This window comes from Pangasianodon hypophthalmus, chromosome 10, assembly GCF_027358585.1.
Source record: "Pangasianodon hypophthalmus isolate fPanHyp1 chromosome 10, fPanHyp1.pri, whole genome shotgun sequence".
NCBI lineage: Eukaryota > Metazoa > Chordata > Actinopteri > Siluriformes > Pangasiidae > Pangasianodon > Pangasianodon hypophthalmus.
Window position 1 is genome coordinate 1,150,216 of NC_069719.1, and position 72,089 is coordinate 1,222,304.

Consider the following 72,089-nt stretch of genomic DNA (forward strand, 5'->3'; position numbering starts at 1 on the left):
TTATATTATTGGAGTAGATATTAATAGTAAAAAGTGCACAAATAAACTTATTAGATATAGGAATAGATCTATTAAACCTCGAGGAAAATTCTTCTGGAATAAATGTTTAATAAATTTTGGAATTTGATGTTTTGTTTCCTGGAGATTAAATGGAATAAAGCGTAGTTACTCCCTTTTCATTTCTGTATAACTAACAAGATTTAGGAATTCAGACATTGATGAAAGTTGTTCATTTTGTTCAGAGCAGCCAGAAAAAAATAATACATCTTTTTTTTTTTTATATCATTGCCATTCCAAAAAAATTGGGGAAGCTTTATCTGTATAAGTTCAAAAGAAATCTGGACATATTTTTGATATAACCTGCAAAGATGTTTTTATACACTTTGAATCAAAACATATACTTGTTAACTTCATGGTGAATCTCATGATTTTATTTGGTAAATTTCACATACAGAAAAGCAAAAGGAAAACTCTAAACCGTGTTTTAAAGTCTTTATGGTTGAGACTCGATATATACGAGTTTAGTTGCTAAAGAGTTAAAAATGAGTGAAAAGTAAAAATTTGAAAGGCTGTCTTTTAAAAACTTTTTAAATATAACCCTTTGTATTTATATTTCTAAATTTGTATTTATCTGGATGTCTTGTTATGTATATAAATATATATAAATGTTTTTTCTGTACATGTAGCATTGAATTAAAGAAAAGAAAAAAAAGAAGAACTTTGGATTGAATTTGATGTGACGCTTCACTCTAAAGGGACGAGTGGAGAGTTAATCACAAAAACACAGATTTCACATAAACAGAGCAAATAATCAGATTTTAATCTTTTACTCTTATAACAAATCTGCTGTTTGGTTTCTGAGTGGAGAATTCAGTGTGTTTCAGTGTATGTGTGTGTTCTTCCTGCTCTTTCTTTCGTTCAGTGCGTGTGTGTGTGTGTGTGTGTGTGTGTGTGTGTGTGTGTGTGTGTGTGACAGAGAGAGAGAGCGAGAGCGAGAGAGAGAGAGCATGAAGCAGCTCTTATCGTTGTTCATCATGTTCAGTGTTTCACGACAGATGTTTTTCTGGTCACTGTTGCTAAGCGCTGAATGATGGAGTTAATCAGTTGTCATGGCAACGCTGAGACTTTCAAAGTCCATCCGCCCTCACATCACCTGCATATTCAGGTGGACTCACAAAACACATACATACATACATACAAACACACACACACAAACACACACTTCAACTTAGAACATTTTATTTTCACCTTAAACTGTAAATGTATGTATATGTGAATGTATGTTCATGTATATGTACATATGTATGTGTGTATGTCTGTGTATGAACATATGTATATGCGTGTATGTGTGTATGTGTGTATGTCTGTATGTATGTCATGTATGTGTGAATGTATGTAGAAATATCTTGCAATAAATACAATATACTGGTTTGGGACACACACGTATAGACATTTAATTTCAATTCAATTCATTACCTATGTAAAGTCTTTGTAAAGTTTTTTGTAAAGTTTTTGTAAAGTATGTATAGTCAACCAAATTGTTTTGCTTATACTTCTATGTTCATATTTATGTTTAACTTGTATGTAGCACCGTGGTCCTGCGAGACACGACATTTCGTTCCACTATATGTCCACACACGTAGCAGAATGACAATAAAGCTCATCTTGAACTTGAACTTTTATTTGTATAGCGCTTTTAACAGTGGACATTGTCACAAAGCAGCTTTACAGGAATAAATAAATTCAGGATATAAATTTAAAATGTATGAAGTCATCTCTAACGAGCGAGCCGGAGGTGATGGTGGTGAGGAAAAACTGGTGGTGAGATGATATGAGGCTTCTGTAGCTTCTGTGTACTACATGGACAAATAGTGCAGTTGTGTAACCAGGATCTTAGGAGTGTATGAGCATCATTTCTGAATTCATTTTAGTTAGAACATGATGTCTATTTTATCGAACTGAAGTTATTAATGATGGAGACTTGAGTGCAAACTGTTCTTAGTGATTGTAGTCCAAGGAAGAACATCCACAGCGTTGTTTATGGTTTGTGTGTGGTACTTTGTGGTGCTATTTACAGGTTGATATCAGTGAAAGTACAGTAGCGTACAGTGACATACTATACCATACTGGATGTACTATAATGTGCCATACTTTACCATATTTTATCTACTATGATATGCAATACCTCAGCTTTGGAGTAGGCTAGGACAAAACTAAGTGCACTTCTGTGTTAGTCTTGACCTCCATAATCTACAGTGTGAACTTAGTGAAGATCTGAGAACGTTAAATTTTTCACCCCAAAAATGGTAAGGGGTTAGCCTTTGTGTTTTTTTGGGCAAAAAATCGAACATTCACTGATTTTCACAAAATTCACACTGTGTGTTAGGACGCTCAATACTAACACAGGAGTGCACTTAGTTTCGTCCTATCACACTCCAGAGATGAGATCTGAGCCTCTCATTTCCATTATATTATAACACACCCGATAAAATATACGTTCAGGACACACAAATTTAAACATTTACTGGACAATGTCAGTTAAAGTACATGTGCAGTGCATGAGTTTGGATGAAAATATACCTATTTTATCTACTATACTGTAATATATTGTACTGTAGCTATTTTATCTAATGTGCTATACTATACTACACTGTATTATACAGTATTATATTATAGTGTATTGTATCGTATTGTATTATATCTCAGGTTTGGAGTGTGTTAGGACAAAACTAAGTGCACTCCTGCATTAGTCTTGACCACTTTAATGCACAGTGTGAAGTTAGTGAAGATTTGAGAATGTCAGATTTTTTGCATAAAAAATGGTAAGGGGTTACCCTTTGTGTTTTTTTAACAAAAAATTGACCGTTCTCAAATTTTTACCAAATTCACACCATATGTTACAACAATCAACACTAACACAGGAGTGCACTTAGTTTCACCCTATCACACTCCAAAACTGAAATCTGAGCCTCTCAATATTTGATATTCTGTACTGGACTGGACTGTATATTACTGTACTGTACTGTACTATACTACACTATGTTATGCTATAGCTATTTTATCTACTATATTATAGTATTTTATATTGTACCTATTTTATGTACTATCCCATTGTTATCTATCCCAAACTTACTGTACAGTAAAAGCTATCTTACCTACACAAATAAAGAAAATAAATAAATGGCAAATATCTTCATTTTCTCCTTTACTAAACATAAACATGAACAAACACCCACACTCAACAAACATGGCAGCCTAGCCCTGCACCCGGTGAGCTGGACAGCATGCAGAATATTCACAAAAGTGACAATATTTATACAAAACAAAATATATCAAATCAAGTCAAGTGGCTTTATTGTCATTTCAACCATATACAGCTAGTTAGTACACAATGAAACGAAACAACGTTCCTCTAGGACCAAGGTGCTACCTAAAACAAAACACAGAACTACAGCAGACATTACATATATTTACATAAAGCAGCTTCTCTACTTCCTGCGAAGGCTGAGGAAAGCCCCCATCTCTCACCCTCCATCCTCACCATGTTCTACAGACGGACTATCGAGAGCATCCTGAGCAGCTCCATCACTGCCTGGTTTGGGAATTGGACTGTCTCAGATCACAAGACCCTGCAGCGGATAGTGAAGAGAGCTGAGAAGATCATCGGAGTCTCTCTTCCCTCCATCATCAACATTTACACCTCTCGCTGCATCCGCAAAGCCACCAGCATTGTGGACGACCCCACACACCCCTCACACACTCTTCACCCTCCTGCCGTCTGGTAAACAGTACCGAACCCCCACGCCATCAGACTCCTCAACGCTCAGGGACTGGACTGAAAACACACACACACTCAACTGAGCATCACCCCATCCTCTTTGCAATTTTCGCACACACCTGTATTCAATTTTCTGCTGCTATAAATATTTATTATATACTGTATATTTATACTCTCCACCTGGCTGCTACTCCTTATGTTTACATCCATCAACTTATTTTGATAATCTTTTGCACTACTGTAATAAGATTCACTTTTTTATTAGTACTGAGTGCTAGTCGGCGCTGCACTGTCACTCACCGTGCCCATTGTCTTGTTTTGATAGTTTTTGTACTGTCTTGTGCTGTCTTATATATAATAAGCCAAATATAATCAAAACCAATACTCTGAAAATACACAAACGAACACACATCATACAACACACAACATACTATACCATACCACACTAAACTATGCTGTACTTTACTCTACTATATCTATTTTATCTACTACACTACACTGTATTATACTGTACTATATCTCAACGTCCGAGTATGCTAGGACAAAAACAAGTGCACTCCTTTGTTAGTCTTGATGCCCCTAATCTACAGTGTGAGTTTAGTGAAGATTTGAGAATGTCACCTTTTTCACCCAAATGGTAAGGGGTTAGCCTTTGTGTTTTTTTTTGGGCAAAAAATTGAGCATTTTCAGATTTTTACCAAATTCACACCATATGTTACAACAATCAACACTAACACAGGGGTGCACTTAGTTTCATCCTGTCACACTCCAAAACTGAGATCTGAGCCTCTCAATATAGTACACCAATATAGTACACTCAATAAAATATATGTTCAGGACGCACAAATTTAAACATTTACTGGTTTATATCAATTAAAGTGCACGTGCAGTGCGTGAGTCTGGATAGAAATATACCTGTTTTATCTACTATACTGTACTATACCGTAGCTATTTTTCTCCTATGCTACGCTACGCTACACTACACTGTAATATATTATACTATATCTTAGGTTTGGAGTATGCTAGGATGAAACTAAGGATGAAACTAAGTGCACTCCAGTGTTAGTCTTGACCTCAATAACGCACAGTGTGAATTTAGTGAAGATCTGAGAACGTTAAATTTTTCACCCCAAAAATGGTAAGGGGTTAGCCTTTGTGTTTTTTTGGGCAAAAAATCGAACATTCACTGATTTTCACCAAATTCACACTGTGTGTTAGGACGCTCAATACTAACACAGGAGTGCACTTAGTTTCGTCCTATCACACTCCAGAGATGAGATCTGAGCCTCTCATTTCCAATATAGTACTATACAATATTCAACTCAATTCGGTTTTATTTGTATAGCGGTTTTAACAATGGACATTGTCACAAAGCAGCTTTACAGAAATATATACATTCAGGATATAAATTTTAAATGTATGAATTAATCTCTAATGAGCGAGCCAGAGGTGACGTTGTGAGGAAATTATAGTTTTGTCATTAAGTCTATTTTGTTGAAGTTGTCAACTATTCACTGATGGAGACTTGAGTGCAAAACTGATTGTGGGAATTGTAGTCCTAAATCTTTCATAGCAATTGTAGTCCTAAGCCATCTTAGCAAAACTGTTCATATCAATTGAAGTCCAAAGCCATCTTCATGGTTTCTAAGTGGTACTATCCTCAGATCTTCAGGCTGTCCATGTGGGTCAGGATCAATACTATACTATACTGTACTATAGCTATTTTATAATATTAAATTAATTATATCTCAGGCTTGGAGTGTGTTAGGACAAAGGTAACTGCACTCCTGCATTAGCCTTGACCATTTTAATCTATAGTGTGTATTTAGTGAAGATCTGAGAATGTCAGATTCTTTGCCTAAAAAATGGTAAGGGGTTAGCCTTTGTGTTTTTTTGGGCAAAAAAATGGAACATTGTCCGATTTTCTCCAATTTACACCATGCTTTAGGAAGGCCAATACTAACACAGGAGTGCACTTAGTTTTATAATATCACACTCCAGAACTGACATCTGAGCCTCTCAGTTCAAATACTATACATATACTATACTATACTGTATCTCTACTACATGCTATAGTGTAGTATAGTATATTTAATCTACTATGCCATACTACAAGATAACAGAAATAATCCTAGATTCTTATTTAATACTGTAGCAAAATTAACTAGGAATAAGACCACAATCATTATATAGCAGCGATGACTTCATGAATTTTTTCAATGGTAAAATTGAAAATATCAGGCTAGAAATTCAGACTATTAATTTAAAACCGGACAGTTCTATAACTAACCCTGTAGATGATAATATGATAATATTAGATAAACAACTACAACGCTTTACTCCCCTTGAAGAGACTGAACTAATTTCTCTAATTTCATCATCAAAATCATCAACCTGTATACTAGATCCTTTACCTACTTGTTTCCTCAAACAGATAATTCCTGAAACAATCAAACCTCTTTTAAAGATAATCAATTCTTCCCTTAGCATTGGCTATGTACCTAAATCTTTTAAATTAGCAGTTATCAAGCTCTTGATTAAAAAACCTGACCTTGACTCCTGTCAGCTGTCTAACTATAGACCAATATCAAACCTCTCCTTTATCTCCAAGGTTCTAGAAAAGGTTGTAGCACAGCAGCTATGCTCACACTTACATAGGAATAACATTCATGAAATGCATCAGTCAGGATTTAGGCCTCATCATAGCACAGAGACAGCGCTGGTTAAAGTGGTAAATGACCTACTACTGGCCTCTGATCAGGGTTGTGTCTCCTTGCTGGTGCTGCTTGACCTTAGTGCAGCTTTTCATACTATTGATCATGCTATTCTCCTCGATAGACTAGAAAATGTAGTAGGCAGTAAGGGAACAGCCCTTTCCTGGCTCAGGTCTTATTTGACTGATCGTTATCAGTTTGTAAACGTAAATGGTGACTTCTCTTCTCATGCTAAGGTAAAGTTTGGTGTTCCACAAGGCTCTGTTTTAGGCCCACTGCTCTTTTCTTTATATATGCTACCTCTGGGCAAAATTATCCGTAAGCATGGTATTAGCTTCCACTGTTACACTGATGGCACACAGTTGTATGTTTCAGCAAAGCCAGATGACAGACACCAGCTTAATAAAGTTGAGGAATGTGTAAAAGACATTAGAAACTGGATGCTTATTAACTTTCTCTTACTTAATTCTGACAAGACAGAAGTACTTGTACTAGGACCACATGCAGCTAGAAGTAAGCTTTCTGATTACATAATAACTCTGGATGTTTCTGTTTCACCATTGGGTAGCAGTAAAAGACCTTGGTGTGATTATCGACTCCAGTCTTTCTTTTGAAGCTCATGTAGATAATATAACTAGGATTGCTTTCTTTCATCTCAGAAATATTGCTAAAATAAGAAATATATTGTCACTACACAATGCAGAAAAATTAGTTCATGCTTTTGTTACCTCTAGGTTGGATTATTGTAATGCCTTACTGTCTGGATGTTCCAGTAGAAGCATAAACAAGCTCCAGTTAGTCCAGAATGCAGCAGCGAGAGTCCTTACTAGAACCAGAAGATATGACCACATCACCCCTATCTTATCCACACTGCACTGGCTCCCAATCAAATTTCGTATTGATTATAAAGTACTACTATTGACCTATAAAGCACTAAATGGTCTCGCGCCTCAGTACCTGAGCAAACTTTTGGTCTTTTATGATCAGCTACACCTACTCAGATCAAAAGGTGCAGGCTATTTGTTGGTACCTCCAATAGTGCGTGCTGCAGCTGGGGGTAGAGCTTTCTCTTACAAAGCCCCACAGTTATGGAACAGCCTTCCACTTAGTGTTCGGGGCTCAGACACAGTCTCAGTGTTTAAGTCTCGGCTGAAAACACATTTGTTTAGTCAAGCCTTTTGTGAATAGTTTTCTTAGGTACAGGAGCAGGTCTGAAGGGTTCACAGGCATAGAGTGTTGTGGTGAACTGGGATGTTTGGATGCTGTCGCCCCCCCACTCTCACGCGTTCACTCAGGTTTGTCGACGGTGGAGTGGCTGGTGCTTTATGTCCCAGGACTCCCTTATGTCTGTGTTAGCTTCTGGCTCTCCCTTTTAGTTATGCTGTCATAGCTAGTCTTGCTGGAGTCCCTGCCTGCACTCTGCACGCAAAGTACATCGTGCTTAACCATTAGAGGACAAAAGCTTCCCTAATAATCTCTCCCTTTCTCTCCATCTCTCTTTCTCCCTCACTCAGTGGACAGTGGATAGATTTTAACCAGCCGGACTTCTTGCAAAAACTGTGATGAATTTATTGGTTGCACAACTGCACTCTTTGTCCTTATAGTACACAATAATAGAAGGGAATTATTTATAATCGCACTATCCGTTGCACCCAGATGAGGATGGTTCCCTTTTGAGTCTGGTTCCTCTCAAGGTTTCTTCCTCATATCATCTCAGGGAGTTTTTCCTTGCCACCGTCACCACTGGCTTGCTCATTAGGGATAAATTCACAGTGATAAATTCAAATATTTACAATATATTTTTGTGAAGCAAAATTTATTTATTTCTGTAAAGCTGCTTTGTGACAATGTCCATTGTTAACAGCGCTATACAAATAAAATTGAATTGAATTGAATATACACATACTGACATACAGTCAACTGAACTCTAAGCACTAAATTAGGCAAAAACCAGGTACTGGTCATCAACTGACTAATTCCATCCCTATGGTAAAGCATGGTGGTGGCAGCATCATGTTATGGGGTTGCTTCTCAGCAGCAGGGATTGGTAGACTGGTCATAATTGAGGGAAGGATCCACGCAGCCATGTAGAGAGAGATCTGTGAAGAAAACCTGCTCCAGAGTGCACACAAACTTAGACTGAGGCGAAGGTTCACTCTATCATTGAACTAATATTTTGTTAACTTTACAGTAATTTTAAACTTACTTAATGCTACCATTAAGTTGATACAAAACGGATCAGGAAACTGATGCTCTAATCATGTGCTAAGCTGAAATAAAATACTCAGAGACACATACATACCATACTCTTCTTTATTGCTGTCAGTTTTCACACACATTCAAAACACTTTTCCAAAAGCAATTCCTCAAACAAACTAATTTGGGAATTCTTTAACTGAACCCCCCTTTTCCTCCCCACTCAAACAGAAAGTAATACTCATGCACTGGATGAAGAAACATCTCTCCACCTCTGTGAGGTTATCATCCAATATTTGTAAACAAATGTTTAAAGCAAAAATGGAAAAAACACTACAATGCAGTCAGTTTAACCATCAAGTAATTTCAATAACAGTATGTCGAGTTGTCGTGAGTCATGGTGTGCTAAAAGGGGTGAAACAAATTCAGCTGTCAAGTGCTGGCAATAAATAATGCTATTAACACTACTGATTTCTGTGGGAACCACATCAAGTTAAGGCTTCTTCGAAAACAAAAAATAACCGATATAATATCCGTGTCTTACACGTCCCAAAGGTCGTATAGAATACTGGACTTAGCTAAGCTAAGCAGTTAGCTTATCTGTTAGCAGAAGAACAAGAAAATTAACCACTGTTTCTTTATAACTGATTTCATTCTCAAAAATAAATCAAAGCCATCCACCTTTGTAAGATCTTGAATCGATTCTTGTTCTAAATGTCATTTCCCAATAATCTCTCGCTAACTCAGCTGGAGTAAAACCCCTGCCCGAACCCCGCCTGGTTATACTGATGCCCGCCATGTTGGAAGAACTGCTCAAACTGCCCTCCTTGGTTAAAATTCTGCCCCCCTCTTCCACCCCAGCCTCCGCTTTGCCCACCTCGTCCTCCTCGTCCTCTCCCTCCACGACCCCCTCTACCTCCTCCGCGCTCCTGTTGTCGCCCTCCATCTTGGTAGTGACCTTTGTTACCACCTTCTTGACCTTGTTGACCCCCTTGGTAACCTCCACCAGAGTAGCCCTGCCCTTGGTTACCCCCTTGATACCCTCCACCTTGGTATCCTTGCCCTTGATGCCCTCCTTGGTACCCTCCACTTTGGTATCCTTGACTTTGATGACCCCCTCGACCTTGGTAACCTTGACCTTGATGCCCACCTCCACCTTGGTAACCTTGACCTTGATGCCCACCTCCACCTTGGTATCCTTGACCTTGGTGCCCGCCTTGATATCCTCCTCCAGGATATCCCGGTCCTCCTTGCCCTTGTTGCCCACCTTGGTAGCCTCCACGGTACCCTCCTCTTCCTCCATCTTGATAATGACCCTGATTGCCACCATCTGACCAGCCTCCTTGTACTTTACCCCCTCTATCCCCTCTTCCACCCCCTCCTCGTCCTCCTTGGTGCTGATCATAGCCACCCCTGCCTCCCCCTCGCCCTCCGCCGCCCCCTGTCGGTCCGTCTTGGCGTTTCTGCCACGTTGGCATCTCTGGAGGAGGTGGCTCGATTTCGTTCGGTCTTCCACCACGATCTGGAACACGTCCCATCAAAACCTGTCGGAATCAGAGTTAAGACAGTTTAAATCAAGCCGAATATCCTGCGTGTTTTTGTAACACACATACAGTTGATGTTCTCTTCAATCGAATCCTGCGTTCACACCGACACCAATCTTTCGCCTCGCATCGCACAAACATTTTTATGCTGCTAGTGGGTGTTCCTTTGAGTTTTTCGCCAGTTGCCATGGTTTTCTCCTGACTAGTGTGATACAGAGGCACAAACTACGTAGCTAGCCACAGAACAAATGAAAAACAACCCGTTAAACCCGTTAAAAGAGAAATTCTGGTTTATGCTTCTTCAAAACTGCTTCTGAGAAGTGTCTGAAACACTTGGGATGAGTAGAAGGATCTTAGTCCATCAAACGAGAGGATATGAAGTACACTAAAGGATAAATTAAGACATTCAGCCATTTTGTTGCACCATGAATACGCTCATCTATAAATGCTTGGACCCCTAATGAGTCGCGTCTATAGCTCTATTTTCAAAAAAACTAACATTATTAAACAGGTAATAAAACACAACGTAGTGTTTTTTTTTTTAATAAGAAACTAATGAGTGACAGGATGGTGTGATGAAGCAGATTTAGTTACTTCCTATAACAGCAAGTGTTTTATCTCTGGAGAAAACTTCACCAAATTTAATGATTTTTTTAATGGAGCGTCCGCTGTACACGTCCCTGTGAATGAGCTGTTACTACGGCAACGATAACGTATCAGAACGAGCGCATTAATGTAAACCTGCGCTACTGTCAGAGCTGCTGTTATAGAAAATTAATCAACACCTTCTGACCAATCACAATCCAGAATTCATTCAGCAGTGTTGTGATGTAGTTAGATTTCATTTTTCACTTTGTACTGTACAATATAAGCTTTAAATGTCGGCGTTTACCTTGTTGATGGCGCAGGAGGTTTTTTCTCGGGTCTGGCCGCTGCTCGTGCGCAGGATTTTGGATAAATCCTCTCGGGCGGCGAGAAGGTGAGCGACACACACTCTGCTCTTAAAGCCGAGCGCTGAACGCAGGGGCTGATACACTTTGGCCAACTTCTCAGTCTGGCTCTAAGAACAAAAAAAAGCGACATAATATGATACTGACTGCGTGACAATGTGGAAGAAAAGGCAAGTGAGGGAGAAGAAAAAAATAAAATAAAATTCACTTGCGTTTGTCATGTGGTAACTATAGCAACAATATTCACAACATGTACAAAGTCGAAAATAAGAAATTAAAACCTTATTATTTCAGCATACCTTTAAAAAAAACATAACACCTTAGATAACTATTATTATATTTACTACAATAGTTATTTATAGCTTTGACATTTTGCTCTTTATGTCATTAATATATATATATGGCATTTCTTATTTCAACAACTTCATGATGTATTTTTAATAAAATTACAAAATAAGATTTAATTTTTCTTCTTTTTTCCATTTCATGAAGTTCTCAATAAAACAGACTTGGAGACTTTTCACCACTTATTTTTTGCTACTTTATAAATGTGATTTTATTCATCCAGACCCAGACTTTTCATCTTAAAATCTTGTTTTTTTAATATATTTTTATATTTTTATTCACTGAAATAAATGTAGACTTTTTCAATATTCAACGTACGAATCATTCTTTCAGTCTATTTTACACAGAATACATCCGTCCCTCGGCAGCGCGGTCATTTCCACCACAACCAACAATTCTGCCATTACGTAAAATTGCTTCCTGGTTACCACGGAAACCAGGAATGATGAGCATCAGTAAATGAAGTAAAGGCAAAGTGAATTTCACATGAGAACAGAATATTTTTATTGTGTCCTTCCTGATAAAGCTGTAATTCGGTGAAATTACAGCAAATACGTGGAAATATTATTTTAAATTGCGTGTTTTCAGGATAAATAATTTTTACATATAAAAGAATAATTTTTATACCAAAAACTGTTGATTATACAAAAATTAAATTAATTCATGATCATTTAAATATTTATAAACCATATTTTTGGTGTTATAGTAAAAACATCTGTTTAAAATATGTTATTAACCTGCAAAAAAAATATTCCAGATGACACAATTTAAGCTACTTAGTAATTTCAATATTTAACAAATTCTATTAATGAAGGAACAGAAATTAATAATTTTGTTTAATTAAAAATTTTAAAAAAGCAAAATTAGATTGAAATATAAATAATTTCTGGCACAGAAGATTTATTAAATTATTTTCTAATTAAAGAGATAATTTGTGATGTGGCGTAAATGACATTGTTCAGGACTGTTACTATAAACGATCAAAAATATAAATATTCAGTGTTTTCACTTTCAGAGCTTTGCTACTGTTCATATAATAATGTAGAATTATATAGAGTTGTAATGTAATTTCTACAAAAATATAAAGAAATATTCACCAACATATAATGACAATTTTATGAAAATATAAAGAAAAAAAAATACAAAAATATAATGGAATTTCCATGAGAATATCAGAATATAACGTAAATTTCACTAAAACTAAAAAAAAAAAAAAAAAATAGAAAATGCAAATTTTCACTAAAATATAAAGAAAAAAAAATATAAAGTAAATTTCATTAAAACTCAAAGAAAAACAAATATATATATATATATATATAAAATGTAAATTTCACTAAAACTCATAGAAAAAAATTAGAAAATGCAAATTTCACTAAAATATAAAGAAAAAAATCTATAATGCAAATTTCACTAAATATAAAAAAACCCTAGTCACTAAAATAAAATAAAAATGTTCACTTTCAGACCTTAAAGCTGAGTTACTATAAATTATTACTAATTAACTAAATTAATACTTAATGAATTAAACCGTTTCCAGCGTGAAAAGTGATTTTGAAAGAGTTTTTTCCTTCAAGATTCACAGGGAAGAAAGTGTGTGAAGAATCAGACAGATACGCTGAAGACTCGGACAGTAAATCGGACGGTAAATCGGACAGTAAATCGGACAGTAGATCGGACAGTAGATCGGACAGTAAACCCACCTTGGCTCTGTCCGACCAGCCGAAGGACTGAACCGTCACGTCCAGACGCTTCAGTAACATTTTCCTCCTCACCTCGTACTCGTTCACAAGCGCCTGGTTAATAGCTTCGATTTTCTCCTGGAAAAAAAAAAAAAAAGAAAATAACAGTCCATTAAAACCATGCAAATATATAAAAAAACAAAAATAAATAAAACCCCCAACCCCGGGGCATTGGGGTATTAAACTCACCCAGTGAAGCGGGCCGAGGGTTTTGTTCATCAGAGGACCACCGACGTGACGGGGAGGAACTTTAGATAACGCTTCCTTCAGCTGAGGAGAAAAAATACAAACCACACACACGTCATAATATTAGTGTAAACGCAGGGGGCGGAGCTACGAGCTCACTACGAGAAATTTTACTGAAATGTAACAAAAATTTCATTCAATTATAAATGAAATTCCACAGAAAAAAAAACCCACAACACAAATTTCACTAAAACATAAATAAAATTTTTACTGAAATTAAACAATCAAAAAATGGAAATTTCAATAAATTATTATGAAAATTTCAGTAAAATAAAAACAAAATTTCACAAAAAAATATACATGGAAATTAAAAAATTTCTAAAATGAAAATTTCACTAAATTATAATGAAAACTTCAGTAAAATATAAAGAAAATTTCACAAAACCATAAATAAAATTTTCACTAAAATATATAAAGTTTCACCAAAAAAAATGGAAATTAAAAAAAATTTTTTTAAAAAAAAAAGGAAATTTCACTAAATTAAATTTCACAAAAAGATTTCTAAATATTTAAAATGCAAATTTTACTTAAATAAAAAAAATTATATTTCAGTTTAAAATAAATAAATAAACAACAATTCACAAAAAGATATACCTGGAAACTCTTATATATATTTAAATATTTTTTAAATATATTTAAACTCTTATAAATATTTAAAATGAAAATTTTACTAAAATAATAAAAAAAAAAGACTTTTAGATTATAAATAAACAAATAAATAAATAAATTTCAGTATGATGTGGAATTTCACTAAAAAAAAAAACACGCATTTCACTAGGATAAAATATTGTTAAAATATTTAATTAAAAACATCACAAATAACTCGTAAAAAATAGTTTAAATATAATGAATTTTTTTAGCATGATGTAGCTCTAAGACAAAAAAAATAAATATGTTGGTGTTAACAGAAAAATAATCATTCCTCCAAAGTAAAGCTCGGTACATCTGCCTTCTCGTGTGTGTGTGTGTGTGTGTGTGTGTGTGTGTGTGTGTGTGTAAAAGGTAAAAGCGTGTACTTTTTTCTCGATGCCGCTGAAGAACTGGAACATGGTGATGTTGGATGGAGGTTTGGACATGCCCAGCGCCACACAGATGCCCTTCAGCTCCAGGAAGAGCTCGCTGCAGCCGACGGTTCCTCCTGCGTCCTGAGCTTTCCTCTGTGGAGCGTTCACCATCGCCATCCGAGCAGCTTCCAGCTCCGAGATCAGGAACGCTGAACACACACCACACGATCATACAACATCTCAGAAAACCATCTCAGCTTCTCCACCAGCGTCAGACTTTCGTCGTAACGTACTGTGCGGTTTTATTTTATTAATTTATTAATTTATTAAGTGTTGGTTAGTTTTTATACCAAGTCAGCACTTTGGTGTTTTTGTGTTACATCAATACGTTTTCATTGACTGAATCATTCATCATTATTATTATTATTATTAATATTATTATTATTATTATACCTATCGTCTGTGTCACACTTTTATAAATTATAAATTAAAATAAACATACGCTGGTAAAGTAAACTGTATTTATAGATCAACACGAAACGCTGGGGAAAACTCCAGAGCACGAGGCGACGTGATGCAGTTTTTACACGACAGAATTCTGCAAATCAAATTCTATTTAACTCTAAAACCAAAAAGATCAAAAGCTGAGACACATTTTCCCCCGAAATAAATCTGTAATAAAATAATCATCTATAGTGCACATAGAAGTGTGTGTGTGTGTGTGTGTGTCTCTATGTATTCTTATGTGTGTGTGTGCGTCTCTGTGTCTCCATGTATTTGTGTGTGTATCTCTATGTATCCATATATGTGTGTGTGTGTGTGTGTGTGTATGCTTTTGCATATTCATATTTGTTTTTATATTTGATGTGTGTGTGTGTGTGTGTGTGTCTCACTGAGCAGTAGTTGACAGTTGTTGGCGTTCAGCAGACGGTGTGTGACGTCTCCGCGTGTGAGACAGGAGTATGGACACGCTAACTCTGTTAGCAAACCGCTCATCTCTAACTGGAAACCGTCAGCCTCGCTTGGACCTGCGCACACACACACGCACGCACGCACACACACACGCACACACACACGCACGCACACACGCACGCACACACACACGCATACACACGCACACACACGCGCACACACACGCGCGTACACAGACACTTAGAAAAGCTCCTGAATGAAAAAGATGTTTTAACATTAAAGCTACGAATCAAGTTGATGTGGTTAAGTGAATATAAAGCGCATACGCGCGCACACACGCACATACACACACACGCACGCACACACACACACACACACACACACACACACACACGCGCCCTGGAAGAACACTTACAGTTGGTGGCGTGGACGTCCTCCTCCAGCCTGCAGTACAGTTTGAGTTCGGAGACGAGCCACGCGCACAGTTTGGTGAACTCGGGAGACGCAGCGCCGCCGCTGAGAGCCGCCTGCAGAGCGCCATCTTCTAACAGCGGTCCCTGATACCTACAGACACCAAAACACCGACAACAACCACCGAGAGTTCATCTTCTGCTCCTCATCACACCATCAGTTCACACCGTAACACCACAATAACAATAATAAAACATCAGCGGCGTCTGATCAACACAACAACTCCATACTAACACAACTAAAAGCTTACAGTCTCCGGTTTAGCGTCATCAGCGCTGATGCTGAGACACAACACGCCTGAGCGCAAAACGCCTGAGCGCAAAACGCCTGAGCGCAAAACACCTGAGCGCAACACCGAAAAAACAAACAAAAAACACTGAGTGAGCAACAGTTCTGTGTGTGGAAACTCCTCGCTGATGAGAGAGATCAGAGGCCAGACTGGTTCGAGCTGCCAGGAAGGATATAGTAACTCATATAATCACTCTTTACAGCCGTGGTGAGCTGAAAAGCATCTCAGCATGAACAAAACATCGAACCTTGAGGTGGATGAGCTACAACAGCAGCAGACCACATCAGGTTCATCTCCTGTCAGCCAAGAACAAGAATCTGAGCCTATCATGAGCACAGACTCAACAAACTGGACAGGTGAAGATTAGAAAAAGACGAGGTGATTTTTTTTGTTTGTATGTTTTTCTTTTTTGCACCATTCTGTGTAAAATCTAGCGACTGTGTGAAAATCCCAGGAGATCAGCAGTTTCTGAAAAACTCAAACCAACATCCATGCCTCGGTTAAAGTCACGGACTTTTTCTTCATTCTGATGTTTGATGTGAACATTAACTGAAGCTCTTGATTTTATACATCGTGCTGCTGCCACATGATTGGCTGATTAGATAACTGCATGAATGTGCAGGTGTACAGGTGTTCCTAATAAAGTGAGCATTGGTAGGGATAGGACATTGCCTTATATTTACAGCACCTTTCGTATCTTTCTAATGCAGCTCAAAGTGCTTTAGAGTGCAGAGAAATATTAAAATATTAAAATATTAGGACAGTAAAAGTAAAATCATTACAATGAGATAAAAGTGAGTTAAAAGCTAAAGTGAAGAAAACTGATTGTTTTAATGGTTTTATTTTAAATCCAGATGTTTGAATGAATGAAAAGCTCCTTTAATCAGCTCTCATTTAATCTCAGCAGCGTTACAGCAAAGACGTGTTTAAACAGTGTGATGAGTCAGAGATAAGCCCCGCCCACTCACAGCGCGAGGTGATGTCACAGCGTAGAGTTCGCGAGGAAGCAGAAACGTCAGAAAACATTCAAATAAAACACACGAAATACAGCGAGAGATCAGACTTTTACTACTTTTTTTTTTTTTTTTTGTTACAGAAATTCACTGGAGTTGCAAAAAAGTCCAACATTCACACCAGAGTTTTAAAAAGTTCCTCTCCGAAGTGAAAGCTGAGCGAATCCATCCGTCAATCACTCTTAAATAAACAAACAAACAAACAAACAAATAAATAATCCTTCTGACAGTTTTAAAGGATGTCCACATGAATGAGACTCCCTTTTACACACAATATAATAATAATAATAATAATAATAATAGAGATGGAACTGATCTGATACTCAGTATATCAGTACTGGTCTGATACGACAAAAAACTGTAGATCGGATATCAGATCCTGTAACAAACGTTTAAGTTTAGAATCAGATCTGGAAAAGAAATGTATTTCTGGAACTGGAAATATTATTCCTGCTGTTAGGATTGATTTTATTACATTTACATTTCTATTTAATGACATTTACAGTGTAAGTGATTTGTGTGTGAAAGAGTTTAACCGTGAAGTGCTTCGGCTAAAAATTAAAAATAAAAGTTAAAGTTTAAAGGTTTTTAAAGAAAACAGGCTGAAGGTTTCAGTATCGGGGAAAAAGTGACCTCATGCAGTCGCTGTTAAAAATATCAGAAAATATTAAATATATTTAAATAAAGAAACAAAAAATGATGCTTGTGACACTTTTAAATGAGTTCCAGAAGCATCAGACACCTTATAAGAAAATAAATACGTAAGTAAACAAACAAATAAACAAACAGATGAATAAACAAACAAACAAACAAATAAATAAACAAACATCAGATCAGTGCTGATTACAATTTAAAGTCAGAGCTACATGATATAAAAAGATATTAATATTTATATTACACATATTACACATATTAAACATCAGATTTATAATTTATAATGATTTTTAATGAAGTTATCAGCTGCTTCATCATGACACTGATAAAGAACATGCTCTCACACTCCTCTAACTTTATTATTCTGATTATTCTGATGATGATTTAACATGCTGCTGTAGAAGAGCAATGCTTTATAACCTCACTTTTCTGGGTCAGACTGCAGTTTCTCCTCCACACTGCTGTTTATTTAGGATCTGAATCTAAACCTCTGAAGCTCATTTGAGCCAAAACACAAATAAAACCTGAACTGACTTGAATTAAACATGTTAAAAACATCTTTGCGCACTTTGACACACCCTGCCTTTCCACACAGTCACTAAACTCTCTCTCCTACATACCCCAAATCCTCCAGAGAGTCCAGAATGTCGTTCTCCATGAAGAGAAACCTTTATTTCAGCTTTATTCCGCAGAAATTATGAAAAATTAGCACTCTCACGTTAGCACTGCTGCTGCTGCATGATATGCTCGGTTGGCAGGGCAGGGGTCCTAACAGCGACCTCATAGCTGACCAAAAATATTCCAGCAATCGTAAAAGAAAATAAAACCACACAAAATATAGATATATTTACATAAATATTTAATTATTGAAGTAATTTTCATTTTGAAATGTTGCATAACAAGGTACCAGTCGCAAAACCACAAATTAAGACGCGCGAATGTAACATTTTATACAGGCATATTAATGGACAGGCTCGCAAAATGGTCGCCGTATTTGGTCGTAGTGTAGTGAAGGTTTGTGCACTCTGTATACATCCTGCATCCCGTTTGACGCGCCGCCATTTTTAAGGTAGATACTTACATGCCTGATTTTTTTGGTAAGGTTTAAAAATGTTTTAAAGTGTTAAACGATTGTATAGGATTAATTATGATATTATGTTATTACACATGTAAATAAATTTGTGTAGTAAATGTAATAGAAAAAATGCATTTAAATGCTAGCTTTCTAGCTAACTGAGCTCAACGCGTATTTTTTTTTTTTATTATTATTATCTAAACCACATGTAGTTAAATCAGCTTTACGTTTCTTTAACTCAATCCTGCTGAAGTATTGCTAAAGTTACTTCAGATAGTTGTATTTTTAAAGTTTGAAGACCACAGGAAGCAGTGCTGCGGCGCTTGGGAATGTTTTTAAATCAGGCGAATGTGATAGCTACAAAACAGCAGGGTCCTGAGGGTGCAATATTATGCAGAGATGAGATTCGGTTGTGGCTCTAATTCAGTCCCATACACGCAGACCCAAAACATTAGCGATCTTGATTTAAAGCGTTATTTTATTTTATTCTATGGACAGATTCAGCTTACGATTATAATATAGAACTCTTGATTAATGTTGTTTTAAAACTGTTGCTGCTTAGCTGAAGTGAGAGCAGGAGAGATGCACCGCGGGCCGAACCCGGATTATCACCGGGCTCCTGTGCCTCCTCCCCGGTATGGACCTCCAGGCGCTCCCGGGGCCGGTCCTCCTTTCCCAGGCCCGTTTAACAGACCCGGTTTCCCTCCGCACTTCCCGAACCCTGTGTCCTACCCCAGATCCATTCCTCCTCCGGGCTTCCAGAGCTTCAGCACCGAGCCGCCTTTCCAGGTACCGCTAATAAACACACCGAAACGCGTTCAGGGCTGTGCGATATTTCATACAATACGGTACAATAACCGGCCAGCAAAGTATCGCGGTGTACGGTATATCACAAAGTGTACTTACAATTACTCAAACACAATGATTTTAATTTATCTTAACTGTTACAGCATCACGCAATTCAGATTTCTTTATCGCTGTATATCGTAACAGTCGTATATTGTATCGTCACACTCGTATGTTGTATCGTCACACACTCATGTATCGTATCGTCACAGTTGTTTATCGCATCGTCACACGCTAGTGTATCTTATCGTATCGTCACACTCGTGTATCGTATCATCACACTGGTGTATCGTATCGTCACACTCGTGTATCGTATCATCACACTGGTGTATCGTATTGTCACACTCGTGTATCGTATCATCACACTGGTGTATCGTATCATCACACTGGTGTATCGTATCATCACACTGGTGTATCGTATCATCACACTGGTGTATCGTATCATCACACACTCGTGTATCGTATCGTCACACTTGTTTATCGCATCGTCACACGCTAGTGTATGGTATCGTCACACTTGTTTATCGCATCGTCACACGCTAGTGTATGGTATCGTATCGTCACGCTTGTGTATCGTATCATCACACTGGTGTATCGTATCGTCACACTGGTGTATCGTATCGTCACACTGGTGTATCGTATCGTCACACTGGTGTATCGTATCGTCACACTGGTGTATCGTATCGTCACACTGGTGTATCGTATCGTCACACTGGTGTATCGTATCATCACACTCGTGTATCGTATCATCACACTCGTGTATCGTATCATCACACTGGTGTATCGTATCATCACGCTCGTGTATCGTATCATCACACTGGTGTATCGGATCGTCGCACCCTCGTGTATCGTTTCATCACACTCGTGTATCGTATCATCACACTTGTTTATTGCATCGTCACACGCTAGTGTATCGTATTGTATCGTCACGCTCGTGTATCGTATCATCACACTGGTGTATCGTATCATCACACTCGTGTATCGTATCATCACACTGGTGTATCGTATCATCACACTCGTGTATCGTATCATCACGCTCGTGTATCGTATCATCACACTCGTGTATCGTATCATCACACTGGTGTATCGGATCGTCGCACCCTCGTGTATCGTTTCATCACACTCGTGTATCGTATCATCACACTTGTTTATTGCATCGTCACACGCTAGTGTATCGTATTGTATCGTCACGCTCGTGTATCGTATCATCACGCTCGTGTATTGTATCATCACACTGGTGTATCGTATCATCACACTCGTGTATCGTATCATCACACTGGTGTATCGTATCATCACGCTCGTGTATCGTATCATCACGCTCGTGTATCGTATCATCACACTCGTGTATCGTATCATCACGCTCGTGTATCGTATCATCACACTGGTGTATCGTATCATCACACTGGTGGATCGTATCATCACGCTCGTGTATCGTATCATCACACTGGTGTATCGGATCGTCGCACCCTCGTGTATCGTATCATCACACTCGTGTATCGTATCATCACACTGGTGTATTGGATCGTCACACACTCGTGTATCGTATCGTCACACTTGTTTATCGCATCGTCACACGCTAGTGTATGGTATCGTATCGTCACGCTCGTGTATCGTATCATCACACTGGTGTATCTGATCGTCACACACTCGTGTATCTGATCGTCACACACTCGTGTATCGTATCATCACACTCGTGTATCGTATCGTCACACGCTCGTGTATCGTATCATCACACTGGTGTATCGGATCGTCACACGCTCGTGTATCGTATCATCACACTGGTGTATCTGATCGTCACACACTCGTGTATCTGATCGTCACACACTCGTGTATCGTATCATCACACTCGTGTATCGTATCGTCACACGCTCGTGTATCGTATCATCACACTGGTGTATCGGATCGTCACACGCTCGTGTATCGGATCGTTGCACGCTCGTGTATCGGATCGTCGCACGCTCGTGTATCGGATCGTCACACTTGTTTATCGCATCGTCACACGCTCGTGTATCGTATCGTCACACTTGTTTATCGTATCGTCACACGCTCGTGTATCGTATCATCACACTGGTGTATCGGATCGTCACACGCTCGTGTGTCGTATCATCACACTGGTGTATCGGATCGTCACACGCTCGTGTGTCGTATCATCACACTGGTGTATCGGATCGTCACACGCTCGTGTATCGTATCATCAAACTGGTGTATCGGATCGTCACACGCTCGTGTATCGGATCGTCACACGCTCGTGTATCGTATCATCAAACTGGTGTATCGGATCGTCGCACGCTCGTGTATCGGATCGTCACACTGGTGTATCGGATCGTCGCACGCTCGTGTATCGGATCGTCACACTGGTGTATCGGATCGTCGCACGCTCGTGTATCGTATCGTCACATGCTCGTGTATCGGATCGTCACACACTCGTGTATCGTATCATCACACACTCACATTTCATATCGTCACACATCGTATCAATCCCATAATGCAATCTGATATGACTGTGTGTGTGTGTGTGTGTGTGTGTGTGTGTGAACAGGCAGCAGCTCCTCCAGCACAGTTTCCTGCAGGATGGACACTTCACCAGGACGAGCTGCAGAATCTGGAGGTGAAGTGAGTAACGTTTACACACACACACACACACACACACAAATGTTACTAACTGCAAGGTGTTAAAATGATGGAGAAAAAGAATGAAGGAAAATGATAAATAATAGATAGCAAAAGGAAAATAAGCGAATGGATAGATAGGAAAGAAGAGAGAAACTAAAGGAAGGAAGTAAACAAAAGTATGGAGGAAAGGATGAAAGAAAGAAAGAAACAAACAAAATAAAAAAGAAAGTGTGAGAAAAATGCAAAAAGAAAGTAAACATTGAGGAGAAAGAAAAAGCATGGTGAGGAAAGAAAGAAAAGCGAAGATGGAGGGATAACAGGAAGAAAGAGTAATAAAAGAAAATAACTGGAAGGAAGGGCACATGCAGGGAAAAAGACTGAAGGGAAGGGAGCAAAAATCCAAAGAAAGAAAGAATGAGGAAAGAAAGTGAAGGAAAAATGGTGGGAGTGTAGAGGGTGGCCACGCCTCCTTCACTGAGACTGACACACAAGCCACACCTCCTCTGTTGAATATTAAAATTAGCTTTGGGGTTTTTTTTTTGTTTTTGTTTTTTTAAATCTCCACGTCCTCACAGGAAGAAAGCTGAAGAATTCCTGCGCATCCTGGAAGCTAAAGATCGGCTCAAACCATCCGGCGAATCAGGAGACAAAGGCACGAGACGCCCAAGCGCAGACGGCGAAGCCGAGAGACGCAGCTCAGAGAAGCACTCGAGAGGGCGGAGTAAAAGCAGGAGCCGGAGTCGGGTGAGGAGTCGAGGGAGGAGCCGAGCGAAGAGCCGAGCTCACAGTCGAGGAAGGAGCCGAGCTCGGAGCAGGAGTCGGAGTCGGAGTCAGGGGAAAAGCCGCACCAGAGCGAAGAGCCGGCCGCGGAGTCGCAGTCGCAGTCGCAGCCGGGGGCGGAGCTTACCGAGGAGTAAAAGCCAGCCTCGGCTCCATAAAGACCCTCAGCGCAGCGTTAAAGACGCAGCGGCTCCATCCGTTAGCGCCAGAGTACCAGACCTCTTCCAGAACCTGAAACAGGCTCTACAGAGCAAAGAGCTGGAGAAACACCTGACTGTGGTGAAAAACACCTTCATGATCAACCAGGTACGAATGCTTATAACAGCTTATAACAGCTTATAACCACTCGCTCCTCACTCATTCACCATATAACCTTTCATCCGCGATCACGTTACTCCACCTCGTTTACCTTCTCACTGCTTACCTACAGCGTCTGTGCTGGATTCACCAGCAACTGCAAAAAAAAAAACACTTTACGGAGAAAAAAAGGATGGAGGGAGAAAAGAATGAAGAGAAAAAAGAAATAAAGACAAATAAAGAAAAACAAAAAGGAGAAAAAAAATACATGAAAAGTGCGCTTTCTTTTTTTTTTTTTTTTTTCTTCCTGAGTTTCCTGCCCTGTTCTTACGTCAGATTTGTGGTGGGCGGGGCTACCAAATGCTACCAATCAGAACTAGCTGCTGACTAAAGTTACCATAGCTAGATCAGACATCATCAGACATGCTATAATACACTAACGATACCATAGCTAGATCAGATATCATTATAAGATCTATAATAATGCGTTAATGGTATCCGAGCTAGATCAGACATCAGGCTGATTATAATATCGAAACCATAACTAGATCAGACATCATCAAACTTATTATAATACAGATATCAGAGCAAGATCAGACAGATTATAATACACTAAGATACTATAGCTAGATCAGATATCAATATAAGACCTATAATAGTATAATAATGCATCAATGGTATCTGAACTAGATCAGACATCATCAGATGTAGTATAATATAGATATCAATCCATACCAGACTTATAATACTGCACTGCTGGTATCAGAGCTAGATCAGACATGATCAGACTTATTATAATACTCTAAAGCTATCAGAGCTGCATTAGATGTCATTGGTATCTATTTAATGTATTATTATATGTCCATAATTAGATCAGACATCATCAGACTTATAATAATAACCTACAGCTATCAGAGCTACATTTTATGTGATTGGACTTATAATAATAATACACTAAAGATACCGTAGCTAGATCAGGCATCAATAAACTTATAATAATACATGATGATGAAGCTAGATTAGACATCGACATCAGACCTATAACAATGCAGTAAAGGTATACGAGCTAAATCAGACATCACCAAACCTATAACAACATATTAAAGGTGTCAGAGCTAGATCGGACATTAACATCATATACCATAAATACCGGAATTATTCTAAAAACTAACGTAACTTCGTTCCTGTTCTCTTCGCCTCCGTAGTTAGTTTGTGCGTTAAGAGTTACATAATTTTACCTTTAAACAAGTTTACGAGATAACATAGAAGTAAAAGTAGAATTATATATCCAGGTTTTTTCGGTTCTTTGTCGGATTTCACCGTCCTCAAAAGATCGTTACTAAAAATTTCGTGTTTACAAAAATGACAAAAACAAACTCGCAAATCTATTCGTATCGCACAAATACTTTCAAACTTTGCTCCACTTCTTTCCTTCTGAGCAACGTCGGCTTTACGAAGTTTATTAGTTGCTAGCGGTGGCGTGAGTAGCTACGTGCACCAGCGTTCGTTCTGTGATGTTAGCAGCTGCGACTGCGAATATTTTTGAATCGCTTCGTAATTTTAATGTAAGTTTCACACGCAATATTGGCCTAAACCTCGCAACCTGCAACGTAAGGCTGGGCGATATATTGATATCGGAATACATGATGTCACCGTACACTTTTCTGAAATATCGTGAATTTATAAAATGTTTAATCATCACTAACTGATTATTAGCAGCTGATTTGATCAAATTCTGCACTGAATCTTTCAAATTGTAAACATTTTTACAGAGTTTTTAGTTTCTGTCCTTTTCAGTGTTGAATGTTTTTATTAGACGTTAAAATAAAAGTGTCATCAAAGACAATTTTTTTTTCATTAGCAATCCTATAGTTCGTTAACAATCCAATAAATTATGATGCGTATCGTTGAAACGTCTTCGAGAACTCTGATATGATATTTTACGTCATATCGTCCAGCCCTAAAGTGAAGGTTCCACCGTGTTCACAGCTAGAGTAAGGAGCTTGCGTTATGTTCTTCTAGCTAGAACCAGTTTAAATTCCGAGACAAATCACATGATATTATAAATATTTTTTTTTTGTATGTAGTTTATTCATATCTTTAAATGTTTAATGATGTAGTAATGTATCTGTATAATTTAACAGACCCAGGAAGACATGAGACTAAAGCACGAAACTCAGCCTTCACCTTCACAGAATCTTCCAGAACTTCAGACGAGGTCGTGTTCAGATGAAGTTCGGGTTAAAGTCGAACACGCTGCTGACTTTAACCCGAACTCCGTACTTCCTCACGAGCGAGTGGGCGGAAGCGACGGCGCGTTACCTCGAATCTTATCCTGGAACGATCCAGGACAAAAACCGGAAGCGTTCCTGAATAAATGCGTCTTCTCCAGCATCGAGGACGAGGAGGAGTTTCTCTACGGAGAAGAAGACGGGAGGATGAAACCCCAAGCCGTCACCGTCCCCCTCGCCCAAACCAGACCTTCCGAAAATCCGATCTCGTCTCCCTATCTCTCCAAAGCGCCCGTTCTCCAGGACCCCAAAGGCCAGGCCGTGACCTCTAGACGACCCCTGACCCCGGACGTGTCTGTCTCTGCGGAGGAGTGCGAGAGGGTGAAGAACCTGCTGAAGACCATCGGGCTGAACCTGAGCCAGGTCGACATCAGCAAGATGGCCGCCAGACTGAAGCAGAAGCAGGAGGAGCAAAGAGGAGCGAGCTCGACCACGGCTCTCAGAGTGACGCTGGAGACACTGAACCGCAGTAAAGGTATCAGAGCTAGATCAGACATCAATATCAGGCTTATAATAATACACTAAAAAATACACATGCTTGATCGGACATCAACATCAGACATAATAGTGCATTAAATAGATTAGCTAGAAGAGACATACCAATAATAATACAGTAATGATATTAGATCTAGATCAGACATCCTGAAACCTAAAATAGTACACCAGAGATATCACGGCTAGATCAGACATCAGAGCTATAATAATATACTAATGATATCAGACCTTGATCAGACACAGATATCAGATCTGTAGTAGGACGTTAATGGTATTAGAGTTACATGAGACATCAGGTATCAGAGCTAGATCAGACATTCTGAAACCTGTAATAACACACTAAAGATATCAGAGCTAGATCAGACATCAATATCAGACCTGTAATAATACACTAATGGTGTAAGAACTAGATCAGACATTGATATCAGACCTATAATCCACTAAATGCATTAGAGGTAGATCAGACATCATCATACCTATAATAATAGTAATAATAATAATAATAATAATAATAATAATAGCGGTATCAGAGATTGATCAGACACAGATGTCAGACCTGTAATAATACACTAAAGGTATGACAAATAAGATAAGATAAGATAAGATAAGATAAAACTTTATTAATCCCCAAAGGGAAATTCAAGTAGTCTTTTAGATAAGCAAGAAAGAAGGTAGTAAGAGTAGTAAAAAAAAGTAGTGAGAGTAGTAGAAATCAGTGAGAATAGCAAAGTAGTGAAGTAGTAAAGTAATGAGAGTAGTGATTAGTCATCTGCCATTGTCTAAGGTGTTGTAGAGCCTGATGGCAGTGGGGATGAAGGATCTCCTGTATCGTTCAGTCCTGCAGTGCAGTGAGGTGAGTCGTCCACTGCAGCTGCTCCTCTGGTCCATCAGGGTGTTGTGTAGGAGATGGTCAGGAGATTCCAGAATGGCCTCTAGCTTTTTCTGTGTGCGTCTCTCCACCACGGCCTGCAGTGATTCAGACCTCATTCCAGTCACTGAAGAAGCTTTTTGCACCAGTTTGTCCACCCGCCTTGCATCCTTCTGCTTTATGCCTCCCAGCAGACTGCAGCATAAAACAGCACACTTGCTACTGTAGTTTTGTAAAACATATGTAGCGTCTTCCTGCAGATGTCGAAGGACCTAAGCCGTCTTAGGAGGAAAAGCCGTCTCTACCCTTTTTTATATTGTACATCTGTGTGAAGTGACCAGTCCAACTTATTGTCCAGGTGCACGCCTAGATATCTGTAGACTGGCACCACGTCAATGTCCGCACCGTAGATGCTGACTGGATAAGGAGGGGGTTTATCCCTTCGAAAATCCACTACCATCTCCTTGGTTTTAGAGGTGTTTACTAGGAGGCAGTTTCTGTGACTCCAGTCACTGAAGGATTTTATCAGGGCTCTGTACTCCTCTTCCTGTCCATTCCTGATACATGCAACAATCGCAGTATCATCAGAATACTTCTGAATGTGGCAATACTCAGAATTGTAGGTGAAGTCTGCTGTGTACAGTGTGAACAGGAATGGAGCCAAAACAGTCCCCTGTGGAGCCCCTATGCTGCTTAGAACTCTAGCAGAGATGCAGTTCCCCAGCGTGACAAACTGGGGCCTTTCTGTCAGGTCAGTGATCCAGGACACAAATGAGAGGTCAACCCCCAACCCTTTCAGTTTGTCTCTAAGGATGATTGGTTGGATGGTATTGAATGCACTCGAAAAATCAAAGAACATAATCCTCACGTAACTTGCGGGTTCTTCCAGATGAGACAAAACACGGTGACACATGTAGAGGACAGCATCATCCACACCAATGTGCTCTCTGTAAGCGAACTGCAGGGGATCCATTGCGTGTTTAACCTCGAGTCTTAGCAGGCGCAGAATCATCCTCTCCAGAACCTTCATAATGTGGGATATGAGAGCCACCGGCCTATAATCATGTAGTTCAGCTGGACACTTTACTTTAGGTACTGGAACTATACAAGATGTTTTCCACACAGCCGGAACCCTCCCCAATTTTAGACTCAGGTTGAAGATCCTCTGCAGAGGCTCACACAGTTGAGCAGCACAGTCCTTAAGCAGTCTAGGACAAACACCATCTGGGCCAGCTGCCTTCCCACGGCACAGTCTTCGTAACTGCAGCCTCACCCCTGTTACTGTGACAGATGGTGGAGCATGCTCAGGTGAAGGAGGGGCAAAGCTGCAGGGGTGGAGATGCACACAGGTGTAGGCAAAGGAGTTGGAGTAGATGGAGGAGGAGACATAGAGGAAGAATGAGGGGTTGTGTGTGTACAGGCTGCATTTGTAACAGTAAAATCAAACCTGTTGAAGAACTTGTTGAGTTCATTGGCTCCGTCCACATCACCCACTGGTGCCTGGTTGGTCTTTTTTTTGTAGCCAGTGAAATTGTTAATTCCCCTCCACACTTCTCTGATGTTATTCTGCTGTAGGTCTTTCTCTATTTTGTTTTTGTAGTCCTCCTTAGCCTGCTTCAATTTCCTCTTCAGCTCATATTGGACATGTTTGAGCCTTTCTTTGTCTCCATCTTTAAATGCCTCCTTTTTCTGGTTAAGGATAGCCTTGATGTCACCAGTGATCCAGGGTTTGTTATTTGGGAAACATTGCACAGACTTTGTAGGTATAATAGTGTCTCTACAGAAGTTGATGTAATCAGTGAAGCAGTCAACCTGTCTGTCAATGTCCATGCTGTTCCCTTCTACTCCCAGCAATACGTTCCAGTCTGTACATTCAAAGCAGTCCCTTAGAGACTCACCAGCCTCAGGTGTCCATTTCCTGACTGAGATGGTGGTTGCAGGTTGCTTCAGTACACAGGGTTTATAACAGGTCTGCAGTAAGACCAGGCTGTGATCTGACCTGCCAAGTGGTGGTAAGGCAGTAGAGGTATAGGCCTCCTTTACCTTCAGATCAGACATGAACATAAAAATATGAGCTGTATCACACCAATATCAGATCTAGAATAATATAGTAAAGGCACAAGAATTAGAACAGACACTAGTTTCACACCTGTGGTAATGTACCAAAGGTTTCAAAGCTAGATCAGACACCAATGTCACAGCTATAATAATGCAGTAAAGATATAAGAATTAGATTAGACCCCAATAGCAGAGGTATAATAATGCAGTAAAGATATGAATGCAAGATCAGACCCCAGTATCAGAGCTATAATATTGCAGTAGATATAAGAACTAGATTAGACGCTGATATCAGAGGTATAATAATGTACTAAAGAAATGAGAACTTGATTAGACACCAATATGAGAGCTATAATAATGCAGTAAAGATATGGGAACTAGATTAGACATCAGTATCAGAGCTGTAATAATGCAGTAAAGATATGAATGCGAGATCAGACACCAGTATCAGTGAGATTTAGACACGGTGTATATAATAATTAATTTTATCTGGATCGTGTGCAGTGCAGAAGTCTGATGACAGTCGGAGTAACCGATCCGAAAGCAGCCATGAGCACAGAGACACCGAGCACAGAGACAAGGTAACGGCGTAATTAATAAATGAAATAAACAATAATAACATAAATAATGGCGTTGATGCTAATGCGGAGTTGTGTGCCGGTTAGCAGAGCGACGAGAGGGAGAAGGAGCGGAGAGAGAAACAGATCCAGAAGAAGAGGAAGGAGTACCTGGTGAAGGAGCTGGAGGGGCTGCTCAAGCACGAAGGTACTAACGCGTTAGATCATAAATAAAATAGATCAGACTGCAACATAAGAGCTATAAAAATATGAGATTTATCACACCAATATCAGATCTAGAACAATATAGTAAAGGTACAAGAATTAGAACAGACACTAGTTTCACGCCTGTAGTAATGTACCAAAGGTTTCAAAGCTAGATCAGACACCAATATCACACCTATAATAATGCAGTAAAAGTATGAGAACTAGATTAGACACCAAAATCAGTGCTATAATAATATACTAACGGTATGAATGCAAGATCAGACTCCAATATCAGAGCTATAATAATGCAGTAAAGATGTGAGAACTAGATTAGACACCAAAATCAGTGCTATAATAATATACTAACGGTATGAATGCAAGATCAGACACCAATATCAGAGCTATAATAATGCAGGACAGATATGAGAACTAGATTAGACACCAGTATCAGAGCTATAATAATGCAGTAAAGATACGAGAACTAGATTAGACACCAATATCAGAGCTGTAATAATGCAGTAGAGGTATGAATGCAAGATTAGACACTACTTTCAGAGTTATAATATTGCAGTAAAGATGTGAGAACTAGATTAGACACCAGTATCAGAGCTATAATAATGCAGGAAAGATATGAGAACTAGATTAGACACCAATTATCAGAGCTATAATAATGCAGTAAAGATACGAGAACTAGATTAGACACCAGTATCAGAGTTATAATATTGCAGTAAAGATACGAGAACTAGATTAGACACCAGTGTCAGAGCTATAATAAAAGTTTATAAAAATAAAAATAAGTTTATAAAAATAAGTGTTACACAGAACCTTCTTTCACGCAGAACCTCGCGGTATACAGGAGGAACTCCTCTAAACACTGACGCGTGATGCTAATATTATCTCGCCGCAGGTTCGGGTGATCTGATCCCCGTCATCGGTTTCTTCTGTCAGCGCTGTGAGGAGTTTTTTGGGGACCTGAGCAGCGCCGAGGGACACAAACACACCGACACACACCAGGTCAACACACTAAACACTGCGTACACTATACGTGCGTCTGAGTTCAGGATTTGCTTAATTCGTTTTTTTTTTGTTTTTTTTTTTACAGATTTGGATTTGGTTAGTAAATTTTTGATTTAGTTTCATTTACAGTATTTTGGTAAAAGACACTGAAGACATTACAAAATGGAGTCCCAGGCCCTTCGTCGTTCTTTAATGGTGTTTTCACACTTGGACCGAATACTTGAGTCCGGACGGTTTCTGGGCTCCTTTGGGGGCGGGGCTTATAATCCACGGTTTGTGTCCACATGAAAGAATTCCTTCCGTACTGTGACGCAATTCCGTGTGTCACGATTGCGAAATAGTTTCAACTAGGTTCAACTGTTTGCTGTTTTTTAAATTATTTTTCTCAAACTGCAAAGAAAAAAGCAAACCTGATGTGAACTGTGTCCCAGACCACCATTTTGTTTTATTTATTTATTTATTTATTTAAAGAGGGCCAGGGATCCGATCTCTTGGGAGTGAAAACTTTTGCATCACTATGGTTCTCACAATACCGTTAACAAAAATTCAGAATGATACGAAAGTCCAGAGAGAACAGACGTTGTTGTTGTTATTATTATTATTATTATTATTATTATTATTATAAATCTTGTTTTCTCAAGTCAGTCCATTTATTATTTATTTTATTTATTTTTAAGACCAAGGATCCGATCTCTAGACCACTCCCGAGCTCCAAAACAGCATTCACGCTTCGCCAATCGGAAAAAAAAATAAGGGCCTTTCGCACCGCTTTAGTTCCAGAGCTAAATTTACGGTACTAAAGTACTGGGTGATTTTGCGTGAACTATTTCCCAGTACTGTTTAAAGGGCTGCATTCGCACCGACAGCGGGCACTAGGAAGTGACGTAAGCCGGTCGACAGCGACGTCATTTGTGCGCGGCGTTCATCAACGGAAACAAAGAACAACGTAAACAAACGGAGGATGGAGGACGCTGTGATCGGAGCTGTGTGTTTGTTGTGTCTCGCGTCCATCTATCGATGTTCTCCATACTTGTGGAATAAGTCGACACTACAGTATGTTTACACGGCGTTTTAAATCATGGCGGGTGAGGGTGTTTTCATACGCGTTTGGTCAATCAGCGTCTACTTACGTCACGGATAGTACCAGTTGTGCTGGTTAGACCCTGCTCCGGAGTAGGAGCTCATCTGGTTCTCGAAAAAGGCAGTCGGTACTAAAATCACACCCAGTTCCGGAGGTGCGAAAACACATAAAAGTGGGTAGTTCCACAATTAGTTCAGGTACTATGAAAAGGTTCCCGCGGTGTGAAAGGCCCTATACACTTGAAAATGACCTTAGTATGCACTTCATTAGTCCCAGGCCTGGAGACTTCCTCCTTGAACTACTGAGCGTCTGATATCTCACATCTTTTGTACACTTTTCTGGCCACAAGCTTCAGAATCATGAAGGATTGCACTCCAGCTGGCTTTCTGCACTTCTCTGCAGGAGTTTTAAACGTGGAAAACTTTTAAACGCTGTGATAAAATGGGTTTTTCTGAGTAAAATACAGTTACTATGACTGACAGGGACCGCCTCTTTCACAGGTCTTAGATTTAAAAAAATAAGTTTGCAGACTTTTCCGTCTTTTAAAGTTATTCATTTTTTATTTTTTAAACAGTGAAAGATGTGTAAATGAGACCGACTGTGACTCCAAAGCGTTAAAGTTGACTCAGTTGAATCAGGGAATCGAATCTTTTGGGATTGACTCCCAGGATGGAGACTCGATGACTCGACACACAGCGACAGAAATTAAAAATATGATATATATCATATCATGTAGGTTAAGAAAATGAAAAGCTGTAGCTACTGGGTTGGAAAAAAAGGATTTTAATCACTTATAGGTTAATTGATTTAAATACTTGCTGCAGAATCCTTCATAACCTCTTACATAGTGTCTTACATTAGTGTTTCTTCCGTGTCACAGGATCAGCAGCTTAAAGACGATAAGAGGCAGCGAGAGCGCCGAGACCAAGACGAGCGAAGCGCCGAGAGGAAAAGACCGAGAGAAGACACGAGCCCTCACAGGACCGAGGACAAGCCCAGAGTCCAGGAGACGAAAGACGGGAAAGAGGACGACACCCAGTCGAGTAAGAACGCCAAGAAGAAAAAGAAGAAAGAGAAGAAGATGAAAAAGAAGGACAAAAAGAAAGAGAAGAAAAAGGACAAGGCTGAGAAGAATTAGCGTGTGTTTCTCCCGAGCGTTTATGACTGGCTGCGTCAGGGGCGGGCGATATGACCGAAATATCAAACCACGATACATGACATCACGATGCTGATGTTGCAAAATGGTGCCAAAACTTATTTTCTTTGGAAAAAAAAAGAAACAATCAGCTTCTCTTTACTGTAAAGTGGATTTATTGTTACGCACAACACCACCGAATCTCCACTACGTCTTTATCACAGTACTGACGTCGTATCAGCACATCGCCCCCTGCTGCCCGTCTGTGTTTAAACATCTTCACTGATTCAGAATAAAAGGAACATTAACAGCTTTCAGAGTGAACACTTGGTGCTGGTCAAAAAGAATAACAGTGCAAGGAAAAGTTCAGCCGGAAATGAAATCCACCTTCAGCTCGTTAGATTTGTCCTGAAGCTACGAGGCTCATTTTGCTAACAGGAGAATCTTATAGCCTCCAGTTTAGCCTAAATAAATAAATAAATAAATAAATAAACAAACATTATCAAATATGTCTTATGATCTACAGTTTGGGTTAAAATAACTTGTGTATATTTTATTTTTGGCTGAAAATTTCCTTACATTCAATTTAAACAAGACTTTGCTGGATTGTTTGTTTCTGCTTGTACAGTCGGCTTTTTTCAAAATAAAACATTTTTTATGTTACACATAACTGCAGTATTGAAATTGAGTGATTAGGCAGGTGCCAAAACTTTTTTAAAAAGCATTTTATTTCAAGCATATGTGGGTGGGCGGGACTTTGGTTTGATTGATCGGAATTTGATTGGTTTATGAAATTGTTACATATCATCGTTGATTATTTATTTATTTATTTGTTTGTTTGTTTATCCATACAGTGACAGGAAAACTATCAGAGCCTGTTTAGAGGCGGGACAGAAGTACATCATCTTACCTTCGTTCCCCTTCTGGTTGCTTCGCTTGAACATCACGCCGTCTTCCTTTGTTTTTATTCTTCAACCAATCATAACACACGTTACTCCGCCCACCAACTATAACCCCGCCCACCAACTATAACCCCGCCCCAATCTAAAGTCAGGAATTTCTCAAGGTTCTCAAGTCTTTTCAGTGATTCAGATAATTTGACTCACCAATAAGAGTCAACTCTTTTGACTCCCAAACGAATCATTCTTCTTTGCATAACTACAGAAATTATTTGAATTTGTTGGCGATCAAGTTTTCAAAGTTCGGAAGCCCTAAACCGCAAATTGTTAAAAAAAAAAAGTTCAAGTGCGATGTCATTATTACGACTTATGACATCATATGAGGTGTTAAAGTTAAATCACTTGAATTAATTCTAAATTATAAATTTGGATCATCATATTTAATCCGTAGCTGTGCAGTAGCAGTGAATATTGGCCAAATTAAATAAGCTAATATTCATTAAGTTAGCTTTGTCATAAGAACTTGTTTAAAGTTAATATCTTAAGTTTAAATAACAACATAGCACGCCAAACTTATTTTTTCCCCCCAAATTGCCGTCCATAATTCTGTAAATTATGTTAAAAAAAAACAAAGAAAGAACAGAGACTGCATGTTGGGAATGTTATTAATTTATATTTACATTTCTAATCTAGAGAAATCATTTCACAGTTTATATACAACACTCAGAGCATGTAAAAAAACCTGTACAATAATGAGTTCAAATTTAAAAAGGAAATAAAAAGCAAGTTAGTTACATCACTGTACTTCTTTAACTGTTGACGTTTTAGATGAAAAGAATCAGGTTATTGTTTCTGACAGAACGGGAGGTGATGATGATGATGATGATGGTGATGATGATGTTAAAGCGGCTCCACGTGATCTGTTTAGTGTGTTACGTGACTCCAGAACGTCATGAGTCAGTAGTTTAAGAAAATTATTTGGTCAAACGATTTCATATAAAACATCAATCAGGCCTTCAAAGACGCTTTTAGTGTTTAAAAAATATAACAAACTCTGAAACAGGAAGTGTGTTTTTAAAGCTCTGGAGCTCCAGCAATCAAAAAACTACTGGGTTCTTCCTGCTAGAACATTCATGATGGAAGGGAGTGAAAACTTTTGCATCGCCATGGTTCTCACAAAAACGTTAACAAAAATTCAGAATGATATGAAGATCCAGAGAGACCACATTATTATTATTATTACCGTATCTCAGATCAACAAAAAACTTATTATTATTATTACCGTATCTCAGATCAACAAAATCAACAAAATGTTTTAAACATGAAGAACATCGGAAACGTGGAATTGGAAAGCTCATTCAAAAGTAAATCGTTCAGAAAATAAAGTACTAAATATAGCAAGCTAATGCTAGACTGCAGTAGCTAAATAAAAATAGCTAAACTAGCAGGATACAGAGCATGTGATGCCTTTTATACGCTTTTCTGGCCACAAGATTCAGGATCATCAAGGTTGCATTCTGATTGGCTCTCTGTGCACAGGTTTCTTACACTTTCTTACGTTTCAGAGGAAGAACCAAAAGGAAGCTGATCTCTAAAAACAGTTTTAAAGGCAGATAGTGGTGAGTAAACAAACAAAAAAATCTCTCATGGCTGAGGAAAAGGCTGTGATTGGTCGCCTGCCATGTCAATCAAACGGCTTCATTCTCTGAAAGTGGGTGGATCTTGGATATGTTTATTGATTAAACATTCAAGAAATCAAAATTTTTTTAAAAAGAATATTTAGAACCCTGAACGTTCTTCAGTTCACCTTCTATCATAAAGGGTTTTCCTATTAGGGAAAGTTCTGGATAGAACCCTTTTAGAAAGCTAGGAATGTTTATATATAACAAAGAAGCTTAAATAATGTAGAACCCTAGAAATTAGTGTTTATGAGAAAGTAGAACCATTATTTGGAAGATAATAACTATCAAATGAGCCCTTGGATAATGCAGAACCCTATAACTGTTTCCCCGTCAGAGAAGGTTCCAGAGAGAGCCCTTTTAGTGAGTTAACACCCCTTACTTGATACAAAGCAACTTATAACTTAGTGTTTATCAGAAAAGGTTTCACGCAGAACCCTTAGTAATCCAGCAGAAGACTTCCTTAATGTCCTTATAGGAGAAGGTTCCAAGTAGAACCATTGTAGAGAGCCAAGAACCCTAAAACCACATAGAATCCTACAACTGAGAATTTATCAGAAAGTAGAACCTTCACAGGAAGTCAAGAACTCCTGATTATCCAATGAACCATTAAATAACGGTTGTAGAACCCTACAACTGATTCACTATCAGAGAAGGTTCCAAGTAGAACCCTTTTAGAATGCTAAGAACTCATACTTATTAGAAAAACCTCTAAAATAAACATTTTCTTAGCCATCTAAAAGGGATCTACTTGGAACCTCCATAGAACCCTACAGCACAGTGAATAGCAGAAGGTGTTTCAAGCAGAACCATGTTAGAAGGCCAGGAACCCTTGATGAACCTTTAAATATAGAACCTTATGGGTTTTTTTAAATTTATATTTTATATTTTTCTATCAGAGAAGATTCCAAGCAAGCTAATAACCCTTACCTATCCAATGAACCCCTAAAGAACCCTTGAAGAACCCTTGTTCTAAGAGTGTACTATTTAACAAGAAGTTATATGATAAGGTTCTAAATATTAATAAGAAGAAAATAATGAGAATAATTTGGAGTTTTGTATCACACACCTATTCACGTAATACACACTCTCTTAGAACAAAGGTTCTTCAAGGATTTTTTTTTGAAAGCTTAGGAAAAAAGGTTCTAATTGGAGATGATTTGTTGTAAAGTTCTACAAAGAATCTTCTCCCAGATAACTAAGAGTGTAGACTTACAGATTTACAGACTTACGTTAGCTATAAAGTCTGGAACATTTTGTCACTAAACCAACCATCCGGGACCTGCCTAAGAACCTTTAAGAGTTCCCCAGAGGGACAACTGAAGAACCTTTAGGGGTTCCCCAGAAGGACGAATGAAGAACCTTTAGGGGTTCCCCAGAAGGACGAATGAAGAACCTTTAAGGGTTCCCCAGAAGGACACCTGAAGACCCTTTAGGAGTTCCCCAGAAGGACGAATGAAGAACTTTTAAGGGTTCCCCAAAAGGATGAATGAAGAACCTTTAAGGGTTCCCCAGAGGGACAACTGAAGAACCTTTAAGGGTGAAGAACCTCTGAAGAACCTTTTTATATAGAGCTCAGAAGCGTAAAGGAACAGAAACATGGTCTCTCTGGACTTCTGTAAGAAAAAGAAAGTTTTAAAAACACCTACAAGAGCTTCAGAAAGGAGTGTGTATGCAGGTGTGTGTGTGTGTGTGTGTGTGTAACATAGGGTTTGGCACTAGTGTGTATCAGCTCTTAGGCTGCTGGTGTGTGTGTGTGTCTGTGTGTGTGTGTGTGTGTGTGTGTGTGTGAAGGAATTGCACTTGTGTGTATCGGCCTCACAGATCAGTTCCGAGTATAAAGGCCATGATCAGCGCTACTGTGTGTGTGTTTATGTGTGTAGTGTTTTACAGTTGTGTGGATACAAGTAGCTGATTCGATGTTAGCTATTATACGGTTACTTCTCGATCTACCAGATATCTTATTTTTCTTTGCTTAAATAGTTTCATTTTTTAAAAGCTGAATGAAATTAATTTCAGGACAGTTGGCCAAAAAAAATTTTAAAAATCATTAACGATAAACATATATTTACGAACGTACGTTTGGTCATTGCTCATGGCTGTAAAATATTTTTACGTATGAAGGTTTAACGATTTTTCTTTCAGTTTCTAGTCCAAATTAGCTTTTTCAAACCCAGTTGCCTGATATTCTAAAAAAAAAAAAAAAATTAATAGCTAGCAAAAAAAAATGGTCGCTATTTGACAACACGGCTCACGTTCGTTAACGTGTTATAATTTGGAAACATCGTATCAAAATAAAGTGTCGTTTTTGTTGCTTGTCTTCAAGTAATGTTTACATTATGTTTTAACATTTTTGCCATCTGGTTCTTATGTTGCTGTTTAACAAGAGTTCCTGGTTCAAGGAGGGCGGAGCTTAACTTAACGTGATCACATGACATCGCAACAACAGATACTTAATGTTAGCTAGCTTGCTCGCGAACTTACTAGCTGCTAAATATAAGATAGGTACTGCTAGCTACTGAGGTATTCTTCATGTTAGCTAGGCTAACTCAGTATTGCGTGTAGGAAGCTAGCTAGCTTAGGTAAATTCGCTAAGCTATTATACTGTTTATTTACAAGTATTTTGTCTTTAAAAGTAAAAAAAACATGTAGAGTTGATGTCATATAATCAGATTGATTAACTTTACAATAAGCTCCGCCCTTGATGACTCAGGAACGCCGGTCACTCCGTCACAACGATCACTGTTCATCGGAATCGCATGGCCGTACACTTGCGTTAGCACGTATTTGCTTTACAGTCACAAACATTTGGCACGATAACATCACACAAACATCTCTCACACACACACACACACACACAAACAGACACTGAAATGTCTTCTCTACGTTAGACGAATCTGCTGCCGAGTTTCTTCCAAAATCTTCCACGAGTCGCTGAACCGCTGCAGTCCGACTCGTTAATACTGTACACGACACTCCGTTTAAATATTCCCAAAATCTCATACTTCATAAATCGTCATCCGTTAGCTTCTTAATGCAGGACTTCCTGTTTTATCAGCTTCTTTAGGTCCATCTTTCATCAGAGCTGAAAAAACCTGCAGCAGAAAATAACCTGAGTAAATCATACACTGATTATTATTTACCGTATTTCCTGGATTATACGCTCCATCGTGTTTATTTTCACACCTGTGTTCTGTGGACGTTTTTATTTAGGGCGTGTACCTGGTTCCAGCGGCGGTTGTTGCTGAGCATGTGTGTGTTGGCGATGCAGGTGAAGAGTGTGTGTGCCGGGGTGTTCTGCGGGAGGCGGGACAGGAACTGGGCGCTGTGGATGAAGTCCATCTGCAGCAGGACGTCCTGATAAAGGCGCAGGATTCCCAGCGCCGTGCGGAACAGAGCTTCCTCTCCGTCACGGCAAAACAAATCCCACACGCGACACGCCACGTCCAGCGGCAACGGCTTACTGTACAGCGTGAAGATCCTATACACGCACACACACACACACACACACAGTCAAATCCAGTGCATTGGGATCAGGGAGTGGGGAATACAGAGTAGGGATAGGGAATAGGGAGCAGGGAGTAGGGAATTGGAAGTAGGGAGTAAGGAATAGGGAGTAGGGAATAGTGAGTAAGTGATAGGGAGTAGGGAATTGGGAGTAAGGAACAGGGAATAGGGAGTAGAGAATAGGGAATATAGAGTAGGGAGTAGGGAATTGGGAGTAGGGAATATAGAGTAAGGAGTAGGGAATCGGGAGTAGAAGGTAGGGAATAGGGAATGGGGCGTAAGGAATAAGGAATAGGGAGTTGGGAATAAGGAATAGGGAATAGGGAATAGGGATTAGGGAGTAGGGAGTAGGGAGTAGGGAGTAAGGAACACTTACCAGTCTATGAGGTAAAAGTCTGGAGTCAGACTGTTGCTGTGAAAGTGCTGGAATAATTTAGGCAGATTCTCCTCGAAGAAAACCTCAAACGCAGCAAAATACTTCAGCATCTGCACAATAAAGCACAAAATCCCAAAAAACACGAACTTTATAGACAGAAAATCAGAATTTATCTCCCGGAACCAGTTACCCAGAGATGAAGCCTCAGATAGTGACAGACCACCACATGACAATTACGGAGGAAGAGGAGTTAGCGATGCTAATTCATGTGAGCGTACGTCTCTCAAAGCATCATGGCTGCGCGTGCAGGCTTTTTAAGAAACTCGTTAATACGACCTGATTATAAATTATTTAAATCTAATTATTTAAATATAAATTATTCTCATTAGAAATATTGGTTACTACAGTTAGACAGCTACTGACGAAAAACAAGACCGCTCCTATTTATAGCACTTGGTTTAAAGGGAGCAATGCGGTATTTTGTTAACTCCGTCAGAGGTGTGTGTGTGTGTGTGTGTGTGTGTGTTACCAGGTCGTGGTCCACCCTGAAGAAGGCCATTTGACATGGTTTGTTGAGAAGGTTAGCAAAGGCAATAAAGGCGTCGGCTTCCTCGAGGTTCAGAATAAGAACAGCAGCTATGAAGGACATTCCCTGCACCTTAAACACACACACACACACACACACACACACACTTCAGTATCACACACTCATGAAACACTACAGTAGTGATTAGTGTACAGGGTTTTAAAGTGTGTGTGGTATTTGGAGTCACTAACACTAACACTAAAAACCTGTGACAGAAACTTCTAGAAACATCACCACGTTCTCTGATACTCACGTATCCTACGTCAGGTCTGTAACACGTGTACGCGCCCAAGACGTTGTGCAAAACATCGTGATACGGTCCACCCTTCAGAGAGGGAGAGAGAGAGAGAGAGAGAGAGAGAGAGAGAGGGAGAGAGAGAGAGAGAGAGAGAGAGAGAGAGAGAGATTATAGAAGGTCACATGGTCATAACACTTTTAGTAATAATTACATTTTTTTGTCGAACCTGTTCCTCACCTTCTGGAATATATAGAGCGAAGGGAAAGTCCTGAAAATGTCCAGCTTAATCAGGTCCAAACTCGACTCCTTATCTACGCCACAATCTGGAATAAAAACAGAAATGATAAGATACACATTCATAAATAACACTTACGTTATAACTTTGACTTTGACTTTTGAAGTGTGTGTGTGTGTGTGTGTGTGTGTGTAGAGCTGTACAGGTGATTAGCAGAGGTGCTGATTTTGCTAGCTAGAAAACCCTAGCAGGCAGGAAAGCAGGTGTCTCCTGTGTCGGCATAGCAACACGCCAAAAATCATAAATGTGTCAAAAACAGAAAAGCTTCGGGAAATCGCAAATTCGATTCCTGAAGCCTGGCTTTGCTCTCTGAGTGGGAGGGGCATACTCGCTCTCCCCTGTCAATCACAGCGACACTGTATGTGGAAGAGGGCAGATAGCGCTTTTCTTCCAAGCGCGTTACGCTGCACTGTGATGTTGCGAAAAGACATGGTTGGCTTCACGTGTTCTGGAGGAAGCACGTTAGCTACGTTAGCCTTCACCCTCGCAGGTTGGTAGCTGTCGTGTAATAGCGACGGATCGGAACTGGTCAAAACCGAATTGGGTTTAAAATGTGGGGGAAAATGAAAAAAAAAAATTCTGTTAATGCTTCGGAAATTTCCAATTCCAAATTTTTATTATAAAATGTACAAGTATCAGCACATTATCCAAATTTTCTCAAAGTTTATTTATTTAACAGAACTTGAGCTAGAACGTTCTGAAAGAAAACGAGCTCGTACCTTCGTTCTCACTGAGCGAACCCGTCTCGTTGAAACTGCGCCACTTCTCTTTAGCTCGAGACAGGAAGATTTCATACAGTTCTGTAAACACACACACACACACACACACACACACACACACACACGCACACACGAGAGGACACATTACGTTAATTCTCTCCATCATGCATATTTAATATTAGCTGATGTTATTCCAAAACACAGGACAAGTTGAAAAGCTGCTCATGGATAATATCGTAATTGAGAGAAGGCTATGTCCACGTAAAAGTTAAAAGGTCGTTTCCATGGTTACCGGGGGTGATGTTGAGCTCGTTTCCGATGGCGAGGCTCCAGATTTTGCCGCGTATGCTCGGTGGGAGACCCTGCCACCACAACTCCCGCACACGCCGCGTGTTCCTCCTGAATAATCAATTAATTCATTTAAATATTAATGAGCAATTAATGAATCAGTCAGTTCAGATACTCTGTTAATCCATCCATCAGTTAATCAGCTCACTGACTCATATGTTTGTGCAAATAATCTAACAGTGATAAAGTACCTCACTGTAAAGTTACTCATTATTTATTGCATATTATGGAGATTGCAATATCAGGAATATCACACATCGCATTACACCACAGCGTTGCCGAGTTCTGGCTCCTGATTGGTCAGAAGCTGTTGATTAATTCTCTATAACAGCAGCTCTGACAGTAGCGCAGGTTTATATTAATGCGCTCGTTCTGATACGTTATCGTCTCTATAGCAACAGCTCATTCACAGAGACTTTTTCTGTAAGGAAATGTGTTTATGTAACATGTATGGAAGGAGTCTCCAGTGTCAGTGCTTTGTAACAGTCAGAGGTAAAGCTGTAACTAAGATTTCCGACATCTTCAGGACAGAGGAGTTTACGCTTCTTTGCGGTTTCTCAGTAAAATGCGTAACAAGCTGCGATTTGTTTTTTTTTGTCTTATTAACTTGAAGAGAGAGAATAAAGAGAGGCTGGTGAGGGAACGAGTGTTTATAGCTGCTATAACGTAAGCGACAACAGGAACTGATATTGACTGTAGGTAAAAATGGATAAAAAGTATGACATGTCTTTCTTTAATTATTTAAAAATTGTAATTGTTGGTAAATTGCTGTGGCGCGAGGGGAATAAACCACTTGGGGACACGCTGTTATAGGAAAATAATCAGCTTCAGGGTGGTAAGAGTAACTCCGCTTCGTCACACCACGCCGTTACTCAGTACGTTGCTGTATATCCAGCAGATAAACGAGTGCGCTCACATGTTCTCCCAGTTGGGCAGGATCTCCGTGTTCCAGACCACCACAGCGCGAGCGATGCTCTCCTCCTGCCGGTGTCTCTCCTTCATCTGCTTCTTCTTACGCTGAGCCTCCTTCAGCTCTGAACACGGAGGAGAGGAAGGATGGACAAAACAGAAACACAACACACTCGACTTCAAACATAACACTAAAAACTGAGGAAAGGAAATGACAGAAATGAGAAGCACCCTGTGAACCACAGGACTTACTTTCTCACCTCTGTTTTCCTCTACATTCTGGTTTTGTTGTGTGACACTGAGACACAGAGAGAGAGAGAGAGAGAGAGAGAGAGAGAGAGACATGGAGAGAAACAGAGAGAGACAGACAGAAAGGGAAACAAAGAGACAGAGAGAGAGAGACAGATAGAGAAAGACAGACAGAAAGAGATAGATAGAGAGAGATAGAGACAGAAAGGGACAGATAGAGAGAGAGAGAGAGACAGATAGAGACAGATAGAGAGAGAGACAGATAGAGAGAGAGACAGAGAGTCAGAAAGAGACAGAAAGGGACGGAGAGAGAGAGAGAGAGAGAGTGATAGAGACAGAAAGGGACAGATAGAGAAAGACAGACAGAAAGAGATAGATAGAGAGAGATAGAGACAGAAAGGGACAGATAGAGAGAGAGAGAGAGAGACAGATAGAGAGAGACAGAGAGTCAGAAAGAGACAGAAAGGGACGGAGAGAGAGAGAGAGAGATAGAGACAGAAAGGGACAGATAGAGAGAGAGACAGATAGAGAGAGAGACAGAGAGTCAGAAAGAGACAGACAGAGAGAGAGAGATAGAGACAGAAAGGGACAGAGAGAGAGAGAGAGAAATGGACAAAGACAGACAGAAAGAAACAGAAAGAAACAGAGAGAGAGACAGACAGATAGAGAGAGACAGAGAGTCAGAAAGAGACAGACAGACAGAGAGAGAGAGAGACAGAAAGGGACAGATAGAGAGAGAAATAGACAAAGACAGACAGATAGAGAGAGACAGACAGAGAGAACACTGTGGACACTGCCCCCTAGTGAACATGTTCATATTACAGGAAGTGGACTGATGTGAGTGATATGCAGAAGTGGGAAGTGAGAAAGACAGACAGAGACAGAAAGAGAGACAGAAAGAGACAGATAGAGGAAGTGGGAAGGGGAAGTGTGTGCTGGTTGGAGGAGAAGCAGGAGCAGTGTGTCCTCACCCCTCCTCTTGGCTCCTGCCATCATCTCGTTGTACTGCTGTCTGTGTCTCTGAGCTTCTTCCTCTGACTTGGCCGGCAGGTTCCTGAGACCGACAGGACAACGTGGAAATTTTACTGTCAATTTTGTGTGAATTTTCTTTTTTTGTTGTTTTGTGACTCGCTGTTTTAAGGCAGTAAAGCGCTCTGCCTTAATTTTTTAAAAAATGTTTACAAGTGTTTATGTTTAATGTTTATAAAGTTTAAAAAAAATGTAGTTTCAGGTGTAAAGAAGTCTTACGCAGGTCTGTCTTCCAGAATGAGCCCCGTGGTGGACAGAGGCTCAAACTCCAGATTCTTACGTCTCACTGGCTCAGGCTGAGAGAGAGAGAGAGAGAGAGAGACAGAGAGAAAGAAAGAGAGAGAGAGAGAGAGAGAGAGAAAGAATGTCAAACAGAGAGAAACATGGAAAGAGATAGAGACAGACAGAGAAAGAGAAACAGAGAAAGAGAGAGAGAGACAGAGAGAAACAGAGATAGACAGAGAGTGAGATACAGAAGCAGAGAGAAAGATAGAGAGAGAAGTGACAGAGAGAACGACAGACAGAAAGAGACAGATAGAGATAGACAGAGAGAGACAAATAGAAAGACAGACAGACAGAAAGAGACAGAGAAAAACAGAAAGAAACAGAGAGAGACAGAGGGAGAGAGAGAGAGAGAAAGACAGAAAGAGAGATAGAAACAGATAGAGAGAGACAGAGAAACAGAGAGACAGAGAGAGATTGAGCGAGAGAGAGAGACAGAAAAGGAGAGACAGAGAAACAGAGAGAGTGAGAGACAAACAAAGAGAGACAGATAGAGAGAGAAACAGGGAGAGAAAGAGAGACACAGAGAGAGACAGAAAGAGACAGATAGAGACAGACCGATAGAGACAGACAGAGAGAGGCAGAAAGAGATGGATACAGAGAAATGGATAGAGAGAGACAGAAAGAGACAGAGAGAGAAAGACAGACAGAGAGAGAGAGACAGATAGAGAGACAGAGAGAAACAGATAGAGACAGATAAAGAGAGAGACAGAAAGAGACAGACAGAGAAATGGATAGAGAGAGATAGAGAGAGACAGAAAGAGACAGATAGAGATAGACAAAGAGAGAGAAAGACAGACAGAGAGAGAGACAGAGAGAAACATATAGAGACAGATAAAGAGAGAGGCAGAAAGAGACAGATAGACAGAGAGAGACAGAGAGAAACAGATAGAGAGAGATATTTTTAGTGTGTTTTTAACACCGTGTCTCAGTGTAATCTTCAGTTCCATGTTTTCAGGATGATGGCTGTCCTGAAGTGTGTTGATGAGACATTCCTGTGGTGCATCAGGTGTGTGTGTGACTCCACCAGTGTAAACACACCACCACCCTCCATCACGTCAGAATTACAGGGCGTTCACTGTTTTTATTTTTGTTTAGGGCGTGGTCACGTGCTGAGGCCGCCAACTGAACGTCATTTTCAACTATTATAAACAGGTTTAGAATAATTCATTGTTTTATACGTTTTAATGGCTGTAATGACATTAATGACAGCTCTATCCTTATTAACATCGCATGGGCCATGAATATACATGAATATGCAAATTAGGACACACCTCCATGTCCTTGTTAAATCCCTAAAATCCCTAAAAGCTCACATTAGTAACAGGAAGTTACTAGATGGATTCATTTTAAGAAAATACACATGTAGGCATCCAAATTTAAAATAACAACACTACAGAAGACTAGGAACGTGATAAATATCAGTAACACGATAAACTTTGATATTTAATACGTTATCGTAAACGTTTCAAAATATTCATGTCACACTTGTGCTTCCTAAACGTCCTCATTCTGGACAAATTTAAGAAGGTCATCCCTTAATTCTGTTAATTTTAGAGATTAAAAAAGCATTTAAGTGTTCTGACAGAGGAGCTCTGTGTGTGTGTGTGTGTGTGTGTGTGTGTGTGTCTGTGTGTGTGTGTGTGTGTGTGTGTGTGTGGAATACAGAGAGACACCTGTGGATTGCGTGGAGTGAATCATAAGCAAAGTAGATTGCAGAAGCTCAAAGCTACTTTCAGTCAAAACACACACACGCACACACACGCACGCACGCACACGCACGCACGCACACGCACGCACGCACACACACGCACGCACACACACGCACGCACACGCACGCACGCACACACACGCACACACACACGTGCACACACACGCGCACATCCAGAACAGAGGGAGAAGTCAGACAGCTATAGAAATGGCAGCTGCCACCTAAACACACACACTCTCACACTCACTCACACACACACACTCTCACACTCTCTCACACACACACACACACACACACACACACACACACACCTCGTCCCAAGCCTACTGGTCGCTGTTATCATTTGTGTTTGTGTCCCTCTGTGATATTTTCTAACTAATTTATTTAGTTCTATTTCCCAAAACTAGTAGCCTGAGTAGTTAATTAGGATGAATGAGAGCTGAAACGCATCATGTGGCACTGCGCAATCTTTAACGTTTACTTATATTAACGTTCACGTTATTGTTCACGTTCACGTTAAAGTTCCCGTTCATATTAATGCTCACATCAACGTACGTTAATGTTTATGACCATGTTCAAGTTCATGTTCACGTTATTATTCACATTCACGTAAATAATAATGTCCATGTTAAAGTTCTCGTTCATATTAATGGTCACGTTAATGTATGTTAATGTTTACGGCTATGTTCACGTTAACGTTCGCGTTAATGTTCATGTTCACTGTAATGTTAACTTATATTAATATTCACATTAATATTCACATTCATGTTAAAGTTCTCGTTCATATCAATGCTCGTGTTAATATACATTAACGTTTACGACCATGTTTACGTTATTGTTCTGTCAATGTTCACGTTAATATTCATATTACTGTTCACTTTAATGTACGTGTTAATGTTCATGCTCACTTTAATGTTAACTTATATTAACATTCACGTTAAAATTCACATTCATGTAAATGTTCACGTTCATATTAATGCTCACGTTAATTTACGATAATGTTTATGACCATGTTCATGTTAACGGTCACGTTAATGTTCACGTGCATATTAATGCTCACGTTAATGTACGGTAATGTTTACGACCATGTTCACGTTAATGTTCACGTTCAAGTTAATGTTCGCGTTCAAGTTAATGTTCATATTACTGTTCACGTTAATGTTTACGTCCATGTTCACGTTAATGTTCGCAGTCACGTTAATGTTCATATTACTGTTCACTTTAATGTACATGTATTGTTCACGTTATTGTTAATGTCAATGTTCATATTAATGCTCAGGTTAACGTACGTTAATGTTTACAACCATGTTCACGTTAATGTTCGCGTTCAAGTTATTGTTCATATTACTGTTCACGTTAATGTACGTTAATGTTTATGACCATGTTCACGTTAATGTTAATGTCAACGTTCACGTTAATATTCATAACACTGTTCACATTAATGTATATGTTAATGCTCTTGTTATTGTTAATGGCAATGTTCATGTTAACGTTCGCATTCATGTTAATATTAATGTTCATGTTCACTTTAACGTTAACTTATATTAACATTCAAATTAATATTCACATTCATGTTAATGATCTCGTTCATATTAATGCTCACGTTAATGTTTACAACCATGTTCACGTTCATATTATTATCGTTATTATTAATGTCAATGTTCACGGTAACGTTCGCATTAATATTCACATTCGCGTTAACGTACGTTCATGTTACAACCATTAATATTATTACCGTTCATGTTCACACACACACACACACACACACACACACACAAGCTATCAGTGAGCTCCGGTCCCTGCGCTTCCTCACCTGCTGTGGGATTCGGGAGTCTCCGGAATTTTCCTTGGGAGAAATTTTCCCAAATAATCTCCATCCTGAAGCAGCTGCCGTGGCCTTCGACTCTTTGGGCTTCCAGGAAAACAGACTTCTGTAGAGACAGAAATGAGGAAAAGAAACTCTGATGCGTGTTATATACTTGCTTATCTCACGGCGCTGTCAGGTTCTGGCTTCTGATTGGTCGACAGGTGTTGATTAATTTTCTATAACAGCAGCTCTGACAGTAGTGCAGATGCAAATCACAGCTTTATATTAAAGAGCTCTTTATAACGTTATCATTATTATATCTATTATGTTATATATTTTAATAAAAACAGCAGCACAATCCAACATCATGAGATCAATCTGCATGCCACATATCGCCATGGTTACAGCGACATCTCTGATTGGTGGGTTTCGCTTTGGTACTGAAAGAAGACTAGCTACATTAGCCTCGTCGCTTCAGAGTGTAAAATTCAGACACCAAACATGTCTCAGCTCATCTTCTACAATTAACGTAAAGGATTGAAATTTCATTTTTTTTACCCGAACAATTACTTTTCGATAAATCATAAACGTTTAACAATATTTAAAACTAAAGATGTCCGACATTAAGGCGTGGCTGAAGGTTTTAAATGCTACAACGTTGAAATGTTTCTATTATTAACGTCACAGACAGCTGATCTCATCTGCACACGCTAAATAGCGCAACGCCACTTTAGCTAAAAACCTATCCAGGAAGTTTCACACATACACCTGAGAGTCGAAAGGAAACCAGGAAGTAAACGGGAACATTATCACTTACACACACGTCACACATTAATCATTAATATTCTCCTATTTTTACTTTCAATTTAACTTTCATTCAACTGTAAATTTATACATTTTATTTTTTACATAATCTTTTTATTATTATTTATATTAATATTTCATTTGTGTCCTGAATTTATTACCGTTCATTACTGCTTTTATTTTATTGTTTTTATATATTATTGTGCTGTCTTGATTTTTTTTAATTATTCATTTTATTTTATTCTTTTTATCACTATTTTATTTTAGTTTATTTTATTTAATCAGGGTAGCCACATGGAGATCAAATCTCTTTTCTTTTCTTTTTTTTTTTAATATTGTTATATATTTAAAACATTTTTCTTTTTTATATTTAAAAATATTTTTATATTACTGTTGCATTTGTGTCATGATTTTATTGTTTTATTATTGTTTCTTTCACCCTTTTTATACTATATTATTTTCCTTTTTTATTAATTTTTATAAATGTGCATAATTATTAATTTATTTCATTGTGTTTATTGCTGTCACTTTTTTATATTATACTTTCGCTTGTGTCATGACATTATAATTTTATATATTTATATATAACACAATTAAAAAGATTATTGTTATTATGATTATTATAATTTTTATTATATATATTATAATTTTTAGTACTGCCACATGATTTTTTCTTAAAGTTTTATTCTATTGAATTGTAATTCTATAATAGTGTTTTAATTGTTTTTAATTGTTGAAACATTTTATTTTATAACAAACGACGATCCATTAACAACAAGCCGGCACGTAACACGTGGAAATGCAGCAACGGCTTTTTTAATATATTGAATATTTAAAGTTTCATTTGCTCTCGATATCTTGTTTTTTTTTCCCCACCGTTGAAGCTACAAGACTAAAGGTTGCGTATTATTTGCAATCGTTGATGTCATTGTTGCGCCTTTTGTTCGCACCTCGTAAGGAAGTCGGTGAAACCGTGCCTCTTGTTCACCGTCTGCTCGGCTGAAGGTTCAGGATCGACGCACTCGCTCTCCTGAAGTTTATCAGGAGCACTCTGTCGACGGCCGAGCTCCAAGCTGTTCATAATAACATCCATGTCTCCAACGTCTACGAAATAACCAGCGTTATCGTCGTTCAGGGGGGTGGAGTCACAGCTGAGCGATACCGCCTGCCCGGGATTAGTCCTCAGAGTCCGCGGTCTCGCCACACCGACACCGTCGCCGAAGTCTACATCAATCTCCTGGGTGCTCACTTCTTCATTAACGTTAGCTATAGAAAGTTTTGAGATGGTTTCTGGTCCAAGATCTGAGGTGCTTCTCACTTCCTGGTGCCGTTCTACGGCGTTCCAAGGTTCCCTGACGGAATAAACGGGGATGGATGAAGTTCCCGAAATGGTCCTTCGGTTTATAACTAAATATCCGCAATTTCCCACCCTGACACCTTTATCTAGAGCTTCGTTTGTAAAGGTTCCTTCATGTTGAATCTGAAATTCGCCACAGTTCACATCTCCATTGAGTATTTTCATCTCTAATTCCGTGCAGCAGGAACTCAGACACTTCCTGACACCTGGATTTTCCCAGCTGGCAAACTCGGCTTTGGTCGCATCATTCCCCAGCTGAGGATTCCCAGAAATCTGATCCCGATGTAACACTCTGTCCACAAGTGGCAGTGTGTCCATGGGTCCAGCTCCTGCTTGGCTCACACCGGTTTCCCTCATGCTCACGGGTTCTCCAGTTACTGTACCCGCTGTTTTGACATCTAATGTTCTTACGTTTCCGCATGTGGTCAGACTGCTACGAATTCCAGCTACAACCGGACCAGGATTGGTTCTCCCAGTACCTGCTGTCCCTCCAGACGAGGTTAGATTGGCATGATTTCCTCCAATACTCACAGTTTCTCCAGCTACACTGAAACTGGTGTTGTTTTCACAGGTTCCTGACATTTCTTCTGCAACAACTGGGCTAGCACCGGTTCTCCTGGTACCTGCTGTTTCTCCAGATGTGGACAAACTAGCACTGGTTCCTCCAATATCCACCATTTCATCAGCTACCCTTGGACTAGTGTTGGTTTCAGGAGTTTGTGAGGTTTCCTCTGTGACAACCGTACCATGTCTTTCACCAGATGCAGTCAAATCGCCATCGGTTCCTCCGATATCTTCCATTTCTCCAGCTACAATCAGGTGTATCTTGGTTCTCCAGGAGTTGGTTGTTTCTTCAGATGCAGTCATGCTGGCACAGGCTCCAGATGTGGTAGGAATAGCATTGGTTCCTCTAATACTTTCTGCATTTGGGTTTACACTGGTCCATCTGGTATCCGTTATTTCTCCAGATGTTGTCTGATTACCACTGGTTTCTACAGTACTAACAGTTTCTCCAATCACAACTGGACTGGCATGAAATTCCCAAATATCTGCATCTTCTCCATCCGATGTGTTTATGGTTCCACACGTCGTCAGATTGCCATTGGTTTCACCAACGCTAGCTGCCTCTCCAGTTACAGCCAAGCTTATGTTGGCACCTGATGTTTCTGCAGATGTGGTCTGATTGCCACTGGATTCTCCAATCACAAAACCACTGGCATGGAATTCCCAAACATCTGCAGCTCTTCCATCTAATGTGTTTATGTTTCCAGATGCAGTCAGAGGTCCATTGCTTCCATGAACACTAGCTGTTTCGTCAGATATAAACCAGCTGGAGTGGGTTCTTCTAGTATCTGATGTTTCTCCAGATGTGATCAGACTGCCATTGCTTCCCTCAATATCTTCTGTTCCTTCACTTACACTTGGGTTGGCGTGGAACCCCCAACGATGCACTTCTTCTCCGTTTGCTGAGTTTATGAGTCCAGATGTTGTCAGGTGACCATCAGGACAATTACGATTTCTGTTTTGAGTTAGGTTGGGATTGATTTCTCTATCTGATGCCCAGATGTGTCCAGATGTGTCTGGGTTGGATTCCCCATCCTTTGGTTCCAGACTCAGCTCAATCACACCACCAGGTTCTGGAAACCCGTTGATCTCAGGTTCTTCAGAAGTGACCCGGTTTTCTCCTGAGTTAACAGTACATTTTGGACCTGAATTAAACCCAGTGTTCCTGTGAGCACACTGAGTCTGAGCCACAGGATGGAGTGTGTGTGTTTTACACCCTTCAGCTCGGTTTTCATTCACATCCACGCCGAAAGACAGGACGAACTCGGTACCGTCCTCTCGGTCCATCTCCATCACGGTCCGAACCCGGAAGTGCAGATCCAAAACATTAGCTTCGCCTCTATCCGACTACGAGGATTAAACCGGTTTATTGCTCTGTTTACACACCGGGATATCATTTTACATCCATATACGCGGACATGCAGAAATCTTTAAATGAAACAATTCACTAATTATCCGATTCATATCGCGAAAACTGAGATATTCGGTGTAAACCGAAGCCATCGCTGGTAATCGGTGCTAATCTGCTCTACATCGAAGAGAGGTTTAGCTTCATTTCCACCGCACGCGCAAACACAGACGCCATTTTGAATGGAACAACGCCGGTGGCTGAGTTCACAACCGCATCCTCACTCCCTACACACGCGCACTACCTAGGGCACAAATCAACGCCGCTCTCCGCCCTACGTAGTGCATGTGCTATCCAATAGCGCTCCATTAGGGATTCAGCCCATGCAGCGTTCCCCTGCCCAGCAAAGACCATACAGAGGACGTTAGAAGGATTAAAGCGACATCTAGTGGTTAAAGAGAGTAATTACACCAATAGATTTCATTAATAATCAATAATACAATAATCAATACTCTACATACTAACTACAACTCATATTATTTTATTATTTTTTTCTATATTTAAATTTGTTATAATTGCTTTATAAATCACGTTGGTAAACTTTTAAACGTGGTATTTAAAATAAATTAAATTAAAATAATATTTTTTAAAAATAACCCAGAACTTTGAAATTTTGGAAATAAATTATGATATATAAATGATTTTTTTCCAATCTAATTATTGTAATTAAGTAATATCAATATATATATATATATATATATATATATATATATATATATATATACATATATATATTTACATTTAAACAATAATCTCTAATGATCTATAGTAAAGTGGTATAAATAAACAAATAAATAAATAAATAAATGGTTTTGATCCCTGTTATTGTAATTAAGTAATATCCATGGTCTAAAAATAATATCTGCATATATTTATATATTTACACATATGTTAATTCAATAATACAATAATATAATACTTTTATAGCACCAAGTCCTAAAAGTAAAGGGTTATTTAAAATAAAATAAAATAAAACAAAATTAAATTACAATAATAATAAAATAATAATTAAATTAAATTTGGAGCTTAAATGAAAAGTTATATATGAGAGTGAGTCAAATGAAAACCTTAAAAGTGCAACATAAACTAGTACTGAATAAATTTTTTTTCCTTGAGTAATTCAGCTACTCTTTAATCACTGCAATATTCGCATTGAATAAAACAGAAATTATTAGAAAATTGCAATTTGCGATAAACAGTCCAAAATTGTCATTTGATTCTTATAAATGACGTAATAAATAGGGATGTTATCCGAACATTAACATCAGGAATATGTTTTTTTTTTATGAACAAAAAAATTTATTTTATTTTTTGTCATTAGAAATTAAAAACAGACAGTAGGTTAAATCATGTTTCTGTTCTGCAAACGTATTTGAATATTTAAATGATTTATTCAGTAACCATTTTCTCTGTTACATCATTAAAGAGGAAATCAATTAACAGTGAAATGTGCATTCGGACATAAACACATGAGAGTTGGTCATTGTGACCAATGAGTGGCGCTACAACACCATCATCCACATCTGTCTGCTCTGATCCACTCCGACTGTGGGAGATTTTATCAAATCTCCAGGAAATAAAAGTACAGCCCTCAGTGATGATCTTTTATTACACTCAAATTTGATCTGAACTAAGGTCACAAAGTAGAGGGATTCAGAACATGGAGCAATTACAGATAAACCCGAGATCAATTCAATTCAATTTTATTTGTATAGCGCTTTTAACATTGTCACAAAGCAGTTTTACAGGAATATATAAATTCAGAATATAAATTTTAAATGTAGGAATTTATCCCTAATGATCAAGCCAGAGGTGACGGTAGTGAGGAAAAACTCCCTGAGACGATATGAAGAAGAAACCTCGAGAGGAACCAGACTCAAAAGGGAACCCATTCTCATCTGGGTGACACCGGATAGTGCCATTATAAATAATTCCCTTTTTATAACTGTATACTGTATACAAAGCCACCACAGTAACCTCAGCCTCAAAGCCACCACAGTACAACTGTCCATATAAACCGCAGTCCAAAGCCATCTCCACGGTCCCCAGATGGCACCAACCCCAGCAATCTCAATGATCTTCAGGCCGTCCAGCAGGGAGCGATCTAAACCAATGAGAACTCCAACCAGAAGTAGGGCATCAGGATGTATCAGGCAGGTCTGGAGAGCAGAAGGGGTCAGGATCACTGGCATCTCAGGAGTAGCATGATAGAGAGAGAGAGAGAGAGAGAGAGAGAGAGAGATTGTTAGGTGAGCTTTTGTCCTCTAATGGTTAAGGACAATGTAATTTGCATGCAGAGAGCAAGCAGGGACTCCGGCAAGACTAGCTATGACAGCATAACTAACAGGGAGAGCCAGAAGCTAACACAGACATGAGGGCACCCTGGGACATACAGCGGCCAGCCACTCCACCATTCACAAACCTGAGCGAACGCAGGGACACCTGACTACTGAGTACTGAGAGATAAACCCGAGTACAGTGAGATAAACCCGAGTACAGTGAGATAAACCCGAGTACTGAGAGATAAACCCGAGTACTGAGAGATAAACCCGAGTACAGGGAGATAAACCCGAGTACTGAGAGATAAACCCGAGTACTGAGAGATAAACCCGAGTACAGTGAGATAAACCCGAGTACTGAGAGATAAACCCGAGTACAGTGAGATAAACCCGAGTACTGAGAGATAAACCCGAGTACTGAGAGATAAACCCGAGTACTGAGAGATAAACTTGAGTACTGAGAGATAAACCCGAGTACTGAGAGATAAACCCGAGTACTGAGAGAGAAACCCGAGTACAGTGAGATAAACCCGAGTACTGAGAGATAAACCCGAGTACAGGGAGATAAACCTGAGTACAGGGAGATAAACCCGAGTACAGTGAGATAAGATTTGCGTCATGTTTTGGATCTATTTGTTAATCTCTTTAATAAAACATTAAACTGCACTTGCATTCGTCTCTGACTCCATCGCATGACAGATTACTTGGCCTACCTCATGGATGCAGGAGGAGAGCAGGACTGCCGAAATGCCACAGCAGCCCAAGGAAGACTTGTGGGGGATTTATCACTATCGCCTGGCTAAGCTGAACCAAAGCTGACACCAATGCTCTCTCACCCGCCTTCGCCGCACCACAAGCTCTGGCTATGCCTCTGAGTTCACTCATCTCCCGTCTAGACAAGTACTCAGGAGAGACCGCCCAATGCAAAGATTTTCTGTTGCAGAGCTAACTCTACTTCGTGAGCGTCTCGGAACAATGCAAAATTGCCCAATTTGTCGGCCTGCTCACGGGAAAAGCCTTAAATTGGGCTACAGCGGTTTGGTTCCAAGGAAGGGAACACTTGTCATCGTACAACCCTTTTTTCAGTGAGTTCATTTGATCGAGTATTCGATCATTCCCCCAAAGGCAAGGAAATTGGGGAACAGCTTCTCACCATGTCCTAAGGACAAAGAGCTGAGGCTGAGTATGCGTTAGGATGCTCCTTATCCTTGCAGAGGGAAGTGGATGGAATGAGCCAGCAATCAAGCTCGTCTTTTGCCAAGGATTAAGCCTGGAAGTGCTCACAGAACTGGCTTGCCAAGATGAAGAAAATGTCCCTCAGTTCATTGATTGATCTAGGTATTCAACTTCATCACTTCATTCGCAACCACCAAGTGCCTAAGGAAACTTTGAACACAGCCCAAAAGCAGTTGCTCTGAACTGATGCAGCTGAGCCAAGCCAAGTTAAGTGACACACAGAGAGAGAGAGAGAGAGAGAGAGAGGGAGAAGCTCAGGAGGAAAAACTCTGCTATTACTGTGGTAACCCTAACCACTTTGTGGCACAATGTCCTTCTCGTGCAAAAACTCCAGCCAAACACAACACCATTGAGAGAACCAACACCCTCACTGTCTCCTCTAGGGTGAGTCCATCTCATTTCTTATCTCACCAATCCTTTACTCTGAATGTGCAGAAAAACACTCAGATCGTTTTTCTGATCTCTCAGCATTGACTGACTCTGGAGCTGCCAAAAAGTTCATGGACCAAGCCACTGTAGAAAAACTGAACATTCCCACACAACCACTTCAACATCCTCTGAAAATTCACTTTATTGATGGTGGACCCATAGGAAACGGAACCATAACTTTTTGCACCAAACCCCTCCTTCTCAAAGTCAGCACCCTCCATCAGGAATACATCTCATTTCTAATCAGCGTCACTACTAAGCACCTCATCATTCTAGGATTTCCCTGGATGCACCTCCACGACCCTTAAGTCAACTGGTTTGACAAGGAACGGACAAGATAGTCATCCCATTGCATGGATCACTGCCTGCACGTTCCCCGTCTCTTGATCACTTCAACTACAGTGGAAAGCCCCAAGACCCATGCTCCAACAAACATTCCCACAGAAGATCATGAATTCCAAGGAGCTTTTAGTAAATCCAAAGCTAGTGGTCTGCTACCTCACCACACATATAATGTGCCATAGTGCTCATGCCGGGAACCACCCCACCTCGTAACTGAATTTACCCACTCTCCTTGCACAGCAACAAGTGATGGAGGGTTATATCCAAGGGGCGTTGCAAGGAAAGGTTTCTTCCCTCACAGAATGGCCTACTCCCAAGACAGTCAAAGATCTACAGAGACTCCTTGGCTTTGACAACTTCTACCAGAGGTTTATTAGATGTTTCAGTTTGCCACTCCACTCACATTTTTCTATTTAAGAAGGAACCCAAGCACTTGTCATGGAACACAGCAGCCAATGAGGCTTTTGAGTGACTTAAGAAAGCAGTCACTACCGCCCCATTCTAAAACATCCTGATCCCTCAAAACCATTCATTGTAGAGGTGGACACCTCTGAACCTGGAGTGGAAGCAATCCTGTCACAGAGGTTTGGAGACAAACCAAAACTCCACCCTGTGGCCCTCTTTTGTAAAACCTCTCCCCTGTATTCTAAGAAACTCTCCCCAGCAGAACAGAATTACAACATCTGGAATTGAGATTTGTTGGCTGTCAAACTAGCCCTAGAAGAATTATCTCATTATCAATATCTTCACAGATCATAAAAACCTCAAGTACCTAAAGACAGCTAAATGTCTGAACCCTCACCAAGCCTGCTGAACCTTATCCTTTACCCAATTCAATTTCATGCTCTCATTTAGGCTGAGTTCCAAGAACACTGGAGCAGACTCCCTGTCAGGCCTGTATCACACAGAACCCAAGGAGCACATGTTATCTCCCTCCTGGTTTGTGGAGGCTATCTCTTGAGACATCGACAGTGAAATAACTCACACACCAGCCCAACAAATCCCCACTGCCTGTCCTCCAGACAAGACATACAGTATGTGCCACCAAACCAAAGGAGCAAACTGATCACATGGGCACACACAACCCCTGCTACAGGTCATCCAGGCATACACAGGGCCTACCACCTCTTTTGGAGACCTAACATGTTGACTGACATCCACCGATTCATCTCTTCAAGCACCACATGTGCACAAGCCAAAGTACCATGCATTCTACCCTGCCCTTACAAATGCCACAACGACTTTGGTCTCACCTTGCCATCAACTTCACAAAGAAATACAGTCATCGTAGATCGATTCTCGAAATCCCTGCATCTTATCCCACTGTCTAGTTTGCCCACCTCCTTCGAAACAATCTTAATCTTCATACAAATATTCCACAACTGTGGAATCCCTGAAGTCATTGTAAATGACTAAGGCACTCAGTTAACGTCCAGGGTCTCGTCCAGCATTATGGAGAAACTGGGTGTCTCTGTTTAATGTTTAATGTGTGGTTACCACTGACAAGCTAATGGACTGCGTGAATTTGAACGGGCAAACCAGGAAGTTGCCATTTCTTAAGATCATTTTGTGCTGAGAACCAGGAGGATTGGGCTCAGTTCCTCCATTGGGCTGAGTATGCCCAGAACTCACTGCTCCATTCAGCCATGCAGCTGACTCCTTTTCACTGTGTACTTGGTTACCAACCGCCCTTATTTCCCTAGAATGCTAACTCCACAGATTCACCCACATGAATGGTTTAAGCAGAGTGAAGTGTGGCAGAAAGCACACAGGCAATTGTATCAGGGTTTTTTTTTGCAGGGGTTTGCAGACCAACATTGAGGAGAAACCCCACAGTTCCAGCCTGGTGACTGAGTATGATTAGACACCAAAGATTTCTGGAACACCCAGGGCTGTAGGAAGCTCAGTCCCAGATACATTGGCCCATACATGATCATGAGCCACAGTAAACTAGCACTCTTGTTCCACAGTTCACACCTCAAGCCTGTCACACTGGGACCACTACCATCTGATATCCCCCCACTTCTCCACCTGCATCCCTGGACATAGAAGGACAACCTGCTTATCTGGTCAAAACCTGCCAGGAATTCCACACCAAACAGCCCAAATTATCAGATTAGACAGATAGACAGACAGACAGACAGTGAAAAAGACAGACATCTAGACAGACAGATAGACAGAAAATCAGACAGACAGATAAACAAGATAGACTGAAAAAAGATAGACAGATAGAAAGAAAGACAGAAATACAGAAGGACATGGTGCTAGACAGACAGATACACAGACAGATGGGCAAAGAGAAAGACGGTTGCATAGAAAAGGCAGACAGACAAACAATTGGGAAAGCCAGGTAGAAAGACAGAAAGACAAAAAAAAAAAAACACAGACATAGGCAGAGATAGATAGATAGATAGATAGATAGACAGACAATTAGGGACAAACCAAAACAAAGACAGACAGACAGACATGCAGACAGATAGAATGAAAGAGATACAAACAGATAGAAAGACAGACAAAATGACAGACAGACAAATAGTCAGACACACAAGTAAACAATTAGAAACAGACAGATAGGCAGACTGACGAACAGACAGAAGTATAGACAGACAGATAGAAAGAAAAGAATATGGATAAATAGACAAAGAGAGACACATATAGAAAGACAGACAAAAAGACAGACAGGCAGATATACAGTATACACTCACTACAGTCATGCAGTTATCTAATCAGCCAATCATGTGGCAGGAGCGCAATGCATAAAATCATGCAGATACAGGTCAAGAACTTCAGTTTATGTTCACATCAAACATCAGAATGAAGAAAAAATGTGATCTCTGTGACTTTAACCGTGGCATGGTTGTTGGTTTGAGTATTTCAGAAACTGCTGATCTCCTGGGATTTTCACACAGTCGCTAGATTTTACACAGATTGGTGCAAAAAAACAAAAAAAATTAAATGAGCGACAGTTCTGTGGGTGGAATCGTCTTGTTGATGAGAGAGATCAGAGGAAAATGGCTTGGTTTGGTTTGGTTTGAGCTGCCAGGAAGGATATAGTAACTCATACAATCACTCTTTACAACCGTGGTGAGCTGAAAAGCATCTCATCATACACAAAACATCAAACTTTGAGGTGGATGAGCTACAACAGCAGAAGACCACATCAGATTCCACTCCTGTCAGCCAAGAACAGGAATCTGAAGCTATCATGGGACTCACCCAAACCGGACAGTTGAAGATTAGAAAAAAAAAAAAAAAAATCGCCTGGTCTTTTTCCAGTCTTCTACTATCCAGATTCAACTGGGTGAGTCTGTGCCCATGATAGCCTCAGATTCTTGTTATAGCCGACAAGTTTGATGTGTTGTGTTGATATTTTGAGATACTTTTCTGCTCACCACAGTTTTAAAAAGTGCTTATTTGAGTTATCATAGACTTCCTGTCAGCTCAGACCAGTCTAATCATTCTGCTCTGATCAAGACATTTCCACTTTATATATATATGTATATAAAGATATATATATCTTTATATACAGTTAAGTCCGGAAGTATTTGGACAATGACTGAGTTTTTGTGATTTTGCCTTTATACTCCACCACAATGGATTTGAAATAAAACAATCAAGATGTGATGGAAGTGTAGACTTTCAGCTTTATTTTAAGAGGTTCCATAAAAATATGCCATTTACCTTTTAGGAATTACAGCCATTTTCAACAAAGTACCTCCATTTTCAGGGGCTCAAAGGTATTTGGACAAAGTGACATAATTGTAAATATAACCATAATTTTAACACTTGGATGAAAATCCTTTGCAGTCACTGACTGCCTGAAGTCTGAAGCCCATGTTCTCAAAACTCAAATTCTGAGTTTCCTCCCTGGAGATGCTTTGCCACGCCTTCACTGCAGCCACCTTCAGTTGCTGCTTGTTTGTGGGTCTTTATGCCTTCAGTCTTGTCTTCAGTAAGTGAAAAGCAGCTCTACTGGGTTGAGATCAGGCGACTGACTTGGCCATTGAAGAATATTCCATTTCTTTGCCTTCAAAAAGTCTTGAGTTGCTTTCGCAGTATGTTTAGGGTCATTATCCACCTGCACTGTGAAGCGGCGTCCTATCACAAAAAGGCAAAATCACAAAAACTGTCATTGTCCAAATACTTCTGGACCTAACTGTATATATACTGTATATAGGAAGAGAGATAGGTAGATAGATATAGATATATACAGTATATATGTATGTCTGTGTGTGTGTGTGTGTGTGTGTGTACAGTCAGGTCCATAAGTATTTGGACAGTGATACAACCTCACGGTGACCTCAACCCAATTGAGCTGCTTTTCACTTACTGAAGACAAGACTGAAGGCAGAAAGACCCACAAACAGGCAGCAACTGAAGGCAGCTGCAGTAAAGGTCTGGAAAAGCATCTCAAGGGAGGAAACTCAGCATTTGGTGATGTCCATGGGTTCGAGACGTCAGTCAGTCATTGGCTGCAAAGGATTTGCATCCAAGTATTAAAAATAATTCTATTATTTATGATTGTTAGTTTGTCCAGTTACTTTTGAGCCTGTGAAAATGGAGGGAATCTGTAAAAACATGGCTGTAATTTCTAAACAGTTAATGCAATATTTCTGTTAAAGCCCTTGAATTAAAGCTTAGTCTAAATTAAGCTAGTGGTCTAAATTAAAGTCTAAACTTCAATCACATCTTGATTGCTTCATTTCAGATCCATTGTGGTGGTGTACTATGAAAATTGTGTCACCGTAAATACTTATGGATCTGACTGTGTGTTTATATATACATATATATATATATATATATATATATATATATATATATATATATATATATATATATATATAGAGAGAGAGAGAGAGAGAGAGAGAGACATGAAGAGAGACAGATAGACAGAAACTTTACTGCTATAATAATGTAAATAATGCCATTTTTCTTGTCCCTCGGTGATGGAGGCGAGTGTGTGCTTCTTCATTAGTGTGTTTCATTCATTATCTCACAGACGTTAGAGGAAATTACATTCATTATTATTAATGCAGCCGCTAAGAATAATCCCGCTTTCTGTCCGAGCCGAGTGAGATTTCTCTCAGTGGATTAGGAGCACAGAACTGAGCCAATGCGCACTTTAACAGCTGAATAAATCACCTGAACAACAACAACATCCCGAGTCCCTGAGTCAGTGAGGGTGGAGCTTAAGTTAATTGATCATATGACATCATCACAAACGCTAGCTAGCTTGCTAGTGAAGTTATCACCTTATCACCTATTAGGTTTTTATTTGCTGCCAATTATAATATGTTGTAAAATAAAAGCAATTTAAATATGACAAATAAAAAAGACTAATATGGTGATATATGAAAGAGAAGATGAGACGGCGAGTGATGAAATAAATCTAACAGGAGTCTCTTATATCACCGATATATTACTGCATGAATAGAGCTAGCTTTAATTCTCACATTAATCACTGGTTTAACTGAACAAAATGGCTTCCACACTCATTATTCAGCAGCACGTAGAATAGCACTTGATCCAGCACATCCTGATATTTTACATTTTATTTATTTATTTATTTATATGGAGCTCTGACAGTTACTCGAGCACAATTTAATGAAGCCACGAGACTCTAAATCGAGGAATGAAAACGTAATGTGTGTGCAGGACGCAGGAGATTTTATCACACTTTTAATTCACTATGTAGATTTTTGAATTAATAAAATAAAGTCAGTGTTTGTGTTAACTCGATGCGCTCTGACTCATTCATCTCAAAACAAATAACTTTATAGTCTGCAGCAGCAGCTCCACTTCTTCGTCTGTCGGTTTAAAAAAACTTGGTACTTTTCCTCGACGTCGCCGCATCGATTCAAAGACACGGAAAGTAAATAAACGCCTGACGGAAATGACGCAGACCGAAGCTCCTTACATCTTAACGCACACGCAGTATAGGGATGTACACGTGTTCAGACTTTTCGGTGTGCAGCAATTTTTGGAAAACGCTTGAAAACGCCAGTGTAGATGGAGAGCGTTTTAAAACGAAAATGAAGTTTTCAGATCTATCCATGTTTCAGATCTATCAGACTTCTGTAGTTACGTCTAGAGTTAGAGTTCTGAATACTGATGTGTGTAATTTCAGTACTAAAGCGTGCTTAACTCGACTCTGAATACTCGTAAGTGCACAGAACAACATCTGAGACAGAGCGGTGTTTGTAGAATCGCTCTTAATATCGGAGTTTCAGATAAAACAGTTCCACAAGTGTTGATTACAGAACAAACACTGAACTGCACAGTTTATTAGATTTAATTTTATTCACCATTCTTTTGTAGATGTAGCCTCAGGGTGTGTGTGTGTGTGTGTGTGTGTGTGTGTCTGTGTGTGTGTGTGTGTGTGTGTGTGAGAGAGAGAGAGAGAGTGAGTGTGTATGTGTGTGTGTTTGTTAGTCTGAGTCTTCTGAGGACACACACAGTCCAATCAGAGCCTGATGATGACTTTAGCTCGTTTCTTCAGCTCTTAGCAGGAATGAAACATTGAGGCAGCAGGGAAAAGGAGGGAAAGATGGACAGAAAGCAGAATTCTCAGAAAAGCACCGGGTTGTTACAGGAACGTGAGCGCGCGTGCGGATAAAAAAAAGGGATAAATATAAATAAAATATCAATAAAAAAGTGCACGAGAGATGGAGAGAACGGCGAAGTGCGCTTGTTTAGTGAAAAGAGGAGAAGTGTGGCGGTGTTGAATGGTTTTTTTCCCTCTGCGTGAATGCAGGAATCTTCAGAAACCTTCAGGATCTGAAATCTACACGTTTTATGTGTTTTTTATTTTAACAAAAAGGGAAATAAATTAAAAATCAGAAAGCGCGCGCGCAGCCGGAGGACGGAGCGGAAATCTCACACACACAGGACAACCTGGAGAAAGTGGAGGTTTATGGTTAGATATATATATATATTTTTTTTTTATTATTATTGTTGTTTCCTGCAAACGAGGAACTTTTGTAAGCCACCGAATCAGAAATCCTGTGAAAGGTGTGAGATATGCGGAGTCGGTAAAACAGCGCGCGAGGCACGAAGAAAGGCAAGAAAAACAGGGAAATAAGGAAAAAAAAGCGCGAGACATTGAGTTTCCTACAGGATAAAAAAGACAGATAGACATGGACCAAGGTGGTGCTGGTGCTGGTTATGTTCTTCTTCTGATTATGCGCTAAAGAATCACAGCCATAATAAAGGAGGGAAGTTTAAGAAGTGAAACATCTGGATCTTCACAAAATACTGAAAAACAGAACAACTGGTTTGGGAAACATTACTAAAGAATCTTTTTTTAATTAAAAAAGCAGATTAAATAAAAGTGCATGGACTATTTTAGTTTTGGGCAAAATGCTGATGGATGATTCATCTCTTTAAATCTGACCACACATCAGGATTTTATTTTTTTACTTCAGATGGAGAAGCTGCTCCTGTATCAGAGAAGGTTGTGAGTTTGAGTCCAGGACTCCACTGATGGGCCCTTAGGCACGACTCTTAAGGATCGAGGAAGAGGATTGTGTCCTGTGATAAATGGAAATTCAGAATAAAGCGTTTAATTGTTAGAATAAAGCATTTGCGCTGATTAAACTCAGAATGGAGAGAGTGTAAGTTATCAAGCCTGAAAACAGAGGACTGGAGAAGTGTCGTTTTTGTTTTGTTTAATTTGCACAAATGAGAAACTTGACGAACGACACGGTGGTGGTGCGGGCGGAAGAGGATGACGATGAAGACGGGGCGGAGCGTGGGCGGAGCGCGAGGGTCCTGCTCGGGTTCGTTCTCTTTCTGCTGATCGTGTGGACGCTGCTGGGGAACACGCTGGTGTGCGCCGCCGTGGTGAAGTTCCGGCACCTGCGCTCCAAAGTCACCAACTTCTTCGTGATCTCGCTGGCCGTGTCGGACCTGTTCGTGGCCGTGCTCGTGATGCCGTGGGAGGCGATGTCAGCAGTGGCAGGGGCGTGGCTCTTCGGGCGCGTGTTCTGCGCCGTCTGGGTGGCGTTCGACATCATGTGCTCGACGGCGTCCATCTTGAACTTGTGCATCATCAGCGTGGATCGATACTGGGCCATCGCGAGCCCGTTCCGTTACGAGCGCAAGATGACGCAGCGCGTGGCCTTTGTGATGATCGGCGTGGCCTGGACGCTGTCCGTGCTCATCTCCTTCATCCCTGTGCAGCTCAACTGGCACGAGGCAGACGAGGACGAAGACGCCAACATCCTCGGAGAGTTTAACTCCAACGGAAACGTTAGCAACGACAACTGTAAAGCTAACCTGAACCGCACGTATGCTATCTCATCCTCACTGATTAGCTTCTACATCCCAGTGGTGATCATGATCGCTACGTATACGCGGATTTTCCGCATCGCGCAGACGCAGATTAGACGGATTTCCTCGCTGGAAAGAGCGGCGGGACACGACTGCAGCGGAGAGAATTCAAACTCGCTGAAAACGGCTTTCAAAAAAGAAACGAAGGTCCTGAAGACGCTGTCCGTCATCATGGGCGTGTTTGTGTGCTGCTGGCTGCCGTTCTTCGTGCTCAACTGCGTGGTGCCGTTCTGCCAGTGCGTCAGCGACACCACCTTCGCCGTCTTCGTGTGGTTCGGCTGGGCCAATTCCTCGCTCAACCCCGTCATCTACGCCTTTAACGCTGACTTCCGCAAAGCTTTCTCCTCCATCCTGGGATGCCACAAACTGTTTCCCAGCACAACCGTCGAGGCCGTGAACTTCAGCAACGAGCTCGTGTCTTATCACCACGACACCACGCTGCAGAAAGAAGCTCCGCCTCCAATTCCACCCAAAGAGGAAGAGCATGCACTGCGGGCTCGTAAGACTTCCTCTCTGAGCTCCTCCTCTTCCTGTGTCGGAGTGGGCGGAGTGTTTCGTGATCACACCCACATGCTGCTGCCCAGCGTGGGCCGGTGCGAGTGTGACGCAGAGATCTCGCTGGACACCATCACACCCTTCACCTCCACCGCCATGATGGAGTGCGGCGGGATCCCGGGACAGATCATTAACGAGTGACGGCGATCGATAATCGATCATTATGGAGAGGAAGAATGAAAAAAAACAAAAACAATAACCAACAACGTCGGACATGAGATCTGATCAGTAATCAATAATCAACGATCACGTCTGTTAACTTTATTACTTAGGAAGTATTTCGATCCTGAGTGTTGAATTAACACTTTAATTACCACATGTTGCATTAGCGCTGTTAAATCAACACTGTACTCCTGAACAAAACAACACTGCAGGTTCTAACAGCTGTAACCTTCTTAGAACCACACTTACATTCACAACCTGCTGTTCCACTTAGAACACGATCTGATAACCCTTTGTTGTAGGGTTCTACACAGAACCTTCAAGAGGTCCATTTTTCAAGAATATAATAATAATAATCATAAGAAGAAGAAGCAGAAGAAGGTGTAGCTGATTCTGGGTTTGATCCTGAGCTGTGTGTGTTCTCCGTGCGTCTGTGTGGCTTTCCTCCTGGTTCTTCAGGTCTCTCCACCTCGCAGTGAAGTCTCCGTGTGTCAGCGTTTACTCGGGTTTCTGCTCGCTCTGTTCTCTGATCTCAAAAACTTTTAGGAAAAAAAGCTTTCATCTAGCGCTCTTTCCTTAAGCTTGGAAAGCTCTGTGTAAAACCCTACAACACAAAGGAGTTCTGTGAAGAACAATCACACGAGGAACATACGCTGTTTCCTGGAGTGTTTATAAAGCTGATTGATCAACGTCAGAACGTAACAAACCTCTGAATTCACGTCGTCAGTAATTTCGCAGGTTTTATTTCTGATTTTCAATCTTTTTTTGTTGTTGATTGTTTTCGTGTATAGATTTATTTCAATGCCGTGATATTATTTATCATTGAGGACATTTTTAAAATACAGACACAAACCTGTGTGTGTGTGTGTGTGTGTGTGTGTGTAATTTATTTATTTTGTTTGTGTTACATTACAGTTTAAGTAACATTTTTAAAATGTCATTAAACAAATTACACTTATTTATGGCTTCATCACATTTGGATTCTATCCTCCATATTTAAACTCGATGACACTTTTATTAGGATTTTATCAGTAATTGTACAAATATTGACAGTATTCTATCTGTTGGGCTGCACAAAGTTTTGGCACCCCTCTATCCTGTCCATCAGTGGAAAGCAATGAGAAGAGATCATTGGCTTTGGTGTGCAATGATCAGCAGCCAAAAACCATCATAATCGCACCAAATGATTATAAAATGATATATTCATGCAAGACTTTTAGCAATCCTAGCTAGGGTCAGCTAGCTAACTAAATAGCCTAGCTTGCTCTCCAGATTAGATTTATTATTCTCAGCAGTGCAGATGAAACAAAGATGAGTGTAACTCTGGCGATGAGGAGGTTGTTTGTCTTCGCTGTAGTTTTGGAGGCAAAAAAAAAAAAATCAAGAGAATTTAAGCTATTTGTGAGACGTGACTGTAAATCAGTGATGGCTGTTGGTTTTTAAAATAAGGGAAATACAGCTGTCTGTTATGTTTTATACAGAGTGTACTGAATATACCAAGACAGCTAAATTTTGAATTAAAGTTTGCGCTTGTTTAATTTCCAGTCTCTCCTCATAAACATGAGCATCAAAAGTCTTTTATAAAATCAGGTCAACATTAGCAGTCAGCCATTTTGTCTCAAAAAGCAGCTAAGCTGCTAGCTGAAGAAGGACTTGACAGCTAGCTAGCTAGTTCTATAAACAACTAATTTCAGAAATGAATGTAAATAATCCACCAGAACTTTATACTTACAGCTTATTTACAATATTTTACGGAGCCCCTATGACATCGTGATGGAAAAAAATTATGAGACGAGAGGAAAATTTCTATTTCAATGCTTTTGTGTTCGCTTGCAAAACTTTTGAGCTCCCCAGAGAAACTTTGCGTTCTCTCGCAAAACTTTTGATTTATTGGACAGTGCACTCTTCGTTTGCTTCCCATCCAGACACTCGGCTTCTCCTTCTAGCGATTGATAGATCTTTAAAGGGGCAGAACCTCGTGACCAGCTACCAGTCACTGAAATGGTAATGAACATACTGACAGCTCAAACAACATAATCAACATATAAATCAAAGTCGGAATCGCTTGGAGCTTGCAGTAGCGGTTAGTTGAGGAGCATAATCCAAAACAACTTTACACACTAGTATATCTTGTTATTTTATCTTAGTAAATATTATGAAGATGGTGATGGAAAAAATATGGGAGATGGGAGGGAAATTTTTATTTCAATGCTTTTGCGTTCACTCATAAATCTTTTGTGTTCCCTCGAGAAAATTTGCTTTCTCTTGCAATTTTTTGCGTTCTCTCGCAAAAGTAAATCTCTTTGTGAGAGAACACAAATATCTTTGTGAGAGATCACAAAAGTTTTCAAGCGAACAGAAAGTTTCTCAAAGTTTTTGTCAGAAGGAGAAGCCGAGTGTCCAGACGGGACAAACGAAGAGTGCACTGTCCAGTAAATGTTGAGATGCTTGTTTTCTATGCAAAACCTCACAGTACGATATTGCAGTGAGATATTTGATCATTTGATTTGCTAAAACATTAAATTTCACCAAGAGTGAGGAGTAACATAGACACATTTCATTGCCGCATTTTAATGAACTTTTAGGGCTTCCTGTGTAGCCTTAAAGCAATCGCCTGTGGTGCGCGTTATTTAAATGAGATGTCACATCATGTAGAGGGGAACGTCCCAAAAACACACACATTGCAAATTTTAGTTACATTGCAACCTTGGAATAATAATTTCAATTCAACATGTCATAAATCTCCTCACTAACAAGACTCATTTTTTTCACTGGTGGCTTTCTGTCCTTCATGTTTGTTTTTATTGCTTGCAGCCACTTCCCACAAAAAGCGTGAAAAAGCCAGCCTAAGGCGACTCGTCCATATTTAATGTCTGGATTTTATAGTAATATTGACAAAGTCGGAAAACTGAAAAAAAAAATTTTTTTACAACAGGACACATGAGAGGTCAGTCAGCATGAATAACAAAATAAATCAAATAAATATGATAAAATAATAAAATAAAATAAATCAAATAAATAAATATTTTTTTATTATGTTTCCCACCGAAGTGCTAAATCTGTGTATTTATTATAGATCAAGAATCTGAGTATCTGCTGTAATATAAATATATGGCATGTCTCCAAGAGTCTAATGAGTCAGATCAACATCTCTGATTATTTCAATTAGTGCTGAATCATTTCTTATATAATAAAGCTAAAAACATTTCTCGGTTCAGCTATCCCTATTATATCCACGTTCTAATTAGAAAAACTTTAAAATAAACACACTGCTTGAAAGTTACCAAAATTTATATTCATTATATTAATTCACTGGCAGTCTATACATACAACGTCCTCCAGAATTCATTTAAAAATTGTATAAAAAGAAAAACACATTTAAGCTCAAACATATAGGGACATTGTATAGGTTTAATAAAATTTCAAAAAATTAAGTGGTGCAATTTTTCCTACAAAACACTGGCTTTGAAATATTCAGCACTATTACAATTAATATGCTACACAGAACGCAACACATTATGAACTAACATTAGGCAAATAATTGATAAACATTGAACTTGTATTGCTTGGGCACAAAGCACTACATTTGGTAGAAACCAAACACCCTGACAATACCATCCTGTGAAGCATGGTGGCGGTAGCATCGTGTCGCCTGGCTCTGCTGTGAAGCATGGTGGCGGTAGCATCATGTCACCTGGCCCTGCTGTGAAGCATGGTGGCGGTAGCATCGTGTCGCCTGGCTCTGCTGTGAAGCATGGTGGCGGTAGCATCATGTCACCTGGCCCTGCTGTGAAGCATGGTGGTGGTAGCATCGTGTCACCTGGCCCTGCTGTGAAGCATGGTGGTGGTAGCATCGTGTCACCTGGCCCTGCTGTGAAGCATGGTGGTGGTAGCATCATGTTGTGGATGTAGGTTGAAAGAAAACTCTTTCTTAGATTTTAGTTTGTCAAAATCAAAGAATCTGCATAAACATTTATTTCCTTTTGTTTATGAAAGATACCAGAATACCAAGACAGAATACAGAACCTTATTACATTGTAGAAATAATAAAGAAATCATTCCTTTAGTAAGCACTTTATTAGAAACACACCGGCTGTGGTATTGTGCTTACATCATATCATCATAATTTTTCACCAAGTTCTACGTGTAAATGTGTATACCAGGACACGCTGTGATGCATTTTTAAAAAATTATTTTTAGCATTTTAACTTTTTAGGTCAAAAATAAGAAAACCGCACTCACCTCAAGCTGGAGTAACTTTGACCAGATTTAAACAGGAAATTGACCTCAGGACATGAAGACATTTTCTTAATTAGTGCCTCTGGTATTTTCTTATATAGGAGACATTAACACTTTTTAGCAAAATGTCTTCCAAAATTTTTCATACTTAGTTTATATTTTTTTTAGTTAACCTTTAAGAATGCCTTTAACAAAAGAAGAAGGTATTGAAATCATGGCTGGATCGCGAAATTGTCGCAAGGTTTTGATGGACTTTAATAGGAAACAAGGTGAGCACATCACACACACCACACTGTCACTAAACTGGGAGCAGAAGAGACGACTCCATGTGTTTTCAAAGAAATGTCAATCATGTAGAGAATGCTTTGTAAGTATAGTTACTTTTTTGCTAAAAGGTGTTATTTTCCCCTCTGTATGGAGACTTTTGGGACACACACACAGAGAGAGAGAGAGAGAGATTGAGAGAGAGAGAGAGAGAGTATAGCTGTGTTATTATACACATACACTGTCACTCATTACATTTCTGTGTTTCTGTGTTTCAGAGTGTCAGTGTTTCATTGTATTGGTTGTCAGTTTTTCAGCATATTTTAGTGTATCAGTGTTTCAGTCTTTCAATGTTTCACCATTTCAGCTTTTCAGTATGTCACTGTGTTAGTATTTCAGTTTCACTGTTTCAGTGTTTCATCTTTTAGTTGTCAGTGTTTCACCATTTCAGTGTGTCAGTGTTACATTTTCACTGTTTCACCGTGTCAGTGATTCAGTGTGTCAGTGTTTCAGTTTTGTTTCAGTTTCAGTGTGTCAGTGTTTCACCATTTCAGTGTGTCAGTGTTTCAGTGAGTCATTGGTTCAGTCTGTTTCAGTTTGTCAGTGTTTCACCATTTCAGTGTGTCAATGTTTCACTGTTTCAGCATGTCAGTAATTCAATGTGTCAGTGTTTCAGTGTTTCATCATTTTAGTTGTCAGCATTTCACCATTTCAGTGTTTCAGTATTTCAGTGAGTCAGTGTTTTAGTGTTTCAGTATTTCAGTGAGTCAGTGTTTTAGTGTTTCAGTATTTCAGTGAGTCAGTGTTTTAGTGTTTCAGTGTCTTTGTGTTACAGTGTTTTGTGTTTGTCAGTGTCTTACTGTCAGTTTGAAATGCTTCTTTTTCTCCTTCTGTCCCAACTCTCTGATCCGTTTCAATCTCCTAAAAACACCACTCATCCTAAATTGGGGGGAAAATGATCAAAAGAGACAAGAGAAATGAATGTGTGTGTGTGTGTGTGTGTGTGTGTGTGTGTGGGTTCAGAAGTCGTCCAGCTGCGTGGAGCTTTTCATCCTGAACAACAAAAGAGTCTGAGATCCTGCTCAGACTGACCTCTAGCACACACACACACACGCACAGGTGTGTGTGCGATCACACTGAGTCATTGCTTCAACAGGTGTGTGATACAGGGACAAAACCAGACCGATTCCAAACCTCCAAATCATAATATACCATAAAAATATCATTACATTTAGGTTTTCTAAACTTAGAACTTAGAATTAAGAGTTAGAACTTAGAATTAAGAGTTAGAACCATTAAATATTAATAATTAAATATACAATGTTAAAAAAATAAGAACCATTAAGAACCCTTGAATTTTTCTGTGTAGAAACCTACAAAATAGTGTTGTTGAACCTTTAGAGAACCCCTTAAAGAACCATTGAAGAACCATTTTTCTAAGAATGTGTGTGTTAAGTGGGTAAGTGTGTGTGGTACAAACTCCAAATTATTAATCATTATTTTCTTCCTAATATCTAAAACCTGTCAGGAGTTTAACTTTTAGCTTCTTGGGAACTTGGTACACTCTTTAAAAAAAGGGTTCTTCAAGGGTTCTTCAATAACTGAGGGTTCTTCTCTTCCAAATAAGGGAACTATTATTAAACTAATAATATTATTAGTTTAGGAAATATTCTTATTAAACTAAGATTAAAAAGAGTTGCTGGTATAGACTGAAACTACTCACTAATCATCAGATTATATGTTTATGTGTATTATTTGCGTGTACAATGACATCAATATATACCAAAAAACCTCCCTAGAATTTTTTACAATACTTTTTTTCACAATAGAATAGTAAGTTTGGTGAAAATCAGAGTTGGTTGCATAAGTCTGTTACATAAGCTGTTCATCACTTACACACTGTATATAATTATAGATATTGTAACAGATAATAACTAAGATATCATAATGTCAACATTACCTCATAGCCAGGTCCTTGTAGTATACAGTACCAGCACTGAGACTCGACAGGAGAAAAAAATCACATTATTAACTCAGAAAATTAGGCTAAAGCCATCCAGCATCCTTCGTGTCGGGTCTCACATCAAACAGCACACCATCAATCACGCTAATGGAGCGAAACCAAACACTTCCACTGAGTATTTCAGCTTCATAATAACTGATCCACCTGGAGCTTTTTAGAAAATGGAGCAGTAATATGGAATATTGGCAACGAAGATGAATGAGGTTTACAAAGAGAACTGAAACTTTATGATACATTCTCAGTACAATAACCATCCAAGACATTATCACAGCTTTCAGTACATCCTC

The 72,089-nt window shown here is 39.5% G+C and overlaps 4 protein-coding genes across 6 annotated transcripts; 2 read left to right on the top strand and 2 right to left on the bottom strand.

Moving 5' to 3' along the window:
• Window positions 1-8,791: 8,791 nt before the first annotated feature.
• On the bottom strand, window positions 8,792-18,632 carry fam98a (family with sequence similarity 98 member A). The gene is made up of 8 exons (XM_053237416.1): window positions 18,476-18,632; window positions 15,844-15,992; window positions 15,410-15,544; window positions 14,529-14,725; window positions 13,456-13,536; window positions 13,228-13,344; window positions 11,125-11,292; window positions 8,792-10,232 (listed from the first exon to the last, which is right to left on the bottom strand). The coding sequence occupies exons 1-8, from the start codon at window positions 18,511-18,513 to the stop codon at window positions 9,432-9,434; spliced, it is 1,686 nt and encodes a 561-aa protein (XP_053093391.1). The 5' UTR covers window positions 18,514-18,632; the 3' UTR covers window positions 8,792-9,431.
• A 608-nt stretch (window positions 18,633-19,240) lies between these two features.
• si:ch211-195b21.5 (zinc finger protein 318) lies at window positions 19,241-33,845 on the top strand. Of its 2 annotated transcripts, none has more exons than XM_026948167.3 (8): window positions 19,241-19,719; window positions 22,316-22,389; window positions 22,965-23,475; window positions 25,611-26,232; window positions 29,683-29,759; window positions 29,847-29,943; window positions 30,850-30,956; window positions 32,921-33,845. In XM_026948167.3, exons 1-8 carry the CDS (start codon window positions 19,513-19,515, stop codon window positions 33,176-33,178), a joined length of 1,953 nt encoding a protein of 650 aa, XP_026803968.3. In that variant the 5' UTR covers window positions 19,241-19,512; the 3' UTR covers window positions 33,179-33,845. The 2 variants fall into 2 exon arrangements, with proteins under 2 accessions (XP_026803968.3, XP_026803967.3); XM_026948166.3 differs by having other exon boundaries at window positions 19,249-19,719; window positions 29,844-29,943.
• An 882-nt stretch (window positions 33,846-34,727) lies between these two features.
• Window positions 34,728-52,150, bottom strand: tbc1d12a (TBC1 domain family, member 12a). Of its 2 annotated transcripts, XR_008302510.1 has the most exons (14): window positions 49,564-52,150; window positions 47,816-47,933; window positions 44,229-44,305; window positions 43,952-44,034; window positions 42,739-42,856; window positions 41,767-41,873; window positions 41,475-41,555; window positions 40,698-40,783; window positions 40,476-40,547; window positions 40,166-40,294; window positions 39,637-39,746; window positions 38,976-39,234; window positions 37,082-38,848; window positions 34,728-37,047 (listed from the first exon to the last, which is right to left on the bottom strand). XR_008302510.1 is itself a non-coding variant. In XM_034308124.2 (13 exons), the coding sequence occupies exons 1-13, from the start codon at window positions 51,825-51,827 to the stop codon at window positions 38,777-38,779; spliced, it is 3,576 nt and encodes a 1,191-aa protein (XP_034164015.2). In that variant the 5' UTR covers window positions 51,828-52,150; the 3' UTR covers window positions 34,728-38,776. The 2 variants fall into 2 exon arrangements, 1 of the variants encoding a protein (XP_034164015.2); XM_034308124.2 differs by having other exon boundaries at window positions 34,728-38,848.
• Window positions 52,151-62,648: 10,498 nt separating this feature from the next.
• LOC113547737 (D(1) dopamine receptor) lies at window positions 62,649-66,100 on the top strand. Its single transcript, XM_026948202.3, has one exon. It carries the CDS (start codon window positions 63,909-63,911, stop codon window positions 65,253-65,255), a length of 1,347 nt encoding a protein of 448 aa, XP_026804003.3. The 5' UTR covers window positions 62,649-63,908; the 3' UTR covers window positions 65,256-66,100.
• Window positions 66,101-72,089: the final 5,989 nt, after the last annotated feature.

Excerpts from the sequence above, each read along its gene's own strand:
- fam98a (XM_053237416.1), bottom strand. The coding sequence starts at position 18,513 with ATGGAGAACGACATTCTGGACTCTCTGGAGGATTTGGG. Across the intron at positions 11,293-13,227 it reads GCTGGTCGGACAGAGCCAAG|AGCCAGACTGAGAAGTTGGC; the intron begins GTGGGTTTACTG and ends TTTTGTTCTTAG. Across the intron at positions 10,233-11,124 it reads CCTCCTGCGCCATCAACAAG|GTTTTGATGGGACGTGTTCC; the intron begins GTAAACGCCGAC and ends TGATTCCGACAG.
- si:ch211-195b21.5 (XM_026948166.3), top strand. The coding sequence starts at position 19,513 with ATGCACCGCGGGCCGAACCCGGATTATCACCGGGCTCCTGTGCCTCCT. Across the intron at positions 23,476-25,610 it reads ACACCTTCATGATCAACCAG|ACCCAGGAAGACATGAGACT; the intron begins GTACGAATGCTT and ends ATAATTTAACAG. Across the intron at positions 29,760-29,843 it reads ACACCGAGCACAGAGACAAG|CAGAGCGACGAGAGGGAGAA; the intron begins GTAACGGCGTAA and ends TGTGCCGGTTAG.
- tbc1d12a (XM_034308124.2), bottom strand. The coding sequence starts at position 51,827 with ATGGAGATGGACCGAGAGGACGGTACCGAGTTCGTCCTGTCTTTCGGC. Across the intron at positions 44,306-47,815 it reads ACTCCCGAATCCCACAGCAG|CCTGAGCCAGTGAGACGTAA; the intron begins GTGAGGAAGCGC and ends TCTCTCTCTCAG. Across the intron at positions 40,784-41,474 it reads TTCGCTCAGTGAGAACGAAG|ATTGTGGCGTAGATAAGGAG; the intron begins GTACGAGCTCGT and ends TTTTTATTCCAG.
- LOC113547737 (XM_026948202.3), top strand. The coding sequence starts at position 63,909 with ATGAGAAACTTGACGAACGACACGGTGGTGGTGCGGGCGGAAGAGGAT.